The 72,089-nt window shown below is 31.5% G+C and overlaps 1 protein-coding gene across 2 annotated transcripts; it reads right to left on the bottom strand.

The window, feature by feature from the left end:
- Nucleotides 1–37,803: 37,803 nt before the first annotated feature.
- On the bottom strand, nt 37,804–69,751 carry LOC143062714 (uncharacterized). 2 transcript variants are annotated; one of them, XM_076234472.1, is made up of 3 exons: nt 69,284–69,751; nt 61,208–61,270; nt 37,804–43,894 (listed from the first exon to the last, which is right to left on the bottom strand). In XM_076234472.1, exons 1-3 carry the CDS (start codon nt 69,576–69,578, stop codon nt 42,078–42,080), a joined length of 2,175 nt encoding a protein of 724 aa, XP_076090587.1. In that variant the 5' UTR covers nt 69,579–69,751; the 3' UTR covers nt 37,804–42,077. The 2 variants fall into 2 exon arrangements, with proteins under 2 accessions (XP_076090587.1, XP_076090588.1); XM_076234473.1 differs by lacking the exon at nt 61,208–61,270 and having other exon boundaries at nt 69,284–69,749.
- Between the last annotated feature and the right edge of the window lie 2,338 nt (nt 69,752–72,089).

Genomic DNA, 72,089 nt, shown 5'->3' with positions numbered 1-72,089 from the left:
TAATTTAACAGTATGTTGTTACTACAACTATTTAATCAAATTCGTTGATGGTAATGATGTAGTTTCACTCTGAGACAGGATTTTGAATTATACAGCTGAGAACATGGAATTTCTCTTAATACAATGTTCATGCAAAACTATAGAGTTTTACTAGTCATCTTTGACGAATTTGGATAAAGTTGGTTTGTTTTCTTTGAGTACCATGTGGTTTTGAATTTCAATAATTTTTCACGCATACAATTCCTTCCAGTCTTTCAAATTACTTTTTTAATTTCAATCCTGGTATCTATGATAAGTTTATTCTTTATTTTATTATCTGTTTTATGTAACTGTTTGAAAACTGTCTTTAAAATTTTGTCAATAAAAAAGTAAAATTCACCTTTTTAACTTTTAAAAAAAAGTGCAACACAAAATAATCCAAAAACATGTAGAGTTTATAGTGCAATCCTCTGCAATAGACCGGTGTCTCTGCATTATGTCAAAATATAAATAGAAAGGTCTCAACATGTATGAAAGACTATATTTATTGATCTACCATTAGTCCCAAATTCCTTGAAGAAAAAACTTAAGATTGACCAAGGACAAACACTATTACAAGGTTTTTGATTTGAAACAGCAAAACCGCTTTTTAATTTTTTTTATAAAAAGCTTATATTTCGGGTGTCATCGTAGCATTCTTTCAGTAACTTAAAAGCTTCAAGTAATATAAAAAAATGTTGTCAAAACGTCCTTGATCAATAAACTTCGACAACATTTAGATGTACTAGGTGTGTCTGGTGTTTTTTTCTTCAAAGCATTGAAATATTCTAAAAATAAAAAAGTATAGGTAAACAATACACAAAAACTATCTGTCTTTCGGATTTTGAAATTTATGTAAAGTATAAATTTTACATTGACTGATTAAAGTGAATCTAAAATTGACAAATTAGTACTCTCTCTATCATAATTTGTCAACAGTATTACAATAAAAAGTTAAAACCAATCCATTGATGTCACCACGGCCTTTGATTTAAAATTTTGAAATAAACAGACTCAACAGGTCGAACTTCGTACTGAGAACGGTATTTCACTTGGCAATAAAAAATCTATACTTTTTACAGTCCAGAAATTAAAAACAAAACTACAAAAAGTCAAAATCAGTTTATAGAAAACTAACAGACTTCAGAATGTTATACAATTTTTTGCTTCTCTTCAATGTCACATACGCATATATTTACAACTGTTTACTGTAGTCAAGAGAGAGTTTCAAATCGACATAATTTGGAAACTATTGTGGTTAAAAATGGCCCAACTCATATCCAAATTGCAGAGATCTAAAGACAAATGGACCAATATCTTTCCAAAAAAATTTGAAAAAATCCACTGTAAATCCATCAGATCCAGGAGACTTGCCATTTTGAATCTATTTTAAAGCTTCTCCACATTCCCACAAAGAAGTTTTTGTTCTGCACTGAGTTTTATGTCATGTTTAAAAAATTGATTGTTATCATTACTGAATGACTTAGATGTATAAAGTGTCCTATAAAACTGCTCCTGTTTAAACAATATTTTAGATTGCACATGTGTTCCTAAGTAGTTTATATCGTTCTTTCATTGTCCCTTTGGTTGTACATGTATTGCATTATAGTATAGCGATGTACATGTGTTCCGTAGTAGGTTGTAGCGGTGACCTCCTCGAATGCTAACATTTTATATGTTACATATTCCTTGAATGCCAACAAAAATATTGCAATAGATGTTTATATAATAACAGCAGGTGTATTCATAAGTATTTTTATCTGTTAAAAATAATTAATGAACTGTATAGAAATGCAACAATATTTGGTCCTTTCATTGCCTCTTTGGTTGGTATTTCTTTTTAGTATGACGATGCACATGTGCTCCTTAGAAGGTTGTTCCGTCTTTTCATTGTCCCTTTGGTTACATTGCTCTTTAGTACTGTTGATTTATTCGTTTTTGTGGGTACCATTTTTTGTTGTTGATGAAAAGTGTTTCGAATCCCTTTGAATTAAATTTCCGTAATGCGTATTTGGCGCATCAATTAAATAGACTCATTAAGAAATTTAAATCACGACCTTCTATGAGAATAAAGATTATTATAATCTAAATGTTGTTCCACAGTCGCGCAAAAAAATTGAAGTCCGACATGAGAAGCATCATTGCTTGGTTGCTATTTATATTTACTCATTTTTTCACTACTTTCTTTTCAAGTGTTACTAATGTCTCTATAGACAGCTTTTAATGTATTCAATGAAACACCTTTTTTTATGATCCTCTAGACTCAGATTTTCCCACTTGAAATAACAACTCTCAGTAACAACTTATAACTTTATCGTTTTAATGTGTGTATTAATGTAATTTAACTATATATAATTAACTTCTTTCATAATATAGATTCTTGGTATTGAAGATGCATTAATACGCTTAATCTTTACTAAAAGATTTTCACTAGTACAATTTCTTTAGTTTTTTAGGCATAATTAGATTTGAAAAGGAGAATATTGTTTACATCTATTGCGCCATATAGCAGTAATTCCGACAAAGCTGCTGGAGATTTCAGAATTATACAGAAAGGGATAAAATTTAATTTAGTATCTTTAAAACTTTTCTTAATGTTTTTTTATTAAAGTGCAGAATATATAATTATATACAATTGAGAATGGAAATGGGGAACAACCCGACCAAAGAGCAAAACACAACCGAAGGCCACCAATGGGTCTTCAATACAGCGAGGAAATCCTCACCCCTAAACAAAAATGTGAACTAGTTCAGTGATAATGGAGGTCATACTACACTCCAAAACATATAAATGAACTAAAATTAAATATCAAACAAGACTAACAAAGGCCAGAGGATTCTGAGTTGGAACCGGCGCAAAAAGTGGCGGGGTTAAACATGTTTTGCGAGATCTCAACTCAAGTAATGAGAAAAAAATTGTACCCATCTTCTTGTCTAGAAAATATGTACCTTTCCAAATGCCTAAAGTCTTTTCAAAAGTTCATTGATTGGACTACAGTATTGTGCATACTTATATTGTCTTCGTTTATTTCCGTTAGAAGACCGACAAACGAACAGGTTCAATGACTGCAAGAATTAAAAAGTTCATATATCTTTCTGTAATGATGCAGATAAATCTTAAATCATTCCTTCAAATACATTGACGGTTTGTGAAAAGTATACCACTGCATTGCACAATGCTGCCAGGTACCACAAGGCACGTGACCAACATTATACGACAGCCATTCTTTATGACGTCATCGTTTATTGTGCAACAAATACAACAGATATGCCATCATTGCATTCAAGCACACAATTTACTATTGCAATTAAACAATTACAGAAATAATCAAATTGGTCAGGTATTCAACAAAAAAAACAATAAATAGAACGAGTTGACTTTGAAGTTAATTGCATTCTTTTAACAACCGATTTATATACTTTATTGACATCGTAGTATTTTTAGTTTATTGCTTTGAACTTAAAATTTGTAAAAGTCAACAAGTATATACAAGTAAGTTTTGTTTATAAAATTAATGTAGGTAAAATATATTTGGTTAAATTTATAAACATTTATTTTCTTATTTGTAGTAATTTTTCTGATATGCATATTAAATGTGCACAACATATAATATTTATACACTTCAAATCGTAATACGATACACACTATGATACAGCATTTTTTCAGTATATGAACTATTTCAAAAAGTCAACAAATTTTAAAAATATTTTGCTTAATTGATAATGATTTATGTAATTTATCTTAGTATGCATACTTAATGTGCACCACATTTGATATCGATAACTAACTAACGGTTTTCAGTAAACTTTAAAACTGATATATTACTCTGATACATTTTAGTATGACGATTTATAAACTTAAAGAAAAAAACTGTGAAAATAATGAATAGAATGACAAGTAAAAATGGATATACATTGACCTTAAGAAAATGAAATGTAATGTCAAATCGCATATATGGGCTTATAAAAATTAATCTATAACCGTATGAGCTAAAAAGTCAAGAAAAAGAAAATACAAGTTGCAAATTGAAAATATACAATAAATGGAATTTTTGTCAAATCATAAGTGTACAACAGAAGGAAATATTATATAATTATTTTTTTTTAAATTCAAAAATAACAAATTAAAAAAATAAAAACAGCACCATGCTTACTTTTTGATGTGATATTTTCTTAAGAAACAAGAATAGTTTTAGACATAAAATGTACACATTAGTCTTGACTTTTTCATCAGAGACACCAGATAATTATTATTTGACAATCCACTAGGAAAAACAAAAATAGATAAACCATTTGAACGTTAATTTTGCCAACATTTTTTATACAAATTGTTAAATCTAAAATTTCTATCAGCTAAGTACGTAAACTTAAACCTACAAGTCTTGGGTATGTGTGTTCTAGTTGAAGGGAAACCCAGTAGAGCTCTTTATTACAGAATTCATAAAGTGTTATTCTAATTTTTTTTATGACTTGTTACTTATATTTTTAAAAAAAGTACAATGTATGACAAATATATATAACTACAGCAGAATTTTATTATTTTTTTAAGTTTTTCTTTTTAAATGTAAGTTTCGTGTATGTTACTTTTGTCATTCTTATGATAAAAAAATATTTCAGATAAGAGAAACTGATAGGCAACAATGTTTCACAATTTTGTTGTTAAACAAAATGTTTTTTTTTTTAATCTTTTATCATAATGTCTCCAAACTGAATAAGAAAAAAAATAATACATTGTTCTCTAGAGCTTTTCATTTTCTTGTTTTGCAATATACATGTCTTTGTTATACAAGTACGCTGAGATGTTCTTTTGACAGGTCAATGATATTCTTTCTTTAAAAGGTCAATAAAACATTTCAATTCTTCAAGAAAAGAATTAATTTACAAATAAAATATAATAACTGATTCTTAACACGTTTATTAATTTATTTACTCCTGATTTATCCCCGAGCTTAAGCATGTAATATTTTTGATTGAATATGCGTGACAATCTCTTTGATACTGACCGATCCAATTTTTTTTAATACAACAATATTTGTTTTATTATTTTCGTTGCGTATTTTATTTGAACTCTCGATTTATGATGATTTTTGCAAACTCTCGCGGGATTTTAACCACATTCTTGTTGTTTATGTATTTAATTCATCTTTCATTTAGCTGATGGCGGTATGTCTTTGTTACTTCAAACACGCCTTGTTTTTGTAGTTGTGCAGGTGCTGAAATGCGATAATTTTGGTGTTAAATTGACATTTATTATAATATTTTGCTTCCATTATTATTTTAATTATGGTATTAACTCAAGATTTTATTTGGCTCGCGACAAATATAAAACTGACCATTTTTATTTCCTTTGCCACGTGCGGAAGGCAATATTTCCGATTTTATTTTGGTTATATTGGGAATCCAACAATAAATATAGGAATATATATGTATAGTTTTTTTCCTGGTGCTCGTCAAAGTGGCAGACCACATATCTAGAGGATGTTTAGGTTATTTTTAGGTATATAAATCACAGTGTTACTTTGATGCAGTGTAGCATTTATCATATTAACCTCAAACCTGACTGACACAAGAAATATAAGGAAACAAATATCCAGACAGCTAGAACAAAATTGTATCCGAAAAATACTACTAGTATCGTTATCGTTTCTTTAGATTTGTTTTATGATTTGGTATGTTGATCTGTTTTTTTTATCTGTCTATAAATATTGCAACATAGTTTCATGTTTAGAAACGTGTTTTGAAATAGTCAGAATCCGTAAACTTAGAAACTAAGTTTTTAATAAATACAATAACTCAGGTTAAATAATGCGATTGCGTTTTGTCAACATCCATTTATCTATTTGTTTATTTATTACTTTAGTACTCTATTTATCTCACTTTTTCAAATTTCAAATTTAATTTATTTTTTCATTTTATTTATTTTTACAAATTATTTTAAATTTATTAAATTCATACAAATATAGTTTCAAAGATAAGTTTTATTTATTTCATATAATATTTTGCAATGTTTTAAAATTTGTGGGACTATATTGTAATTTAATTTGTAGTTTAGACCATCAGTTAGAATTTCATTTTTGATTCTAAAATAGGAATATATTTGTAAAGTTGCAAAATGTCCGGTTATGTTTATGCTTTGAAAATAGTAAAATTGTTTACCAAAACCTACGATTGAATGTATACAGAAGTGCCACTTTTTCAGTTTTTAATACATAAGTCATTGACTAGCATTTCAGTAATTGACTTAAACTATGCAGTATATCATTTAAAATACATTTTCAAAATCAAATTATGTTGCCACCTATCCATTTGCAGAAGAAAATAATTATATATGCATGGAATAAACCCCTTTCAAATTACTGGATCGGCCGCTGATATTTTTTAGATGTGCAAGATAGACCATTACAACATGGCAGTTCGTTTTCTTAAACTGGTCCTCCAACCCATCTTATTAATAATCTCCGCACGGCTATTTTATAAATTATAGAATAAAGGGCACTGGACGTTCATATCAACTTATCAAGTATACTAGGATTATACTTTTGTACGCCAGATGCATGCACGTGACATTCAAATAAAGAAAGATAAAAAGACCTAGCATTGAGGTGCCAAAATTTAGAAAGGCCAAGTTGTGTCAAAGCCACATCTCAAACATCCGTAAACTCATTGCAGGATCACCTCGAACTCAGTACATATGATCTTTTCTTCTACTCACAAAATGAAAAATGTAAAGAACTGGAATATTGAATTAAGCAATGGAGTTTTTATGCCCCACCTACGATAGTAGAGGGGCATTATGTTTTCTGGTCTGTGCGTCCGTTCGTCCGTCCGTTCGTTCGTCCGTCCGTTCGTTCGTCCGTTCGTCCGTTCGTCCGTCTGTCCCGCTTCAGGTTAAAGTTTTTGGTCGAGGTAGTTTTTGATGAAGTTGAAGTCCAATCGACTTCAAACTTGGTACACATGTTCCCTATGATATGATCTTTCTAATTTTAATGCCAAATTAGAGTTTTGACCCCAATTTTACGGTTCACTGCTAGAAAATGATAGTGCAAATTTCAGGTTAAAGTTTTTGGCTTCAGGTTAAAGTTTTTGGTCAAGGTAGTTTTTGATGAAGTTGAAGTCCAATCAACTTGAAACTTAGTATTCATGTGCCCTATGATATGATCTTTCTAATTTAAATGCCAAATTAGAGTTTTGACCCCAATTTTACGGTTCACTGAACATAGAAAATGATAGTGCAAATTTCAGGTTAAAGTTTTTGGCTTCAGGTTAAAGTTTTTGGTCAAGGTAGTTTTTGATGAAGTTGAAGTCCAATCAACTTGAAACTTAGTATACATGTGCCCTATGATATGATCTTTCTAATTTAAATGCTAAATTTGAGTTTTGACCCCAATTTTACGGTTCACTGAACATAGAAAATGATAGTGCAAATTTCAGGTTAAAGTTTTTGGCTTCAGGTTAAAGTTTTTGGTCAAGGTAGTTTTTGATGAAGTTGAAGTCCAATCAACTTGAAACTTAGTATACATGTGCCCTATGATATGATCTTTCTAATTTAAATGCTAAATTTGAGTTTTGACCCCAATTTTACGGTTCACTGAACATAGAAAATGATAGTGCAAATTTCAGGTTAAAGTTTTTGGTCAAGGTAGTTTTTGATAAAGTAGAAGTCCAATCAACTTGAAACTTAGTATACATGTTCCCTTTGATAAGATCATTCTAATTTTAATGCCAAATTAGAGAATTTATTCCAATTTCACAGTCCTTTAAACATAGAAAATGATAGTGTGAGTGGGGCATCCGTGTACTGTGGACACATTCTTGTTTTAACAATATGTTAGTTGCAATCGAAGAATAAAATACTCTAAAATGAAAAAAAAAAAAGACCAACAGAGACATTTTCTTTCTGTTAACCTGTTTCATGATCAACACTTGAGCGAAGCAATTCTGACCCAATAAAGCGTTTGATTGCATTAAAAAAGGCAAATTAACTTTTTATGTTAGTTTCCTCGCTGAAATCAAATGCACCAATGTAATTCTACTAAATAGATTTACTTACATTATATATTGCTGTTCTGTGTTGTAGTTTTCCTTAAAGATTTATAAATCAGTATCAAAACAAAGTTGGATTAAAAATTTCAAGACAACATTAACCTTAATGTTGGTGATTAATCTTCAGATATTTTGAGAAAAGACACAATCATCACAATCATACTCCATTTTCCTTTTCTGTGTATGTAATTTACTTTATTTAGCTCATTATTTAAAAGTTGGAATATTTTGTTAAATCTTGAAATAGTTTATTTAATATATTTTGAATTTAAAACTCTTTCACAGATTCATATTTTGACAAATAATTGTTAATTTGTGTATTTTTCTCTCAGTTAAAAGATTATTATTTTTTTTAATATTGCTGTTTTTAAGTGATACATTTTGTTTAACTATTGGTAAAATTGCATGTTATAGTTGTTCGTTTTATTAGTTTTCACCTCAATGTTTTATTTCAAAATTGTGACGAGAAAAATGTGATAAAAAATTAGATTGATCTTTGCAGAAAGGACATTATTTAATGGTGGTTATATAATATGCATTTATCACTAGTTCATGTGGTAGCGTTCAATAATTTTTTTTTGTTTTTTTTTTTTGTTTTTTTTATCTTAAGTTGCTGTTTCATTGCCGTCTAATGAACATCTTTATTCATTTATATTGAATATGAATACCTGCCAAAATTGGGTACACGTCAACGAAACAGACACCCAAAGACTCAAATTAAATACTCAAGGATATCTAGAAGTGCGCGAACGGTCATCACCAACAGAAACGTGACCATACAATATGCTAAGTTCTACCTATTTCCAAGTCTTTAAAAGTTGCAAAGGAAGTGGGTTGTTCGACCGGAAACACGTCATGTTTACCAAGCCATGTGCTGCATGTGTCTATCCAAAGTCAAGAGCCTGGAGTCGATTTCTCAAAAAAACTTACGACTAAGATGGGTCGTAAGTATACTGATCATTTGTTCATGACTTGAGACCAGTCTTAGTTGGAAGGTTTTTTTTTTGTGAAACCGACTCCTGTAATTAAGTAGTTGTCATAATAATGACATTTGTTACTGTACATCATATTTGCCGATTTTCGTTTATAGTAATTTACATAAATTAGACCGTTGATTTTCTCATTTGAATTGTTTTAAGTTTTGATACATCGGGGTCTGTTATAGGAAACTATGTGGTATGGGTTTTGCTTTTTGCTCAATGAATATCAAAGGTCGTACAATGACCTATTGTTGTTATCATGAAACCGTCAACGCCATACGATCCGGCGTAGGACATTTTAGTGCATTGATAGGACATTTTAGCGAAAAAATCGGACGATTTATCGCAAAAGTAGAATTATCAATGCTTATTTTAGTGTAATATTTCTAACCCATTTAATAATGACTAATTAATAAACAATTTTAATAGAACCAAGACAGCACAATATAAAGAATATTGCTTTCACTAAAACGTTAAAACAAATGTTCAAAAGTCCGTTCTAGTCAGTCCTAGAGCATGTACGTAATGGGCTCTGGATATACTCACTTTACACTACTGTTCATAAAAATTACAGTAGGAACTGTTCATTCACTTTATCTTGTCTTGCACATTCGACTTGACTTCGTATTTTTATAGATGTTATTGTTTGCATTTTTATGATAATATTAAGAAAAGCTGAAATAGCTGGGTGACAACTAGAAAATTCTCAAAATTTCTTTGTTTGTCTATATTTCGTAAGAGGAAAATGTACTTTTTCTGAAAATAGCTTTAGTAACACATTTTAGATTCTTTGGTTGCAAATGTTCCTCATCCAAACTCTGCAACGTATTAGTCCTCCCTTAAAATGGGCTCTAACTTTTATAATTTTTTTAAAATTGTGACTTGGATGGAGAGTTGTCTAATTGGCACTCATACCACACTCTTAATTTTTCTGCATTAAATGCGCATTTTGACAATAAATGTCCCTTCAGTAATGCTTTGTCAAGGCAAACATATTTGAAAAGTCAAGGCTTAATAAAAAGATAAAGGACTATAAACCAAAAAATTAAATAGAAAGTATAGCTAAAGTTGGGAAAAGGAATCCGAGTGTTCCCATGAGCGAGATATACTCCCAAATTCTAATAACACAAAATCCGTATTTTCATATTATTAGACTGGTTTGTCATCGAGTTTGTACTTACACAAGCAACACGACGGGTGCCACATGTTGAGCAGGGTCTGCTCACTCTTCAGGAGAACCTGAGATCACCCTAAGTTTATGATTGGGATCGTGATGCTCAGTCTTCGGGAGCACATGAGATCACCCTAAGTTTATGATTGGGATCGTGATGCTCAGTCTTTGGGAGAACCTGAGATCACCCTAAGTTTATGATTGGGATCGTGATGCTCAGTCTTCGGGAGCACATGAGATCACCCTAAGTTTATGATTGGGATCGTGATGCTCAGTCTTTGGGAGAACCTGAGATCACCCTAAGTTTATGATTGGGATCGTGATGCTCAGTCTTCGGGAGCACATGAGATCACCCTAAGTTTATGATTGGGATCGTGATGCTCAGTCTTTGGTTTTCTATGTTGTGTTGTTGTTAGTGTGTTTTGTCTTTTTCTTTTTTAAATGGCGTTGTCAGTTTATTTTCGACTTATGAGTTTAATTGTTCCCCATGGTATCTTTCGCCTCTCTTTAACGACTATTTTTAAAACTCAACCCTCGGTCTTATACTCTCGACCAGTGCACTCGGGCTAAATATAAAATAACATCTTTGATGATGAGGATATTTGCAGGACATTTACAATAGATTTTTGAAACATATATGATAAGTTTCAGAGAGTTTAAGCGCTCATACAGAAACAACTGCTTGACTACCTACATGTATCTTCGATTTTCTAATTGACCATTGACGAGCCTATTGTAGACAAATAACGCGTCTGGCGTACTTTATCATACGAAGTAACTGTCTTTAAATTATAATCCTGGTACCTTTGATAACCATTTAATTGTTTTCTTAGGGATGTTTCGTCACTGGTGGTATCAACAGCCAATCTCGGGCGCTAGTATGGATATCAATGGAGAGAATGTTTGAAAAGTTTTGTTTTAATGCATTAAACCTTTAGTTTGTTTTCGGCCTTCACACTATTTGGATTTGAGTAACAGTCATGTGTCTTGTTTAGACGAAATGCGTGTTGTCGAATTAAATTATAAGTTTGGTATATCTTTGAAGAGTTTTCATTGTTTTTTTACCCAAAATAAGTAAATGCAACATTACAAGATTGCGTTCTGAATCTCCTATTTTATAGTTATCTAATTTCCTAAAAGCTATTGTCTGATTTGCTGTTATATCCCGTTATAGTTGATTGCCTTAGATGGATAGGGATATTCATTCCCTTGAGGTCCATTTTTGTAATTTATATCTCCATGTTCAGGGTTGAGTTCAATATCGTAGCTGCTACGTAGCTGCTATCAATATCTATGTAGCAGCTAGTCTATAGCTACACGTTTAATAGTCAAAATCTACATAGCTCTACGTAGCAGCTACGATATTGAACGCGGCCCAGGTACTTATAGTTATACATCCCTAGCCTTCTTATTATTTAGGGTTGAGCGTTTCGTGTGAAGCTAAATTCAGTAAAGAGCTTCGGACGCACCACAATAATGCATAAAGTGTTATTTTCAACTAAAAATTAGCCAGGAAGTATTTGTAGTCCAGACCTGTTGTGTCCAAAACCTGATTAAGGATAATAGATGAAGTCAATAATAATGAGAAGCTCGATCCATTATAGATTATTACACGTTTATATTGGACAATCGATCTCTCACTACCATAAAGGTGAGCAAAATTGTCCGTAAAGTGTTCAGTAATTGGGGAATTATAGACCGATCACTCATGTCCATTGCTAAATTAATTAACTAAGGTGTAAACACACCAATAAAGGTAGCTAATAGATTTCTGGCAGCACACAAGAAATTACAGACATCAAATGGACAGTACATATAGTCATGTTGTTAATTAGAACATTTTATGCTGAACTTTTCCGTTGTTTGTTGCTTAAATTTTTATAGAAGGTCATGTGTTTTAAACATGTATAAAGACAGGACACAACACCTATGCTTTAATGTAACATGACATTAAACGGTGTTAAACGAAAAGTGCTTGACAGTGAATGAATATTACAATTTCTTATTAAAAAATCGCTAATTTGTTTTTTTTTGTTGTTGTTCCTTTATTTCAAGGATTTATATTGTAAGAAACATGATATTCAAAAATCCGTTTGTTTGTTAATTCCTTTAAAATTAATGAGTTTTTCGAGAAACGTACAAGTTGACGCATTTTTCAATTTCTAAAAATAAGTCGGACTTGGGCAGATTATCAGGATTCCGTTTTCCTGAAAGAAAAATACAAGGTAATGATTCCGGAGAGAAACATTATTGTTGCAATGCACTTCAATTGTTTTTCTTTTACTAATTGTGACTTGGACGAAGATAGTTGTTTCATTGGCACTCATACCATATCTTCTTAAATCTACTTGCATAAAAACAGAACAAATTACAATAGCTTTTTCATCTCTATATCTGGAATAATGTGTATGAAATCAGCTTCATATATCAATATTGTTTTAGGAGTCTCTGGTTAAATTTAACACAAAGCACACGTTTCGGTATTTATCTACTGTATATTAATATACCGGGTGTGGCACAGTCACCTCTGAGTAAATATCATGATGGAAAAAATGAAAAATAAAACCAAAATAATGTCAATGGAAAATGTTGATCTTAATTTTATATGTTGTAATGGCCGTAAACAATAAGAAGAGACGAAAACTTCAAATGATATGAAAAACAAAATTAGCATCAAAGGGTAAATAAAAGAAGAATTTATGGGTGCAGTACGTATTTCTTTGTTCTGCACGGCGTCCTACAAAGATGTCGTATCTGCCTTCTATTGTTTCAGACTTCCATGACAACAAATGTCTATACTTCTCCATAAAAGACGTCATACAAATGACAAACTGTTTTTATGGAAAAAATTAACTACCACAATAAAAGATCAATAAGGATCAATAATCGGTTTATTGATTCCGGAAAATCGAACATCTATAAAGAAATTCTTGTGATGGTAAGGTATGATTGACGTTTTTATGTCACTATGCCGGAGGTGTTTTGTAGTATGTCTGTCGAATAAAAAAAGAACCAAACGTCTTTTAGTAATACCAAGGATTTGTATATACAAATCCTTGGTAATACTCAGTCGGAAATATCAATTTAAGTAATAAACTATATAAGTATTATACAATGTAATGTGTTTTATATTACTATACTGTGTAACTGTACTGTTAACAAAATTCAATGAAAATGTATAACAAACTCACAATCTTCTTTTTCATTTGTGTTCCTGTTTTTTGTAATACAAAATTTTGAGAAATGATGTGTTTCATATATAATTTTGTTAATTCGTGCGACAAATATAGTAATACACTAAAATTTCATGGAGCTGATGTATTTCATTTTCGATACTGTTAAGGAATTGCTAGAATTTGAATATGATGAAAATAAAATTTCATTTTAGCAGACTACATGTAGGACATTTTGTCTTAAACGCTATTTCCATTGGGGAAAAATACACTGTTAATTTAATGAGTCAAACAAGTTTCTGGCTTTACCTATACCAAGAACACTCAACCTAAATAAAAATGAAAGTCACGAACGTATACATACTTGAAAAATAGGGAAATAAATGGCCATAACAAAAAGCCAAATTCAATGTTAGGTCAACTTTGTGGTGGGGTGATGATTCGGGATTGGGGTGGGGCTTGGACTTTAGTTTATTAGTATCAACGGAGAATATGCAAAATTATAAATGATATCACAACCTAAGCAATGACCTCTGAGCCGATCAAGTTCTAAATTCACCGAATACCCATTGAAGAAGGAATTCATAAACTTTTATTTGTACACTCAGAATTTGAATTCAACGTTGTTTAGAATTATTTTAAAACATAGATATTCATGAAAGGACTTTTGCATTTTTAACTTGTATTTTATTTTAACATCTCTTTGATCAAAATGTGGTTTTCTTATTGTTGGTTAAAACCGTTATGAATATTTTCGAATTGATTTAGTTCTCGTTTTTTATATGGTTATTTAAAGCTTTGATAATTTTAGACAAATTGGTATTATGATTCAATTGGTCATGTTTTGATTTATTGTTAGAATGTTTAACGCATTTTGTGTTTGTACCAAGATAGGCTACATGTACCATTGCCGTATTCTGTATATACCTGTCAGGATATTATAATTCAGTGGTTTTCGTTTGTTGCTGTACATACAATCATTGTTGCATTGTACATAAATCAGGCCGTTAGTATTCTCGTTTGAATTGTTTTACATGTGTCCTTTTTGGACTTGTATAGCTTGGTAAGGCCGTTTATTTTTTATTTTCATTGTTGAAGATTGTACGGTTACCTATAGCTTACTTCTACGTAATTTGGTCTCTGGTCGAGAAATGTCTCATTGGTAATTATACCACATCTTCTCATTTTAACATTGGTTGTCGTTGTTGTATATCTTTGTCCCCTTGTAGTTGATGTGTTTCCGCCGGTGTTGATTTAGGACCCGGATTTGTTTTCGTTTAATCGGTTTATGACTATTAAACAGCGGTATGCTACTGTTGCCTGTATATGCGGTAGCAGTGGCGGATCCAGGAGGGTCCGGGGGTAGGAACCCCCTTTTTTGGACGATCAATGCATTTGAATGGGGACCTATGGTTGGAACCCCCCTTTTTAAAATGGTTGGATCCGCCCCTAGGTAGGTTTTATCATGCTGTTTTTGATTATAGTTGTGGTATTTACTGTGGTATTTACTGCATTATTTAAATTCTATGATTGACAAAAAAGGATACAGGTATTTACAGCAAAACATATGCATGGTTTCAAATGTCCTAGAGTCATGCTTTTTCTTATAAGTTTATTCATAAAATGTGTGAAACATGTATTTGTTTTCGAAAAGACACTTCATCAAAAAGTTACAAGATGCACATTTCGACAATGAATGTCTCCTCAAAGGAGCTGGAGGCGAAATATTTGAAAATCAAAAACTTATTAAAAAATATAATGAGTTTATAAATTAATGTGTCAGATATGGACACTACTAACAAATCTGTATTACAAAATTAAATTGTACCAGACTGCCATTCTCTAGAGATTTGTTAAGGGTAATGAAATATCACATAGCGAGTTAGTCTCAACTTCACCGGTTTCATCTTTGCTAGCCAAGGGTTACCATCCAGTCTCCAGAAGAGGAAGGGACTGGATCGTAACCCTTGGTTAGCGAAGATGAATTAGTCTATGGTTAATACAGTTTATTCCGTCATGTAAACAAACAACTCCGAGATGGTCACTTTATGGTCAATGTGCAACATCATAGAGAAATTACTGAAAAAAACAACAACAAAAAACAGTGATAGAATAAAACAAATATCTGTTCTTTAACAATTACAACGGTAAAAGATAGTCTAATCGATTAAACCCTTTACAGTAAATGGACAATGAATTTCATAAAGTTTGCATAACATGGACTAGAACAGTTGCCGATTTGGGCAATATGCTCCACAGGTCTATCTATATACGATATACGATATAATACACATTGTCGGAAAATTCATTTGCATGAGCTTTAGAAACAGGATGAAAAGCGAGGTCGGTGATATTTTCTCCTGGTTCATAGCGGGTACAAATATTTTTTATATTTTCCGACAATGTAAATGTATTGTTTGAGGATAAAAACAATACATGTACATAGTCGGAAAAATATGAAATTATTTGTAAAAACAATACATGTACATTGTCGGAAAATATAAAATTTATTTGTACTCGCTATAAAACAGGAGAAAATATCGCCGAATCTCTTATTGTTAAAATCTAAATTATTGTCTCTAACTTTTCAAAAAAATCAACATATTGTGAAAGAGGACCGCGATGAGGACCCCAAAATGAAGTTTTACGCCAAAACAAAACCCATCCAAATTACCTCTTGCCAACACGGAAGCGGGGTACTTGGAGACTTAATTTTTACCAATAAGGCAAACATTTATGTGTGTGCCTGTTATTTGTACAATAGTTGGCTAATTGTAGGATAAAGGATTTTATTAGAGAAAGGGAAGGATGATTCAAACAATGTTTAAACATCTAGTTTTAATTGGATATTAAGTGTAATTATTATATTCAACTTTATTGATAAACACATATCCGAATTTAATCATTATATTTTCTAGTTAGATAAATCGAATATTGAGACTTATTATCAAATCTGTGACACAGATCGAATATGAACTTTAATATTAAGGTGACTTATAGAGCCATTGGGTCGGATATATATGTGTATATTATGTTAAATTATGTTAATTGACATATTATAGTAATTACGCAAGTCACTCTACTAAAGATATTGCTACTAAATGATGTACTGACTAAATCTTACCATTTCACTGAGTTATAACGAATATATATTTTTTGACAAATTCTCCTACCTTTCGCATCACCTATTCCCTTAATAAATCCACTGGATTAATTGGTCCCTTGAAGTCAAAGACAAATATTTTTTTCTTAATCGCCCGGTATCTTTCTGTCCGGTTCATGCAGGTATTACTTTCATCATAAGGGGTTGGAAAGGATCTTGGAGAGACAGATAAATTTATTTTCAATAGAAATTTAACCACATCATAATTATGGCCCGGTTCTTTCAGATTTTTATTAAACAAAACAAAAAAACAATTGAAAAACAATTTAGAACAGTTTCGAGGGAACTGTAATCCCATTTTCATATCAAAAATTCTTAGATCTCTTACTTTGACCTTTTCATATTCGTTGTTGTGCGACTATTTGCTTTTCTTTTATATTATACTTTAAAATTTATTTTGATTTTAGATAAAGAAGATATAAGAGTATCGGTCAATAAAACAGCAATCAAAGTAACACTATCTAAAACACCACAAGATATATCTAAATGAAGATAGATACATTACTTTGTATGACAATATGTATTCAAAGAACGACAACTCGAAAAATACTTTTAACAAGTTTTGTGCATGTCAGACTTCAGACATTTTTAGAGTTACACAAATTTTAAGCAAATAAGTAGCTGATTACTGGGTCCGATGAGATGTCTGTTAATTTTGTTGAAAACCACTTCATAGAGTCTATTCACGTTTTGAAGTCTACTGTTCAAAAGCTGTCATATTTAGTAAAATTGTTTGTCATCATATGAAGATGATCTTTATCGTCATATTTCTATTTGTACTGTTACTTTTTGGTCAAGAGTAACATTAATAACAATCATGGTTTATAGACGTGCACTCTAGTATCTAAAGAAACGTCCTTTTTGTATTCTGGGAGAGAGGGGACGGGAGGATTTTCTTGCAGTCTAAATAAGCATTTCCATCTATTTCTAAGCATGCCTATTTTTTCAGCGATATTACCGCACGATTTTTTTTCTATTTCTGTATTGCGGAGTACCTATTTTCATCCTGTTTTGCGCAAATTGTGTTTTTTAATTTTCAGCTCTTAGTACCAGTTCAGGATATTTATTTTAAAAATCCACCTGCCATTCCCAACCCCGAAAATCAAACGTTCCTATAGTTCTAATTAAGGCATATACTGTGCTAGTCATTTTTGAGTAATAGGATTTTTAAGATTCTCAGAAAATTAACATCGCATGATGCTCACAAGACCATATTATCTCGTTCGCCTCGCTCGTGTCCATGCACATTGTGTGTGATTGGATAGTTAATACTAAATGACAAATAAAACGATTTTAAGAGATAACATATATTTGCATATATGTACATATAATATCAGTTTAATATGCTATCTATCAAATGTTGTATGCACATACTATCCGATTCTTAATCTACCCCAGATATTATAATTACACTTATTTGTACTTCACAAAATCGAACACAACAGATAGCAGTAAGTAAATGAATTCAGTCATGTTTTAAGAGGATGAAACGTTAAGGCAGACTTAAAATAGCCTGAAATAAGCCACATAAGGGCCCGACGTTCTTCTTTCGTATAGAAGGCGCAGCTTCCAGTTACGTACCAATTCTGTGATGAAAGGACAAAAATAAATTGGAAATGTCTTGATTGTGATTTTCTACTATGTGACAAGTGCAAGTCAATTCACTCAAGGGTGAAAACACAACTTTATCATTCTGTCATTGATTTGAAGGATATTGGGTAGTAAGATACTTATCGAAAACCAGAAGCAAGGTTAAAAGTCATTCGATGCGAAACACACGAACAACAGACGTACTATGTTTATTGCAGGGACTGTGAACAATTAGCATGCCAGTCTGCTTGTCTCAGAACCATAAGAAACATGACTTAGAAGAAATAAGAACTATTGTGGAAGAAAAAAAGTTGGAGATAAAGATAACGAACGAAAATATAGGACTATTCTTTTGAAGAAAGATGAAGATAATGATTTTATCTTGGACAAAGCAGTTACACTTCATAACGAAAAATACGACGAAACAAAGAACACAAAAATAATCGACCATGAACAATTATGAAAAATGAAGTAGCAAGATACATAAATGAACTTCTTGTTGACTTGGATGACAGGTTAAAAACAACTAAACTGTGTATTTCACAAGAGAAAAGATAACTTGCCGAAAGGAAATCACAGATGAATGAACAAATTTGAGAAATTCGAGAATTTGAGAAAAAAAACCAGACATAATGGAAATTCTTAAAATGGCGGCTTCTGCAAAAAGATATTTCCGAAAGCTTACTGACGAAGAAATCATAATTCCACTGTCGTCCTCAGTATTTGTCAAAGGAATGAGTCCAGAACGTCTGAAAACTATAACAGGATCAATTCGAGAGGAGAATATCCCTAAACAAAATATTACGAAGGAAATAAAGCTAGAAATCGTAAAAATTTACAATACTGATGTCTATGAAGTATTTTCTGTGGATCCAAGTAATGACGGTTAATTTTTTTCTATACTGTAAAAGTGTTGTCGGAAACGTTCTAACCGATGCCTTAGTGAACATACAACAACTGGACACTGGCATGGATAGAGTAAGAAAGAATTTCAAGAAGAAGCTTGCTTCCGATGGCTTGGCTATTTTACCAAATGGTACATTACTTTCTTCCTCAATTGAAAACCACAACATTCTAGTTCTTTCCAAATTTGGAAAAAGGTTACGAGAGTTTAAAGAAATGGCACCCAGGGCACCTTGTGCACTTCATATAACCATGGATCATCAAATTCTAGTTGGGACTATTGAAGCAGACGGCGAACATCAACTCGAAAAATGGACAATGAGTGGTGAAGTTCTGAAAGTAATTCGCTTTGACAATCTGAAAAGAAACCTGTTCGATATGATAGTTAAGCTGAAGGACAACGAATATGGGTTTATGAAGGCCATCCTAAAGTAAACTCTACTTATAGTGAATTTTTGCCAACTGACATTTTAAACATTTGCCAAAATTCGAGGATAACGTATGATAGAAGTACTCATAACATCCATATACTAGGTTCAAACGGAAAACTTCAAAATTACTTCAATGTCAAAGAATTGAACATTGAATCCAGTATACTTAGTATGGCAATATCGAAGGACGGGCACGTGATCTTTGGGGAAGGAGTCACGAAGCAAGAAAGCTAAACTACATGTTCTCAAACTGAAAGAATTCTAAATAGACATTCTGTAAACATACTTATATTGTTTTTGTGGATTTTCCTTCGAATTTTGATTTTATAACATAAACGGAATATTATATTTATTTGTTTGGTTCTATATGCGCACGGCATACGTATGCTCTCTTGTAAAGAAGGGTTTTAGTATAAATATATTCACTAGCAATGTTCGTGTACCACTTACATCTTCTAGTTTATAAATAAAGAAGCGGCACATACAAAAGGGAGAAACGAACTTAAAATCAAAAGTCCGATAAAATCGAAGAAAGACTGACAAATCTTAGCCAAATTAATGGAAAACGACAAAAAGACAACCAACAGTCTAAAGACATTTTGTCTATATAAAACATTAAAGACTAAGCCGCATGGTCCTCAACAGAAAACAGAGGAACATTCAAACTCTTAAGTCGAAAATAAACTGACAACGCCATTGCTAAAAAAGGAAAAAATACCAGACAAATAATAGTACATAAAACACAACAAAGAAAACAAAAGACTGAGCAACACGAACCCCACCAAAATACTGGGGTGATCTCATGTGCTCTACAGTATATGTGTGTTACTACTGACTATAACTTGAGTTATATGAGATTGTTATACAAGTGAGAGGTTTAGCTAGCTATACCACCAGGTTTAATTCATTCTTTTTTACGTGAGAAAATGTCTGTACCAAATCAGGACTATGATAGTTGTTTTCTATTCGTGCGATGTGCTTGAAATTTTTATTTTACCATTTTACTTTCCGTTTAGAATTTTTCTTGCAGTTTGATATGTTTTTTGTTATTATGTTTTTCTTTTTTGAAGCGGAATACTTGTATACCGCACGCATAGGAAGATTCTCGAAGATGTTTGGAGACATATTTCATTTTGTATCCTGTTCTTACATTTTATTGTAATTTACTGAATATGAATATGCTTAACCGATTATATCGGCGCATTGCATTTGCGCCATTGCATTTGCGCCAATTTTTAAAAAATAAAATCTTTCATTTGCGCCACAAGGTTATATTTCACTTGCGCCAAAAAATTGAACTTCATTTGCGCCATTTTACAGGTAAAACAGGTAATTTATAACAGAAAAGTTAAATATTCATTGCTCAAAAAGGTTTGTTTATGCAGTATTCCGCCTGTTTGAATTGAATTTGAGTGAGTTCATACTCTTTTTCTTTTACAAAACTGAGAGTCACAAAGTCATGATTTCAAATTATATGTAGTGTTCACATGTTTGAGCTGTCAAGATATTCATTGTCAATTCAGTGACAAACAGATGATAATTCTGTAATTTTTGGTGACCACACATATAGGTATCGTATGTTCTGCAAAATGGAGACAAGTCGCTTAGGTGTAAATGTCTGGCAAACAGAAAAAACAGACTATATCCTTATAGACTTATATCTATAGACTTATATCTATAGACTACAGACTATGGATAAATATGGTATGCACTTAAGAGGCGACATTTCCAGACATGAATACAACGGGACCGTCGCTCACAAGTTTTGTGAAAGGAAAAGACTTACTTATAGTGTACAGTGCTTATGACTGTCTAAAATTTTTACTCCAGTTATATAGTGCTTTCTTTTATATTTTATAATAGGTTTTATGATAACAGAACTGGGTTTTACCAAAGTTTATCATAACTTGTATGGTTTTATGATGACTGATTTCTGAATATATATGTGTAACTATGTAAACTTTATCATTAAAAGTCTTTTTAAAACAAAGGTTGTTTTACACTATTTACCAGTCTTTACCTGTCATATTGACGCAAATGAAAGGTTTCAGTTTTGGCGCAAATGAAATATGGTTTGTGGCGCAAATGAAAGATTTTTGGGGGGCAAATGAAATGCCAATTGGCGCAAAAGCAAAGCACTGGATTATATATAGAATGAAATTCAAAACAGTGTGGCTGTGGCCATTGATTGACACATTAAATTCATCCATTGACTGGGACAATTTACATGAAAATTTGTCTGTAACGACCACTGTTCACGACGTACCTACGATAGACATTTAAACTGTGGGGTCACCAAAGGTTTCTTAACGCCTTTAATTATAAAATAATTCAAAAAATTAATCAGGAATAACCTTTATGTTTTGATTTATATAATTGATATAAATCAAAACATCGTGTTATTTCTGATTAGTTTTTCGAATTACTTTATTAAGGTGTTGAGAACCTTTGGTGACCCCATAGTTTAAGTGTCTTTAAAAAGTACATAGTGAGCAGTTGTCGTTACATACAAACGTTCACCTAAATTGTCCCAGTCAATGGATGAATTTAATGTGTCAATCAATGGCCACAGCCACACTGTTTTGAATTTCATTCTATATATTTTTTTATATATATATATAATTTTGATCTGATATATAGTTTATTATTTTTATTGGATTTTACCTTGCTAGCTCATGCAGCTTAGTTTTCGTTTTGACTGCTTGTTTCTTCGAAATACATGTATGTGGGTTTATGTGGGTTTTTAATTTATTTTGTCTTTTTGTGTCCTCTTATAATAGACTAAGATTGGTTATAGTTTTAGATAACGTTATTAATCAACAACATGAGATTGTACAAATGTATATAGTGTGCATATTTCTTGAATATTTTATAGTTTAAGATAAAGTTAAAACCAATTATCATATTTGCTGAATATTCATTAGATCCTTACCACAAAGATAAATCGTAACGGGATTGATTAATTTTAAAACAAAATGAAAGAAGTTTATGTTTCTTTTTCATTTGCAGTTTTTGGTTACTGAAACAACAAAGCATAATATGTCCGCCCATTTTTCAAGGAATTTATTTTAAACAACGACATTTGGAAATCAATTCAAGTGAAAGCTCTACCAGTCTTTCATGCCACAGACCAGTAACAGTTTTATCGAATAAAAGAAGCAGGTTTAACATGTGTTGTAGATATAGTTTCAGAACATGACATATCTTATATTTTTGTTGTGTATCAATTTTCTGATCTTGTCACGCACTGAGATTTGACTGATATTCCAAATCGTCTTTGTGGTATTTGGTGAGAGCACGTGATAATTGATATATTTAATATGGGATACGAAATAAAAGCGAATCTTTCATCTGATTTCACTCTCTGATACAACTCTAATCTAAGCCATTAAACTTTAATTTTAAGAAGTACTTAGTGAAATTTAAGTAAAGAAAATAAACAAACTTTTTAACCAAAGGGAGATAAGTCAAGTTTACTTGTAGATTTTTAGTTGGATAACAAGCTAACAAGTTCAAAACGTATCTTGTTTATCTTTTATCCAATCGCATTAATCAGACATGTAATACGTGTTATAAAACGATAAGTCGTTTGTGAAATTTATTCCAAGTATCTTAATTAAATTGAAGTATGAATGTAAGGAAACTACTAGTAATACAATAAAAGCAAATCCGAAAGACCAGCTAAGTATCGGAACCGTATTGTTTTTAGTAACTTTATTCAAGAAACGCGTTCTGTGCATCAGAATCTCAATTTTGTATCACTGCACAATCAAATTTTGCAGTTTTTACAACAAGTTGATTTAAAACGATTTTTTGTTTTTTTTGGACAGTATATTTGCAATGTATATAACCTAATAATATATTGTTTTATAACACGACTTGTTTTATATTTCTGTCGATCAAACGCGGACTCATGATTTGATGTTAACGGAGGACATTTGTTGACACATAAGTTGCTGTAATTTTACCTTTATTATATATTTTTGTATTTACTTTTTTTCGTCTAAATCTGCTCCTGTTGATAATCGCAATTACTAAGATGTTACAGCACAATTCATTGACACATAACGTAGGTCCGTGGTTCTCACTGGTATTTCGACTTCCTCTTCGATATTACTGGCCACCAAGATAAAGCAAATGTCTCTGAAAATGGTGCTTAACACCAACATATAACAACATAAACTTATCAAACATCGAAATATACTAAAAATAAAATTGCAAACAACAACCAAAGGCCACCAATGGGTCTTCAATGCAGCGAGAAACTCACGCACCAAGAGGCGTCATTCAGGTGGCCGCTAAACAAATATAGATACTAGTTCAGTGATAATGGACGTTATAACTATATAATTTAATTTTGGATGTAACGCGTCTTCTGATTGGCTGACGTTATTTTGTTATGAGCCCATAGACATAATTTAGTCATGTGACCGTGACGTCATCAACGGAATTTAGAATTAAATTATAAGAAATGACTGTAATATTTTTTCTGTCTATTCGAAATAACATAAAAAATGTGGTGCACACTGTTAAATAACCCGCTACGCGCGTTATTCAGTGTGCACCAAATTTTTTATGTTATTTCTTCATAGACAGAAAAAATATTACAGTCATTCCTTAAAAACACAAATGTATACTTATATAGAATTATGTAGTTCGGTTGTTGTCTCATGAAAGGTAACAACTTCAAACTTGTCATTCTACAAAGATAAAATATAGAAGTGCATTCTTGAATGAAATTGAATGTATACAGGGTCTTGGTTCTCAATCTGCGCTACTCTGGTGTTCATCTATCTTGAACGCTTTTGTACACCGAGACTGGCATGATACTGTAAAACATGGTATGGTACGATGGTATGGTATGTGTTATGGTATGATGGTATGGTACGAATACCATCATACCATGGTATGTATGAATGATACCATGGTCTGGTACAAATTACTATACCATGGTACAAATTATTATAACATGGTATGAAGCAAAGTATAGTTTTTCAAAACAGGAAATTTTGAAAAATTAATAAATCTATTTTTAAACAGGATTTTATTAATTATCTGTTTTCTTTTCTTTGTCTTTTGACCTATTCCAAAACTTTTTTCCCAATGAGAAACAGGAATAAGAATTTTTGTTGAAAAACAATGTAAACAAAATATTCCTTGCTTCAATTTTTCCAAGACATTTAGAATCAAAACATTAATTTAGAAAAGAATTGCCCAAACACATTTAAAAGCTTAGTCAGTTCTTTAGTTATAGGACATTGACATACATTAAGCAAGTTAAAAACTTGAAGTTGTTAGCAAAAATTAAAATTTATAAAATCTTGATTTATTCTTATACTTTCCTTGCCACCTAGTAAAACTATCATGCTGAAGAAAAACAGCCAAAGTGGGATTACGTTTTACTAACCATTGATGTCATGTTGATAGTCATAAATATAAAGTTTTACTCTAAGTATCACATAAACTTAACAAGATCCAAGAAAATGAGGTCAAGGTCAGATAAACCAAACGAGAAATGCACAGATATGAGAAGATGTGGTATGAGTGCCAATGAGAGAACTCTCCATCCAAGTCTCAATTTGTAAAAGTAAACCATTATAGGTCAAAGTACTGTCTTCAACGCTGAGTTTTAGTTCACACCTAACAGCAAGCTATAAAGGGCAAAACATGACTAGTTTAAAACCAACCGTCTATAAGACCATAATCGACACCATATCATTTACAGTTTTAATAAATGGTCCAAAAATTATGAGATGCATGTTTAGGCAACCATGCAACCGCAGCCAGTGCCTATTTTTTCATGGCGGGAGCCCTAATAAATTATGGTTACATCTCGGTTTTATCATACATCTAATAGCTTACATCCTTTTATAAAAAGGAACTGTGAAGGTTTACTGATTTCTATTGTAAATCATTAAATCCAAGGAATAAATCACAAAGTAACCTGAAAGGTGTCACAAGATGAAGCTAACGCCTCTTCCATCTCCAAGTCCCTAGAACCAACAACTTACATGAATAAGCCTTTGCACCATCTTTTCATTTCTGAAGTTTCAAATTGGCAAATTTGGCATCAAATTGAGAACCAAGTCTTCATTTTTCGGCCTCTTCTACTAGGCCACACTGTTGTCATCAGATGAAATAATAGATTTTTTTTTTCGTCTAGCAAATTAGTATAAACCTTTATTAAAGCTCAAACGAAAAAATGTCGTTCTTAGATGTTGCTGTAATTAAAGGTAAAATATTTACAATACATGGCAATTATAATTGACCTTGAAATACATTTTAAAGAAACCTATTCTTATCTCTATCTGCACAGAAATAGCCGTCACTCTCAGCATGTATTAAAAAAAATGAAATAAAGTTGTTAAATAAAATCTCACATAATAAAAAAAGACTCATTCCTTGGTTGATATTGTGTATTAACTTCCATAATGCACATTGTTTTTACATATAAATGAAAAAAACAAAATACACTCTACAACATGTGGTATCTATCAACTAACATAGTATTATATTAGTGACAGTTTAATTTGAAAGTATAGTGTTTTCTAATCCACACAGGTTTCACCTTTTATTCACATTTTTAGTGGAATTTCTTGGCCATAGATGTAGACAGAATATGCAACTGTTTAAAGTGTCATATTTCAAAACAATATAAAAGTTGACCATTGACAGAAAGGTTATGCAATAAAAATGCAGTACTTCCCAAAATTTCGAAGAATAATTGACAGCCATTTACAATGTGTCAGAACAGGACATTATATCTATCTTATCTTAACTTAATAGTTATCTGAGATGTTTCAATTGAGTTTTCTCTTGTTTTCTGTTCACAGCTTTATACATGTAAGTGATAGTCTATCTGGTTTGTCTACATCTATTTCGTAAAATATTATTTTCATAAATAAAACAGATACATAATGTCAACAAATTAAAAAAAATCATATTTCATATGACCTTAATTAATTTTTCAAATTTCCTGCTTCAAAAAACCATACCATCATGCTTCATACTATCAGTTATACCATGGTATAATAATTTGTACCATGGTATAGGAATTTGTACCATGCCATCATACCATACCATGTTACCATTCATACATACCATGGTATGATTGTATTCGTACCATACCATCATACCATAACACATACCATACCATCGTACCATACCATGTTTTACAGTATGCCACCGAGACCCAGGTTCTTTTGTAATTGATAAGATGCATGAAAACTTTCACCTGTGCTTGATACTACAAATATAAATTCATTATTTCAGTAACCCTAGGCAGTTGTCTGACAGTATCGCTGAGACAGGACTTTTAATTTGTCGGTATTTGTTACATGTATTTGGCCATCCAAACTTTTGATCTCGGATTGTCTGAAGAATTTGTTTCCATGAACACGTGTCTAGCATACTGAAATTGATTTCAGACATCTATTTCCAAGGTTATTGGTAGTATTTGCCTTTGGCGTACTTAACAATACATCGAAAATGGTAAAATACTTAGCAGCTACAAAAACTTTGCAATATTGAAACAGATTGCAAAGAAAACATAGCTCTCATAACGCTAAATGTTTGGAATTTATCAATTTTCATGTATAACATTCGAACATATGTAAATTATATGAACTTGTCTGAAGATAATATCTTGACATAAATCAGGGAAGGAAAACGGCAAAAAATATGTTTAGATTACAGAAAAAAATGCCAAAGACATAAGCAGAAATACGATATTGAAACTTACTGAAAATAAACAATATATTTTTGTGAGAGATGATCCTTATACAACTCTTCAGCCCTGTCAATCAACGACAAACGTCTGGAAATTTACATCACTTTAGCAGAGGAAATATACAATATATGATTGTATCATTCTTGCCGAGAAGGTTGTTATTTTCACAAGTAAACAGAATCTGAATAACATCTTTTGAAGTGATCTTGGTTAATCCTTTTAACAAACTTTGTTGCATAAAGGAAATCAAAACGTTTGTGAAGCACTTTGAAGATTGATGTTTGACCATTCTGTAGCAAATATGCAGGCAAAAAAAATTATTTCCAGTCCAAAATTATAAGATCTTAAACGTGTTATCTGGTATAACATTTTAACGATATAAAAACAGTATTGCAAGTTCTGTGCCTTTCTTCTGAAGTACTTTGGTCATATGTGCAGATTTGTGCAGAGTACTTTAAAGAAACCAGGCCGCGCTGCCTCATACGGTTTATCTTCTCATAGATCCATACACTACAGTGATTAAATGTCTTGACAATGAATCAATTTCATTGCAATGATCCAATTTTTATTACAGTGATTCAATTTCATTGCAATGAATAAATTTCATACAATGATCCAAAAATAAACTGACAACATCATGGCTAAAAATGTCCTATCAATGCGCTAAAATGTCCTCCGCCGATAATGCTACGGTATTAATTTAGTACCATAATTGAACAGTACCAGATTTGTACCTCCATTGCATATTACTGTGAAGGTACACTGAATATATTATTAATAAACTTTCTTACTATAAATTGATAAGAAATTTTACTTAGAGTGCAGTTATTTAACAATAGTGGACATTCGCAAAACCTTAAGATTACAAAATTATTATTTAAAAGTTGCAGTACAAATCCACTGCTATGATATAATGGTAGAAATGGTACAATAATTTCGAAAATGTATTGTGGTGACATTTTTAATATGTTCGAGACCTTTTGTTTCTTTAAAATTACAGTAAAAAGGTATAAATGCAAAAATAGCTGGGTAGGTAAGGTTCAGTCATAAGACAGAAGAAAACCTGCAGCTGTATACTGTATGTGCTGATAGATGATTGTCATCATGTTCAGATTTGAAGCTGTCTGTGTCATCACTTTAGTAAAAGAAAATTAGGGGATAAGGTGTATTAACGGGCTTTTACTTCTATCTTTAAATCATCGTTGTGTTTGGTGGTATTCAACAAGGAGCAAACACCAAGCACCTCGCTGTAAGTTCGAAAGCCCCCAACACCAGTTGGGGTAATTAGGTCTTTCAACCTTTTCGGTTGAAAGACCTATTGGTTTTGTTCTGATTATTATTTATTTTATTTTTTTCTTCCGCCTAACTTTTTTCCTTCGCTGTTTTTTTGTTTCGCAAGATGTCGCTTAGAAATTTGGAATATGATATCCAGCAGTTTATATGCGTTTGAAACCAACTCTGCTTAACCGAATACTTTCCCATATAAGAGTTATCTCCCCAAACACTGTTTTTCTTGTTATCTCTAAGGCTTCGCAACCGTATACATGTAAGAAACCGACAAATTTACTTTTCCAAATGCTTGTTATATCCTCAGGATGTTCTGTTTTATTTTGACCGAAGCGGTATCGAGATTCCATATGAGAGTTATTTCCCCTTTTGTATTTGAAATTTTGAAATGTATTTTAAACTGGAAAACCATAAGTGATAGAGACCTAGGGTCTTTTGATTTGAGATCCTTGGTCCAAAAATATGAAAATTAGGTCAAGGTCAAAGGTCAAGGTCATATTCTAAATTTTGATTTTGGCTTAATATTTTCACTCATTTTCATTAACTATGAGATATCGACAATTTTTTTTACTAAATTGTTAGTTGCAACATGTCGTAACTTAATAATTTTGGTTGAAAGGGTGCGTAGACAATAAATGGGAGTTTTAGCCCCTATCATATCTAAAATTATGCGTAAAGTGATATAACTTATTAACCATACATGATTTGAGATCCTCAGTTTGTGACCTTGAAATTGAGGTAAAGGTCATAGGTAAGTTTGACATTCTAGATTATGACCTTTGTTAAAAATTCATATCTATACATCATAAAGCCATAGGAACTGACATTTTACACTGATTTTAATATTTTAATATCAAAATAGATATTTACTGGTGGAAAGACCTTCAATTGGTCTCTGAACGATTGGTTTTTAATTTGATTTAAGATCTGTAGTTTGATATATACAATGACCGAGATTGGTATAATTTACTTCAAAATAAACGTGCACGAAATAATTACACACCAATTAAATATTGATATGATTTCTCATAGCAACAGATGCGGAGCTCCATATTTTTGATAATTCAGATTTGATACTAGTATTTTTCCTATATTATCTAATTAAAATGTATACGCTAAACGGTAAGAGATTGTTAAGTTCTAGCAAACGTATCATAATTGCCTCGGAGACCTTGCAAATAATTAATAAAAAATGTCCTTTGTTCATTCAAGATCTGGTTTAGTTATAAAAAAAACTATAATTTCAGATATGTGAACACTGCTGTGGTATCTAGACCTAGAGCCTAAACTTATGGTTAAAGTAAATTTAAGATTTGAGGCATTTCAAGTATGGTAATCTCTTCCCGATAAAGCCAGAACTTTTATTGACTTGTTTAGGAATTATAAATTCCTGAAGTTTGTGTCAAACATGTCATTGTTGTTAATGCTGTCTCACAGTTGAAATTTATTCCCTTGTTCTGGTCTGTTTCTTTGCTTTTTTGCATAATAAATACTATGCAAATCTGCTTTTTTAAAATTCTGTGCTTTATTACCTTATTCAAGTTATTTATGATGTTTACTTTATCACTATTTTTGTGTTATTTCCGTGTTTGCTGATACCTCCAGACATAGAGATGCATGGGCATTTACCTTAAGGGTTCATACATGTAAATCAAGTATGCTAATTATGAGTTCATTATATTTGCATGCATATACCCTTTAATTCTTTTATCTAGCATTTGTATGAAGCTTTAAGATTTTTATATGAAAGTCGGTTAAAGAGAATAAAAGTTTGGAAACTAGTCTTAAATCTTTTGCAACATCGAAAGCAAGGAAAGCACCCATAGCCGTGAAGAGAAAGTTTGATTTTACAACACTTATTAACTAAACATTAGTTAACTAACTTTAGTTAGAATTTCTTGAATATATTGTGTACTTGTATGACTAACGGTATGTTTCACTTGCCGTATCCACTATCATGTCTTCTTTTTCTCGATTATTACCAAACATGGATTTTCAGCAATTGTTCAACACGACAGGTACATCTAAAAGAGTAGTGGCTGCTTACCATTCCAGTACTACCGAGTCAACCTTTTAGCTTGGCTTAAAAGGGCTAGGTGTTGCGTTTGCTTTAGTCTTCAAAATTTAAAATTTCCTCTTTTGTTATTCTGTGTTGTGTTTTTCTGATGGTACTAGTTTAGTCTATGCTTTGTCCTGAAAACAGTGTTTATTCCAAGGATTTGAATAGTAAGATACTATACAAATCCTTGTTTATTCTAAAGCTATCAAAAGTTTAATGGATAAATGCGGAATTGAAAATGTGTCGCTGGTTCTAGAAATTTGTGAACAGCAAATGAATGAATTCAGGAATTCGAAACATATTATTGTTAGAGGCATTTCCATGTTCTCCATATAAAATTTTTTAATTTATTTTGCAAGAAAAACGTTGCCAATGTTAAATGTTTGAAAAATCGAGAGAGAATCATTTCTCGTCAATGTCTTGTATCTCGAAAACAACCACATTGACCATTTATTTTTTCTGCTTTTTTGTTTCTTTATTTGTTAGTCGAATTATGGGTTGTGGTTGTTCTTTGCATTGTGTCTTCTTAACTCGCTGATTGTCGCTCCGTCACTAACAATTGTGCAGATTATCGCAGAAAATAGCACTGATGCAGTTTAGGTATCTTCTCCCTCTTGCTGTTAACCTTTCACCACAAAAAAGAATTAAATACTGGACATATATAGTATAACCGCTTTACTATAAAATGAAATTATCCATGCATGACTACACAAGCGTTAACTGTTTACCACAAACATGTGGGATATATTCTATATGCGACAACACAATTCAGAGCTAACCGCTTTACGAAAATGTGAAGTACAAATTCAATGCACTTCTACACATTCATAAACCACTTTTACCCCAAAACTGTGAAACAAACTATACTCGACCACATGACATTAAAAGTCGGACTTATCCATGAATGGCTACACATTTGTTAGCCAAATTAACCATAAAAGTATGTGACACAATCAAGACACTGCTTCGCAATTGCTGTAGAATCTTTTCTATGAACGATTACACGTTTGGTAACCCCTTCAAAGAAACCGTAAAACTGTGAGACACATACGTCAACTTCTTGCACTTTTTGTGCAATTCTCGTGTAATTCGATCAGTTCTTTCGTACTATAGTGTAACACAAATATATAATGTAATGAATGACTGTAATGCTATTATCTTAAAGTGTTATTATAGTGAAAAAAGATTAAATATAAGTACATGTAATTCTAGTTTGTCTTAAACTGCGCTGTTACATAATTTTTAGCTGTCCCTTTCACCGCGAAATCGTTGAATTCCTTAAAAAAATTGCTTATAAATGTAATTCTCCTTCAATTTTAACAAGCAATGTATCACGTATACTTGTTTCAAACAACTGCATCATGGTATCAAGTGAACTGACGTCTAAAGGGAAATTTGCACATCTATATATACTTACTTTTCATGGTTATACATGTACATACATCTGTATTATATATATATATATTCAAATTAATATCGATTAATAATATCGATGGTTATCGCCTTAATCTACTCCCGGTTTATGGTTATCGCCTTAATCTACTCCCGGTTTATGGTTACCGCCTTAATCTACTCCCGGTTTATGGTTACCGCCTTAATCTACTCTCGGTTTATGGTTACCGCCTTAATCTACTCCCGGTTTATGGTTACCGCCTTAATCTACTCTCGGTTTATGGTTACCGCCTTAATCTACTCCCGGTTTCCCGGTTTATGTGCACAAATATGCACCTGGTTTTATTCCACCACAAGAAATTGTACAGGTCGAGTTATCATAATGAACAATGTTTTTTTTTTTGTTGTTTGTCTTTTTTAAACGGATAGTAGCTACGATTTTCGTTAAAATTACTTTTGTAATCTATATGCCGGATTTTGTACAAAAAGTAAAATAATTATGATTAAAACAATTACTGGTTACGTTCCATTAAGCATTTAAAAGTTTTTTTAACGTTTAACACCTACAATTTGGTTATTATCTATAGATAATAATTCGATGTTAAGCCCAACCCTTATTCATGTGACCTTTACTCGTCAGTTCCCAATGCGCAATCGCACATTGTGCCTCGAAGGGAAAATGGTCGAACAGGGGAATGTTATCGCGGAAATGGTACGCGAATTAACAGTTTCAGCGAGAAAAGAAACAAAAAAGAGGTGCAGACAAGTTATTGTAAATTAAAAATAAAAAAACGTCGATGAGATCGGTCATTAAAATCACTCGAAACACCTGCGACGCAGGCAAAGTCAAACAAAAGTAGCCGACGGTTTGCGTAATGTTTACATTTCTTAAATTTTCCAGATCACATGAAAAAAAATCTCAACGTGTACATAATTGTCAAAAATATGTTTATAAATTTACGGGCAGTAATCTCCCACCTTAGAAGAAATTAGAAATCAACTTCCTAAACTTAAGTATTATTCTTCAAGTGTATCCTTCATGGAGGCCCCGATTTAACACACAAACACGTGTATACATTATCGGCATGGTTTGGTCATACAAATGTAATAACAAGTGTATAATATCGCCATTGTTGGAGAATCTTGGGTTGGAATAATATGACGGTATTTGTTATATTTTTATTTACATAATTTGATAAATGGCGTCAAATATGTACGTTTAATAAAGAGTAATTATCAAATATGTAGGAAAACAAAAAGCACGTGTTCGTATCTATATATATCTTGGTTAGCTCACTCGCTATATCGGCAAAGTTCGGGAATAAACCCGATGCATAATTAATGAGATGAATAGGCACACTACACGATATGAATTATCAATTATTAACACTTCTGTAGTTTATGAAAACATTTTAGCGATCTTATTGCTTATATTTAGTACATATCTTTGATTTTAGCAGCTTTAAAACTTGTTCATAATTTTGTCAAAATCGTAGCTACTATCCCTTTAAGCGTTTGTTTTGTTTCGGAGGAGTCAAATGTTTCATGGTAACAAGTGAATTGAAAGTTAAAATTTTACATATCTATTTTCTAAAGTTTATACATGTACATAGATATAAGAAGGTGTGGAATGCGTGACAATGAGACTCTCCATCCAAGTTACAATTTTTAAAAGAAAACCATTGTAGGTCAAAGTACGGTCTTCAACATGGATCTTGGCTCACACCGAACAGTAAGCTATAATAGGTCCCCAAAATGACTAGAGTAAAAACATTCAAACGAGAAAACCAACGGTTTAACCTACATATAAAACTAGAAACGAGAAACACTTAGGGACGACATCAAAAGATCAATGTAAGGTAAAAAACATAATTCAAATAGTTTTGGGGTGAGGGGGGTTGAACGGCTGCAAGATTTGGTTATCCGACATTGATTTTTACATATATCCGTATGGGTCAATCAATTTTTCCCAAATTAAGTTAAGAGGGGCTTGGAAGGGGGGGGTCAGTGAAAAAACTATGTGAATTAAGTTTTTTATACTTCATTGAACTTTTGATGTCGTCCCTTATGAACAACATCCACAAACGACAACTACTAACATCCGATTCCTGTTTCTTTTCCCCAGAACTATATATTTGAAATATGTCGCCTTAGTCTACTTCCAGTTTTTGTGCACCTACAACTGGTTTCAATCCACCACAAGACATTGTACGAAGTTATCAGGACCATGTGTTGTTTTTGGTGAAATTTGTCTTTTTTCAGCGTTTATTTTGTTTCGGATGAGTCGGGTGCTTTCTGTTTTTACTGTACAGTATTTTTGTGATTCCTGTTATTCCCTAATGTAATATATAGGTCGTAGGAACAAAAGTTCAACATTAAACACGTATGGTCATCTCGTCGAAGAATCTTCATTTTTTTGGTTTATTTCACGGAGATTGTAAGTGGGAGAAAACAACTCTGACAACTGGTGAGTTCTGAATGTATATCGACCAATAATGGTCGTAAATGTTTCATAAACCGAACAATGACTTGACTTATCGAAAATCAGGGAAGCAAAGAGAAACCTGACAACTACCAGACATTTGCAATGTCAGAAATATTTTCTAAAGCGGGAATTAATCGAGTGACAATGTATTTTTGATTAATTCAGACGACTTCCGGTTATCCCCTTAAATCATATTAAGAATAGTAATACTATTGCCAGGTGAATTCGCCAGGTTGTCAAATGAAACCTCACATTTGTTAAGGTCATCTGATTAATTGTATACTTAAATAATATGCATATCTGACCATTTAATACTTTAAGTCATGACCACTTGTTATGCCGAACTTTACTTACTTAGCGTTCGTTGGTTCGTGTCGACCATACTGTTTTTCTCATATCTTCGTTTTTATCTTACATCAGGCCATCGGTTTTCTCTTTTGAAATGTTTTAATTTGTGGGTAGCGTTACAATCTCCCATGCAGAGTTGTCGGTCCTTGCTCTCTCTCAATTGAGAGAGAGCAAGGACCGACAACTCTGCATGGGAGATTGGGTAGCGTTAGTGTGATAGAAATCATAATTTGACATAAAACCGAAAAACCCACAAAAACCAAAACCAGATGAACAACAATTTATCAACACAAACGCACCCACTACTGGCGATGTAATCGGGTGATACGGGACGGTAAGCGCTTCATCATAAACTGTGATCAGCGACTACAAAATGGAATCCGACTCCGTCTTAGGACAGCTTTAAATTTTAAATAATATGAAACAGTTTTTGCCTGAAATGATGAACTTTGAACTCCAGTGAGTTATATGTCTAATAAGCTGTCGCAGATATATTTTGTGTACTATATAAATGAAAAACACCAACACTTTTAATATCAAAATGTACAAAAACGTAGTTAGCAGTAAAGATTTGTAATCGAAACACAGAAAATGAATTCTCAATATGAGCACTGTGTCCTGTACCAAAATTTGTACGACTTTGCCCCCCGCAGAGCTATAGAAAAACAGTACATTAACGGGTGTTACACGGACTCTTTTTAGATGATACACGGACTCTTTTTAGTTGTTACACGGACACTTTTTATGAATAGAATCACTCGTGTATGATCAGCGAGTTCATGGGCACTTTAACTTTCAATTAGATTTGAACATTTTGATTCACCGACTTATTTCCTGTCTTTTCATTGAAAAAAAATATTTACGTTAGCATCAATATTTTTTTTCAAACATTTCCATAAAAATACTATTCACACCAGTACACTAAGGAATTAGACTTTTACCTTCAAAAGGGGGGGGGGGGAGGGTATGGTTTCTCCTCAAATATATATTTTGATCCCAAATTTTATGAGAAAAAAAATATTATGGTCAAGCAGATGACAAATGTTTCGTATGATTCCTGATTTTCCGAATACCGTAAATAGTGATAATTTAAACAAAAACATTTGGGTGATGGCGTTGAAAGGAAATAGTTGATATACTCAAAAAAGAACATACCGCCCCCTTTATGAAGCAAAATGTTCGGTAAATAAATGTTTTCTTCAATATATGGACATGAATAGTATTTTGGACAATGCTGAAAGTAAAGAAATGATGATACTGACGTGTATATTTCAATGAAAATAAGACAGGAAATAAGTAAATTAAAATCAAATCTTATCAAAAGATAAAATCCTTACCACCTCACCAATGCACGATTGATCCTATAAACAAAAAGTGTTCATGTAATACACGTCCAAATAAGCAGCAAATCTAGAAGAAAATCAATCAACTTATGTCATCAGTTTTGGGCCTTGACCTGACTACTCGTGCAGAAAAACTATCCGGCAACGGTTGTTACCGGCCTGTTTCTTTGTTACCTTTGTATTTTATCTAATACAAATTCGTAAGCATGATTGGGAAATGCAAAGTTCACCTTAAATAAATCCAACTAGAGATGATGGTAAACGAATAGAAATCACTATATTTTGTTCAACGAATAGAAATCACTATATGTTTGTTCAACGAATAGAAATCACTATATTTTGTTCAACGAATAAAAATCACTATATGTTGTTCAACGAATAGAAATCGTTATATATTGTTCACCACGGTTCTGATGTTGTTATATCTGTTTCACATTGTACAGTTTAATTTGTGGAATTTTGAAGGTGGTGCCAGGTGGTAGATGTCTAAAATCTTATTGTATTTTATTCATTCACAGTAAAAATAGAATATTTTATCTCTTTTGCTTTGCATAAAGGTATTGCATTGTGGTTAGTTGTTTAACATGTTTAACCCACCTCCTCTGTATGTATGTGTCTGTCCCAAGTCAGGAGCTTGTTAGTCAGTAGTTGTCATTTGTTTATGTGTTACAGATTTGTTTTTTGTTCATTATAATTAAGTCGTTAGTTTTCTCGTTTGAATTGTTTTACATTTTTGATTTCTGGGCCTTTTATAACTGACTGTGTGGTATGGGCTTTGCTCATTGTTGAAGGCCATATGGTGACCTATATCAGTTAATTTCTGTGCCATTTGGTCTTTTGTAAGAGTTGTCACATCGACCTAAACAGACACGGAATATTTGCCTTTGGACTTTAAAAAAAAGTTATTTATCCATCTGACGTGGCATGTACTGACGTGACTAGAGAATGAAAATATAAAACTGTGAATAATCAAAAATCAGAATGAAATATATCATTTTAAAGTTCACCATTCAGAATCTTAATATTTATGGTAATTTCATAATAATTACACCAAAATGAAAATAACATCATGTAATTGGTTGGATTTCCATTGTCCAAAGAAAAATTGTAAGCCAGCCGCAACGTTTTGGTGTACGCTTTTTTTTTTTAAATAACCAGAATGATTCTGAGATTGTCCGGATAGATTATGAGATGGCAAGTTGCGGCGAGCAATAAATAAATAAATAAGAAAAAGTACGTTTGGATTTATGTAGCTTCAAAACCAACATACGGTGACAGTGATAGCTGTTAACTTCTGTGTCATTTGGTCTCTTGTGGCAAGGATTTGTATAGTGACACTATATACAAATCCTTGCTTGTGGAGAGTTGTCCCATTGGCAATTATACCACATCTTCTTTTTTTCTATATGTGTTAAACATGTTAAAATACAAAACTAATTCTGAAATTGAGAATGTAAATGAGGAATATGCCAAAGAGACAACAATCCGACCTGAGAAAAGACAACAACCGAAGGCAACCCATGGGTCTTCAAAGCAGCGAGAAAATCCCGCACTGTTTTTTTGGTTCGTCTCTCTAAAATAGGAACATTTTTGGCGTGGTCAAAGCCTTAAGGTTTGGAGATTCGGAAATTAATCATGTCATCACGCACTTGTATCTTTTGTTATATGTCTAAAATATGACAACAAAGTTAAATTTACATTTAATTATTATTAATTTATTCCAAAACAAAAAATAAAAGTCAAAATTACAACTTTCATAATTTTTCACATGCACAAATAACATGTATAGCATGAATAAATCTCACACATTCTCGCCGATAAATTACATAAAATTTACCACTAAATAGATAACAAAGGGTTCAACCACAAAATTTACAAGTTCATCTATAATTTAAAATATACAAAGAAATTAATATCTTCTTCATATCACGTTACTGGTAAGGTTATTATAAATACCGAAAAATGAAATATTGCCATCATGTTCTGTCTTGGTCAACTATATATATATATATACGTACTACTAGTACGACAGATTTATATAACATGTACATAATAAGGTGGAAAGAAAAATGAGATATTTTCCTTCGTAAATAATAATATTTGTCGACTGGGATTCGTGCATCCGTAATACATTTCCCCCTGTTTTGAGATAAAAACAGAGACCATTTAAACTGTGGCCTTGTAATTTGACATATTATGTATGGGGTATGTAGTTTTAAATCTTGCTATATCGAGAAAACAAACTTCTGCAAAACGTATTAAAAGCACAGAATCATTTTTATGTGGGGTAAAGACAAATAAGGGTAGAATTTCATTTTATTTTTCCCTAAGATGCATGATGGTTGTAAATACAGTAACAGGAGAAGGAAAAACATTGCCAGCAGATAAAAGGAACATAGAAAAATCGATTGGCTTAAGAAAAAAATGCACTGACATAGTAAACAAGATTTATATTTTGTCTTGTCATTATCTTTATAATCACAGCATGTAATTTTGAAATTTAAACAAATTCTGTAATGCATCTGTGCGCAAGTGCACCGGAAGACATGGCCATCATTCATACCCACTGTCAGACCAGAGCCTTTACTTGTATTGTGACACAACTATCTTCCCCGTGTCATATTAACATGGCTAATGACATACTATCAGTTCAAACTAATCCCCCGTCACGCCCTTTTCCAATTTTCTAAAGAAATATCTGTCAGAAATTAAAATTTAACCTACGGTTTAACTAATAGCTTTTGACTGTCACATGCAAGCGTTGTAGCTGGAACAAAAAGGTCTATTCTGTTCGAAAGTTCTCGGTTTAAGTGATACATCAAATTCTTTTGAAATGTGATATTTAGAGACGGGATCAAATAAAATTAGCGAGACTGGTACTAAAAGAGGGACGAAGGTTTGAATAATGAAATGGAAAAAATAGAGAAACTCTACCCATGTAAATAATATACACATATTGACTAGGTGGTCACTCTTACCCAATTAAAATGATGTAAAGTTCGGCAAGTGAAAAGTTCGATAACAAATAAAAATTATAATTTTGAAAATTTCAAGTATTCGAGAAAAAAAAATTAACTCAACTTTTACAAATATCGGATTCCTATCACTGGAATCGCGGTCATAAAATTGTTATTTTAATCTCAAAACATGACATTTAATGAATAATTATATTTCTTTTTGGTGTCCTTTTAACTTTTCTTTCAATATTAATGCAACAGTCATAGCAATTTAAAAACTTTAATGTTATCTCTTTCACTTTTAAGCATTTCAGAAAAATCTATCTTATAATAGCAAATAAAACTAAATAAAATGTTTATAATCATCATATCTGCCTGATGTATATAAATAATTTCTAATTCAAAACTAAATAATTAGCGTTCTTATTATTTTTACATCATTAATCCATAATATTAAATTGGAAAGTAATAAAAACAGATGATATTAAACGAACTCTTTTGAATCTTAATGATTAATATTTATTCATGAGCAATTGATAATACATGAATATGCCAATCCGAGGGTTTTTTTTCGATCAACGGGATTGTGTAAAACCTGTAAAATCGGAAACAAATTGTATAATATTTTTTGTCTAAAATTGATATGTTTTACTCGTGTAATTTTAAAATTGTATTTTTTTTTTAATCAAGATTATAACAGTAGCAGATAAAAAAAAAAAACAGGCCAAAACAAGTGTTGAAGATAATCCTATAAATTAAGGGTAGGTATAGGAAAGGCAAACACCAAAAACAACACGTCATGTTTTGTTTTAAAACTAATTCAATATCAGAACAAACTTCTATTTAGAGATAGCTGGAACTACACGTATTTGGGAAATTTGATTTTACATCTCTTTTTACAAAATATTTGGTCTCCGACAATACTTGATTAAATTTTACTTAAAAAAAGACAATAAGATTTAGTCACAAGCACGTGTAAAATCTACACTTTAAAAGTGAAAAACATAGTGGTACATCATTTAGTTCTATCCTTAAAATATTATTGGAAACAAACAAACACACACACACACATGATAAGGAAAAGAGATGTGCAATAGGTGAACATAAGGTATGTATGAGGATCTGAATAAGGGTTCACCATGTCTTTATTACTTTGCTTTTAAGACCATTTTTATCTATATAATTCTCTATTGATTTTGCCTATTTTTTCTATATTGTAGCAACCATTTTTATCTATATAATTCCCTATTGATTTTGCCCATTTTTTTCTATATTGTAGCAGCCATTTTTCTATTATTTATTTTTTTGGCGTATGTAAACCCCATACATAATCTTATATACATGTATGTATACAAAACACAATAGCTCTTTGAAGACTATACAGATATAAGGAAAACAGTATTTATATAGTCTATATGCTTAATAAAACAACAAGGCAGATTTTGCATGTGAATGATAGGTATTATAAATAAGGGCTTTGCAAATTCGTAAAGAAAAGCGAAAAATCTTACGTGTATGTAACTTTTAAAATATATTAATATATAACGTTCAAATCAATTAAAAAAGGAAGTTAATGAAAAATTGAAGAATTGAACCGATATGTATTATGCAATTTTGATAGAAATCAACTAAATCAAAAATTCACCAGTTTTCACAATCGTTAAAAAGAATACGCGGAACACAGTTATCAATATTCTATGTAGCAATGAAAGTATGAAATCTTTTAATAGATTCCTGCATGATAAAAATAACTGTTGACAATTCATTAATATAACAAAAACATCAAAGACAATTTAAGAACTGAAAAACTGCAGTAAAAGAAAATTTTACAGAAATAATGATATTTGTAGCTTTTACAAAATGTTACATTATAAAGTTTATTGAGAACAATTTCATTATAATTGAACTGTATAAAAATATCTTATTTTGTTAAAAACAATCTTACTAGTTTGTTGTTTTTCATTTTCATAATAATTCTATTTGACTGTAAGATTATAAAATATTTTTTTCGGTATACACCTGATGGGAATGCAGTATAAATACAACACAGTTGGAACGCTTTTCTAAGTATTTATAGAATTTGTTTCAAAGCTTACTGTCTTTTGATATAAAGTATATCTCTTAAACCATAGCTTATAAAGAAGGTAAGACAATTGCCAATGTGAAAAAGAGGCGAGTTCCAAATATTATTGGGACAGCTCTGCTTAAAATGACTGTCATTCAAGATTAAACTCTTTTAAAAATGTTGCATTATGAAACAGGCCAAAGTATCGTGAGCTATCACGAGAAGTGTACAAATTGGTTAATTGTGGTCATTTTTCTTCTTCCAAAAATTAAGTTTGACATGACGAAACCGTGAAAATGTATGTTAAGCTATGGAAAGGAAATAATTTCTCTATGTTCGTCGTCAAATTTTTAAATCTTAATCATTTAATTTTGTATGAATGCTCGTTTTTTGCAGTTCTCATAAGTCAACCAGTGATTTCAAGGAGACGTTGTTTTTTCTACCCAAATTTTGACTTCTAATGGATATATTGATATCAGGAAAGCCTGTTTATATGACCATGTTGTTGGATTCTAACAATAACCTTTATTGAAATTTCTTTATCATTTAACCAAAAGCAAGCCTTGATGCACAAATTTAAACATCCATGAGAGGACAATTAAAAATCACTCAAAGTTCCCTTTTATATAAAATCCATAATATACATAAAATTCACATATAACCCCTAACAAAATAACAATAAAACATCGAATTAAATAAAACTGAGCAGAATAACTACAATAAACATATAACTTTGCTTTATATCACTGCTGTAATCACACCTTTTATGGACACTCTTATTTACCCGTTTTCTTCCGTCGGCCAATAAAAGTAACAGCGAGTTGTGAATCAATGTCCTTAAAATACCGATATGTTCTTTTTGTAATAAATTGCTTTGTTACTTTCAATAGTTACAGCCAATAAAAATTATCAGATTCTCGTCTTATGAGATTTTTATAACTCAAATCGCTTGGTATTCCGGCTGTTGTGAATTAAAATACTCGCTAAATATGCTAGTAAAGTCAGACGATGAGACGTCATTATAGGGAGATCCGCCATTATATTGTTCTTGTATTAATTCACTGTCTTTATTGCTAGGGCTAGAGATGTTCCGGATGGATGTATTGTTAGAGAGTTGTCTATGGCATACTGATGAGTTCATTACAGTATTGACACCGGGTGAATAACTGTCCATGTAATTGCCACTGTAAATGGAATTTGATGAATGTTGGTCTATTCGGGTCGTCTGCTGGGGATAAGTAGACGATTTGCCCATATAAGGCGAATTAAATCTTCTCTCCATTGATTGGCTGTTAATTGTCTCGGTGGAGTTTCCAAAGTTGTATCTCGATAAATTGGCTGCTGTAAAATTGTCAGAATCCATTTGTAAATCCATTCTCTGCTGCTGATACAAATTTCTGAACTGCGCATGATTTTGGCTGAAAGCATCACCGCTGTATCCATTTGTATTGTAAACGTTCCATGAAGGGTTCAAGTTGCGAACACCATTCGCATTTGTGCTATTTTGGCCTGCGCTATAATCTCCAGAATATTGCCGTCCACCATAAGCAACAGCCTGAGGTCTACCTTGATACAATTCTGAGTTGTAAAAACTATTTGCATTTCGCCATAATTCGCCATTTTGACTATTTGCCATTTTCATTGCAGGATAATTGTACCCATTATGCCCGGTGTACATTGAATTTTGGCGATATTTGCTATTGTAAAATTCATTTGGTTGCTCTCTTTTTTCTTTTGAACTAACTATTTCAGATGCTGCTTTCATAACCTCAAGATCACTCGAAACCACGGGACCGGAAGTAAATTCATGAGCACTTCCGGTCGAAAGCGATGGACTAGATGAAGCGGGAATAGCAGATGATGACGTAGAAGGAGAAGATAAGGAGAAATATGAGACAGATTCAGAATCAAGTTTTTCCGTTTTGAAATTTGAATGAATTGTATTGTTATTATCTCTTGGCGAGCTTGTGATATCAGGTAAATCGGGGACGGACGGTACATCGTTTAGAGACAAGCTATCAGAAGGTGATGCTTTAGAATTCATCTGGCTAACATTACTAACAAATGTTTGTAGAGGAGATTGGTTTTCTATACTTTGTTTATTTTCCAAGCGTAATAATTCCTGATTGCTATTACATTCGGGAATTCCCTGTGAAACCACGACATCTGTGCATATCTCCGCATCATTAACGGCGTTCTCTTTCGCCATGTCATGCGAGATGCCAGTTTTATCTATTTTTGTTAGATCGAGAATGTTATTTTTGTTTTGAGAGAGTCTGTTTTCCTCATCATCATTGGGTGTGTCAGTCGTTTGCCCATCAGAGATTGTTTTTGTATTCTGTTTCTTTGATAAAACGTTTGATGTTTCTCCATTCATTTCATGTTTAGCTTCACCGTTGTCTATTCTTTCACAACTTTCCTCAGATGAAGTTGGACTTTCTAGATTACACTCTAACTGAAAACCTTCATCTGAATCAGATTTAGGTCTTTGAGATTGAGATTGTCTCTTGTATTTCATTCGTCGATTTTGGAACCAGACTTTTACCTGTCTCTCCGTCAAATCCAAAGATGCAGCGATTTCGATTCTTCTTGGACGACATAAATATTTATTGAAATGAAATTCCTTTTCAAGTTCAAGTAATTGTGTATTCGTGTAAGCTGTACGTAGACGACGTGTCCCTCCTCCTGCCCCACTCGCAGAACCGGCGTTACTTGCAGGGGTACTGCCATTACCCATGGAACCTGTTGTCATATAATCTGAAATTTAAGAAAAATCATCTTAGTTTTTCATAAAAAAATAACAATATTTCATATATGCAATAAGTAAAGCACCAGAGCAACGAAAGTTCTTACACGACAATCAGACTGCATTTGTGAGAGTGAATAAACTCATCAAAGATAACAGGATTTAATATGCATGTCAGATGCGCGTTTCGTCTACAAAAGACTCATCAATTACATAAAGTTCAGAGTTGAAGAGCATTGAGGACCAAAAACTCCTTAAGGTTTGTCCAAATACAGCTCTGGTCATCCATTCCTGAGGTAGAAATACCTTATTTCAATAATTACAAATTTATAAACAGTTATTTTATAATTATGAACGTATAAATGATAATTGATTTATACAATGATAAATGGATACACAAAAAGTAACTTGTATCTGATTAAATTTTATAACAATATAATTGGATGGAGGGTTGGATATACGTCACTGAGACAGCAACTCAAAAACACAATCGTCATCAAGTGTCAAGCACCGAATCACAACGAGTCTAAAATGTGAATAAATTAGACAAAAACTAAAATATCTGCCATAAATATTACCAACTTCTCTATTCTCTAAAAAATTAATTAAAAACGATATGACATTAAATAAATAACCATAACTCATCATAATATATATAGTTGGTGACTTAGGTGGACAAGAGTCATATGACTAAAAAACTAGAAAGAACTTCAACATGCAAAGGATATTATTGTAGATCTAGAGCTTGCATGCACGATAGAAGAATAGAGTATAGAAAGTTCAATTATGTAAGATGGACTAACTTGAATTACTTCCCTCACTCATCATATACAAGCCTTTACACTATCATTATCTTTTTTTTACATTGCAAACAATGAAAACACTATATATGCAATTGCTTATTGGAGATAAACATACACTTCCGTTTCAAAAATGGAAACTGAAATCTAACACGACGAAAATATTCGTGATGTCAATAATATGTCTAATATAAGTTGACATGTTTCCTCAGAACATGGAATAAATGTAATACAAACGTACTTTATAGAATTGATTTCTACTGAACAAACCCTCGTGACCGAGAGATCACGAGATTTTAGACCGATCGCGTCCATCTCCATTCCGTGCGGGATTGAAATAATTCATTGATAAGACGAAAACTGATGAAATAATACATTATAGCGATTGGTGTAAGAGGTCTACAGCACTTTTGTTAAAATTCAATCAATGAAAAAAGTTTAACACGCTTTACTGATGCGGGTTAAAAGCTTTTCATGTGAAACTTTTATGCAAATTTGACTGATGTAATCAGATAAATTGTTTGGGTTACTTTTATCATAGATCTATTAGTTTATGTACTATCAATTTCTCTCTTGGGTATTTTTTATTATTTTTTTATAACTTTTAAAAAGGCTTTCTTTGAAGTAAATAATTATTTAAGTAAATATCGTGGTTTTGTTTTGATTTAAAATCATTTTTAATTAATTTTTGTTTTAATCAAAGATCAGATAAGTCAGTGATATACACTTAACATTCAAACCGTTGTTTATTTTTTTGTTGAAGTTTTCACCGTAAATTTGCCATTCACAGAATCATTTTCTTATTTTCTTTCAAAAAGAGAGAAACATAAGATACAAAAAATACCATGACTATTTCAGTTGGTTATCGCCAGTGTTCAGAAGTCAACTTTTAAATCGCACAAGCAGCTTTTGTCTAGAAGTCACCTGGCAATTCAGCAATCATCACTGAGACATTAAAAAATGTGAATTTTACCTACTGTTTTTAAATCTTCGAGCTATGAAAAGCTTCCTTATTGCGTAAGTAGTATGAAGGGAAAATCCAATCAAATGACGAATAGAATATGAAAGAAAACCTGACAATAAATATTGTTTGTAGATATAAGCAGATTTGTTTTACATTTTTCATTTCAGGGCCTTGTATAACTTGATGTGCATTCATAGATCGAAATTACACTGACAACGCCATGGTAAAAAAAGAAAAAAAAACACCAAACAGACAAATATTAGTACACAAAGCACAACATAGAAAACTAAAGACTTAAAACAAAACGAACCACACCAAAAATGGGGGTGATCTCAGGTGCTCCTGGAGGGTAGGCAGATCCTGCTCCACATGTGACACCCGTCGTGTTGCTCATGTTCACAAATCCGGTTATATAGTTAAATTCGGTATCTGTATCTCTGTAGACATTTTCCAGATTAGCAAACACTTACATAATTTGGCTTGTCGATCTAATATAAAGCAAGATTAATATCAAAATCACATTAATCTGGTCTAGCCTAGAAGAGATTACTTACTCCAATTTTTAACATGGATAAATGTTCATAGACATAAAGAGCAAAATTAATGAGATTGTTACTGAAAAACTGAACATTTAGATTGGATAAAGATTGTACTTACAAAAATGATAAGTTTGATAAACGAATTGGATAAAGATTGTAGTTACAAAAATGATAAGTTTGATAAACAAAATGTTACTTCCGCTTATGAAAATTAAAAATGCTTATAGTAATGTTTCGTTTTGAAAGTTCCATTTACATGAATAAATGTAACTCAGATGTCGGTTTTCATTTATGTATTGGAGGTGCCCTTTCGATTGGTTCAAATAAGCCACGATAAAGTAACCCCTAGCGTTAAGAAAGTGACAACGATATTTGACTTGTCACAGATGACAAACGAGACGATTCCCCAGTGATAATCTAAATCTATTATTTAAACACTGAAAACAAATAAATGTCAAGATAGTTAACACCTTCAATTTAAGCATTCGTACTGAACAGGAGTTCTCCATCACAAAATATACATTAAAAGGTCAATTAAGATGCATCATACCGCATAATGACATAAATAGGTAATCGAACGTATAGTCGGTGGTTCTCTACCGTCATAGGAGTTTCATAGAGCTGTAGATTTCACACAGCATGTTCGTCCATGTTCTAATTATTGTTTCATTATGAAGATTTTACAGCTCAAATTTGAACAAACGAAATAAAATTACATCTTTGAGCTATTCAAATGCTTTAAAAAATGTTGTTTTTTTATAAACAATGTTAAATGACCAATGAGTATAGTTTTACACTCTGTAAACATAAATAAGAAAAAGTCTACAAATAAGAAATAAATAAATAAGCTGTGGTAATATTGTCATTTAGACAACAACCAGAAAAAGATACTAGACGAAAATGGCGCTAGTATAATACATAAATAAACCTTTAAGTTACATTATTACGAAAGGTATATCCGGAATAATTTTAAAATCAGTCAAAGGTGTAAATCCTGTTTGTAAATTATTTTTGTTAAATGAGAAGTATAAATGTATCTTTACTATCAGAGGTTAACGAGATATTAATTTATTCATGTTCTGCAGCCAAGTTTTTGAGGCAAAACGTCTGTCCCACTCTACTTTTATCCTTTATTTCCAGATTGCAATTTGCAGCGCTCTTTTCTAAATGGCTTTTATATTCTATGCTTACGTTTGGTAGAACTATATCGTCAAGTTAATTTATAAGGGTGTGAATTGGCTTCCTTCAGTTCTGTTTTTCCATTATTTGTTTTACCCATTATTCTCTGTTCTTTATATTTCAGCATCCGAATACTCTCTGTTTTATATTTGTTTGCCGATTTTCAATTTTATTTTATATGTGTTGGATTTTTTATTTTGCACTTTTTGCACATTATTCCGTTAGTTGTAAATCAAACCTAGCCCCTCATTCATGGCGATGAATCTTAATCAGCTACAGTAAGTTAATCACTTTGTGATAAGGAATAGCATTAGGTTGCTTTACGTCCAGTGGCATATATTTCATGCATGTTCAAGACTCGAACATATAAACAATGAATACAATAAGTAGGTCCGGTATTACAGGCCGTCTGAGACGAAAGTCTGGGAACTAAATATGGGATACCACTGATTAATGAGGGTATACATTTTATATTAAATAGTGAAATTATAAATACCAACGACAACTGCTGAATAACAGGCTCCGGACTTATACAATCCACTCACATTTCGGTGGGGTTTAGCATACACATGAAAGATAAACTCTCCCCTGACCTGGATCAGTGCACTGATGGAAAAGCACAAACAAGATCAAATTTAAAATCAGCTGGAAAAAGGCTTGATTAGCACGAAGCACTTACAACTGCTAACTCAAGGGCAAAAAATACTTCTTTTTTTTTTTTTTTTTACTGAGGACTAGTTTAAAGCAAATTACAAGTTATTCAGTCGAACAGATGCCAGTAATATTTAAGCAAAAATCAGTAAAAGAATTTGGACAACCTATCTCAGATATATACAAGACACCATAAAAGGGTAAGAAAGAAAACCAGGTCACCTATATAAATTTTCTTTTAAAGTCTAACTGTCTTTTTTGACATCATTACTTACAACAAATAATTACCTATGTAAACTTCTAACACATGCTGTTATTTGCTATAAAAGTACATCAAACGTTGAAAAGTTGATGTAATTGAAATTACACCTCTAAGATTCTTCAATCATTTTCTTAACAAAATGAAACAATTTTCATGCATTCAGTGATTAGAATTGAATTTCAGTAATGCAAAATTTACAGTCTATCTAAATCGCTTGGAATGAGAGTAAGTAGACACAAATGTCATCAAAGGATAACTTAAATTAACCTGGATGATATTTACACTTTCTGATTTCTGATAATTTTACATTGATTAGTTTAATTATAAAACTGAATGTACAAAGGCATTGAAGCTTGATTGGATAATATTACCATCAATCCCGGGCTAAATAAAAGCAATCCCGGACTGAATAAGATGTCGATAAATTAGTGGTTCGCAAAGAATAATTACATAATAAGAGTTTTTGTTGCTTTGAACATTGCTTGACAAGCTCTAACGTAACAAGATCCGGTTGCTTATCAGGTTGTTGATTTCTCTGTTATTTTTATTAATCAAATATTTCAGATACACATGGAACTGTTTATTGCGTGTTTAAACATTAATGAAAAACAATATTTAAAAACATTGATTGACAGGAATTTCTCGTGAAAAAGGTCAGGGGTGTCCATTGTGTAAATATTAGTGATACTTTTTACTACAATAATCGTGTGAAGTATAATAAAAGTGTGGTTTTATTTAATCAAAAGAGAAAAAAGAGATCAAGGGACAATTGAAAATCAGAAAGGGAAGTTAAACAGAAAAGCCAATAAAAAACTATGAAAGGACAAGTCCACAAAACACAACACTGAAAACACTAGTACTGAAAACTTAAAGATTGAGCAACACAAACTTTACTAAATAAAAGTTCCTTCTTTGAGCTTGTATATTTTTTATGCATGTTCATCTTTTAAACTTTGCAGTTCCTTTATGAGGGTACTGATGGGGATCTGTTATTCTGTATTTCTCTAATCTTCAAAAAATTAACCCCTTTTTCTCTAATCTTCAAAAACTTAACCCCTTTTTTCTCTAATCTTCAAATAATTAACCCCTTTTTTCTCTAATCTTTATTTTTTTTACCTTTATTCTCTAATCTTCATTTCTAAGGGCATTATTCTTTAATCATTTAACCCCATCCAAACCCTCTTTTATTCATTGAATGTTAATAAAAGAGAAAAACTAACAACATTGTATCGATCCGCATGTCATAAGTTTGTTATTGCCCTACTTTCTTTAGTAGCTAAATGCGAAAAATCCCTTTCTTGGAAACGACTACTAGTTTGTTTATCCAACAGTTTGTCGATGGCCACCGCAATGAACGTACTTTTGGAAGATAGTATATGGTCCTTCCATATCTTTTGTTGTATGGTCTAACTATCCATCTTCAATTTTCAAATTTCACATAACAGTTATTTGCATCATTCTTAGTTTGGGTTTTAACATTTCTTATTCAAATGTATTTTATGTTTCACTAAACATTTAGGTAGTTGCCCTCTAAGCTTTGTTGTCGCAGCTCAATTACAAGAAATTGTAACCATGCTTAAGCTGCCATTAAATATTTTTGTTTTAATATGATGAGAGTATATCAAAGTCTACAAATAAGTTCTATAATCGATAAGTTGATAATTATATATAGGAGTCAATTTGATTTTTTACGATACAAACGTGCGTCGTCTTTTATTAAAAGATGTAACCAAACACCACAACTCCGGATTGTGCGTGTAATTCAACAGTTAGCAGTTCGAATATTAAAATGATCAGCGCTTAATGACGAATCAGAACACTTCTCATACCGAAGTGGTACATGGGTAAGTTACGACCTAAAGTCACGCGAGACCTTGCGAAACGTGAAAAAGAAACATGTAGTGGGTGGGCTTCTAGCTCCTAATGTCAACCTACCAGAACATTCCAACTTGACATTTGAATCCATTTTGCATCAATGTTTAATTCCTCGTTTTGATTAGTCTTAATGATTTGAAATATCAATATGTATCTGCATTTCACACGAATACCTGTAATAGTATAAACAAGTATCGAATTTCTAATTACATTTTTAATAAAAAAAAATATAATTAATGACCCATTTTAAAAATTCTCACGTCTTCAAGAGACACTGAAGGAATGAAATAGGGTCCTGTAAACATTCAGATTTTAGTTTTTAACCGTTCATATGAATAAAAATATAAAATCAAAAATAGTTCAATATAGAAAACCCAATCGGAATTTATCTCTACGCTCGATGGACGTAGGAGTAGTAAATAAATACCTTGTTTGCGAAATCTTAATTTCCACGAATAGAATATAGTACATTCAGCCATAAATCCATGGACATACTTTGGAACCCTAAGTTAATCTAGTACATATATTATATCAAAATTAAGCAAACAAAACACTTTGTTCACACAAAAAGTTACACCCGGTATATATTCAAAGTTATCTATATAAAATCTTAAAAGTGTCAACGGTTAAAAGCAACGTTAGAATGGCCGTTTTGCATCGGAAAAATTATATTGGAAATTCGAATAAAGAAGAGGTTATCTGATGACAAAACGAGTACTATAATAATTATGAAGCTAAGTCACCAGAAAAAAACGAAAACCGAAAATAAGTTTAACATTTAAAGATCTCGTTAAAGGGAAACAACTCTGTGAATTCCTGTAGGTCAATCAATTATGCAGACCACACGATATATTAACTTTGAAGTACAATTAAAGTAACGACAGAACTGCATTGTTATTTTCTTGTTCAAGCTGTTAAAGTAAGCAGGTTATTGACTTCGCGTTCGTTCATTTTACTAGTTCTAAAGGGACTAGGGGAATAACTCGTTGGATCTGGTTAAAGGGAACTAACTCCTTAGATCTTGATAAAGCGGAAAAATCTCAGGATCTGAGTAAAGGGAACTAACTCTTTGGATCTGGGTACTTTGGATTAGTAAAGGTCAAACAACCAGAAAACGTAAAATTATTACCATGTAGTACAGTTAACCTAAAATATAGTGTCGTGATTTCTTTTACTTCAAGATGTAATAATTACCATGTTGTTACAAATAAGATTCATCATTCGTCCATTTTACCAGTTCTAAATGACTGATTTATAAATTTTGCTACGAAACATCTGTATTGAATGGATAAACAAATGTTATATGTCATAGATCAAAGGGAAACACTTTCCACTCAGGAAAAAAAGATACCTTGCTATGAAAAGATTCATAATATTTTGATATTAAAATAATTTTTATCATAAACATCACGAGGAATAAATTATATAAAATAATGACAGCTGTTGAAAATATTTTCGTGGCTTTCTCCCCTAGGCTTTCACAAGAGGATACGATCAGTGTGTATCTAGAAACACGAAATACAAAAATTTCAATGCCTGTCACTCAAAACACAATTAAAATGAATTTAAAACAGGTAGCTTTTTTGCATTTTGTCAGCGTGAATGACATTCAGCGTGAAGCTAACTTTTTACGACACATCAAAAGTTTGCTTAATTTTTATTTATGGCAATATGGCCGATATATATAAACCACATTGTTCATTTGCATTCACTTTTAATTATACCTATTATCCTTTGTAATAATGTTAATTTTGTTTAGGTTAGTGCATGTACATAAAATGTAGTTCATCGTATACAACTTTGAATAAATTTCCATTATTTCAAAATTATTTTTAAAAAGGGCGAAAATATGCAACAAAGATTCCAATATCTACATATATCGTGTATATACTAAAAAGGGATGTTTGGGGGAGGAACATATACATATACATGACAATGAAAATTATACATCATTCAAAGAACTTCTATCATTGCCCATACATGTAGTTTTAGGAATATCTGTTTTGTAATTTTCCTCTATTTGTTTAACAGTATATCGTATTACTTTAAATATATCTGGATTACACATTGTTTTAAAGGTGTTCAAATTGTGCTATTTAAGAAAGATTTTGTCAAAGATAGATATGAAGAACAAAAAAATAGAATGAACAAGCATTATTTTATCTGTATTGTATTTCAGATGAAGATTCATTTAGTTTTGGTCACTGATGTCCATCGAAACAAAACAAAATGTAAAAACGTTAGTATTCTTGTTTGAATGGTTTTATTTTCTTTTGTAATCTGTTGAGCGGTATGGATTTTGGTCATTGTTGAAGGCCATACGATAACTTATAGTTGCTAACTTTCAGTCATCACATTTTTCATTTTATAAGTGTTAAAAATTGGAAATTTTGAGTCAAATAGATTTCAGCAGCAATGTATAGCGCTAACAAACAATTTCGTGTTATTGGAACTGAATGTAAAATCGTTGAAATGCCTTCGTTTTATTTTATTTACACTGTTCCAATAAAACAATTAATTTTTTGGGGAAATAGGCCATACCCCCTTGCAAAAAAGAGTCCAAATAGAATGCAAAGTGTTCAACGTCGTTAAAAAAACTAAACACTGACTGACAGAAACTTATATACATATATTTAGAAAAAAGTACAATACACGTTTTATGGAATTATTTTCTTTGTTATTTTATATAATTTCTGGTGCAAAATTATTAACCTTTTAAACGTACGTATACTTATATTATTACAGCTTCATCTAAAGAAAAAGTGATACTCTCACAGATCAATTAAAAAGGATAATATTGACAAAATAAATCATGATTTACCACAAAAGAAGAATTTAACACTCCGATAATTTTCTTCTAAACAATCAAGAGATTATGGTTTTCTTAGTGTTTGTAACAAATATTTTTATTTTTATAAATCATATTATGAATTCATATTTCAACATCTGGTTCTAAACTTTTAGCATGCTGTGTACTTGAAGGATTGATTTTTTTAAAACATTTTTGAGTCGATGTCAATAAGACGTGTTATTTTGAAAATTTTCAATAATATTAACAGTTTTACTATAAATTGATACAATTCATTTCTAATTTGAAACAATGCTGTTGAAGCGTTATAATATGAAATAAAAAAAAAAAAAAATTCCCAGAAGATCAACTGTATTCGCCTAGCGACTGGAAACAAATACAACAAATACTCTGTTAAATGAAAACAAGAAGAACAAATTAACATACGGAATGAGTTTGAATTGTCATGCTTTTGTTCAAAGTTTGTTCCTAAATTGTTTTATGTTTGCCGGTTGAAAAATGTGACTTGTACAAACGTCAACGCCCTTCATTTCGTTCTTGTAAAATAGAAATAAACTAACACAAGTCTAAAACCAGCAAAACATTAGCTTACAAACCGATGAGACAAACGGAGAGAAAAAAAAAACGTACCCCTTTTCTGCCCTTTCTGCTCTGATTTGACCTTTAATCAGAATCGGCCATAACAACAGTTAAGTAGGTTTAAAGGTTAGTTAAAATTTCCTCGAAACCTTTTTATACATAGCTTAAACTTAAATTTGATCATTTTGTTCAAAAGATCCCATTGATCAATTGAGTTTACTAACTACGCAAAAAGTTTATTTTTTTTAAGTGAAATATCTATTACAAGAGCACCTATTACTCATCTTGTATAATGCACCCCTCTGGAATAAAATGCAACCTTTCATTAAGCACACTCAGCCTTATTCATACAGTCATCTTAAAGAAAGAAAAACGTCTTGTTATTTTGAATAAAATCTCTTATTATACGTAGATCAACTTCAATTTGTTTATGTCATCTAAACAAATGATAATAGTGTTTTCATCGACGTCCGCGCTTAGTTAAAACAATTGAAGCCATTCTACTAAGATAGCACTTTTGCAAAAATAAATAATTTCCTCGTCTCTAGCTTAAGCAGGATGATTCTACACGTGGCGAAGTCGTCAATTTCATTGTCAAAGCAGAGTTATGGTCCTTTCAAAGTTAATAAAGTTATAAAAGCCTCTAATCCCTTATTAACGAAAGTGTTTCTTTTAACGACCGCCTGACAAGTCAAATAAATTTGTTTTATATTCTCTCAGATAGCTTACGCTCCTTGCGGCGATATATCATAAAATTTATGTTCCGAGTAATATTTTCATGTAGGATAGTATGAAAAAAAACCATAAATAATTTATTTAGATGTTTTAATATGTTTGCCATTAAATTAAATTGTAATCTAAGGCGATGGTTAATGCCTGCTTGAAGCATGCTGTATTCACACATATGGGTTGTCCTTCCTTTAAATACAATCCCAGATGTTTTTATAGAAAAGATTTTATTATTCGGTCGAAATATTTTATTCTGATGTTTGAGGTGGTCACAAGAGGATCTAATAAAATACTTATTCATGTTTTTCTATAGCATTTGCATATAATATTTAGTATTCTCAACTTTTTTTCTGTCTTTCAAAATTCAATATTTTGTATCTCCAAAATGAAAACGACAAAGTTTCTGGTAGATATTTAGCTCATTTGCAATAATACCCCATCTCCCAAGTTTTCATAGACTGGTCTTTAGTCGACATATTGTCATTGAAATAGCCTGTGACCAAGGTTTATCCTTGAATACATAAAAAACCACTGAGAAGTATATATTTGACCATGTATTTCTATTTTGGTTAAATAAAGTGGTTGGGTGGTAGTCTTATTAAAAATTACACCTCCTTTATTTACATTTAAAACTACAACTACAATAAAATTGGGGAATGTGTAAAAGAGACAACAACCCAAACAAATAGCAGAACACATGCACCTGAAGGCCACCAATGGGTCTTTCCGAATGCAACCCACCAAGTTAATCCCCCACCCGGAGTCGGTCTTCAGCTGGCCCCCAAACAAAAATGTGCACTAGTTCACTGAAAATGAATGTCAAGATTAAATGTTGGTAGCCATTTTTACTAGTAGACTATAGTAGGTTCGTTTAGAATACAATTATAAGGGGAGACTTTTAAGACGTAACGGAAATCAATCAAATACGCAAGTAAGTTAACAGCTGATCTACAGTTACATAATCTATGTCTACAATTTTGATAATATATAAAAGTATATATATAATTTTGATATAGCATACAAGTATGAAACAGGTGGACCCTTAATATGTTCATTTCAAAAGCAACTGTTCCAATTTGGGATATCAATATTAATTCTTTATGAGGCCAAAAAAAAAATTATGTGTGTTTCCTATCATCATTAAAAATAATGATGAAGGTAGGCATGATCTTTTTTTATTTTACATTTTTTTTTACATTGAGTCTATTGGAGGGACATTTTGACTTTAACAGTGCTTATTGAAAAATGACAAAAAAAAACCTCTAAGGTAGGCTATTTCTGAGCTTAAAAAATAGGGTGGGTACCGTAATAGGAAACTCACATTTTTTTTTATTTGGCCTTACAATAAGAAAGAAAAGTTTAAAGTACATAAATGTTACAAGTCTCTCTTGACTGCATTACATACTGTTTTGTATTTCTTTCAGACGAGACGTCAGAAAATCAACAATGATTGACAGGAGCTCGTGAGTGATGGAATGTTATATGCATGGTAATGAGCTTAGGGTAAAAAATCTTTCTTTAAAAGATTCTTGTTAAGAATTTACTCGCCAGGGGTAACAGCTAGTAATTTCTCCTCTTAAAAGCACGTGAAATAGTGCATGAAAATGGATGATGGCCATACTACTTTGAATATCAGTATGATAATTGTGTTCTCATGTTTCATATTGAAAAATAAATACTAGTAAGCTTCATGGTTACTTTATCAGAGATCATTCATCTTTTTCATTAAAATATTGAAACTACTTTAGAATTTTAATGTAAAATTTTCTGACACTTATGCTTAGTTTTTTACTACTGCTGTATCATCCTCGGTAAATTTTCGCAGTTATTAGTATTTGTGGTTTTTCTTTTCGGTGTTCATTAACAAAAGAAACGCCTTTTCTTTTATTTTGGTTTAAAAATTTATTAGAATCATGTAATCACAATGTTTCGTCTTAATCTGCCTCTTTAAAATCACCATGGAAAAATGCAGACCATGTCGCATAACAGTTGTCGTCACGTGGTGTCTTTTTTAAGAAATACCTACACAGAACTTTGCACCAGGATTCCACGCAAATTATACCGGCTTTGCACCAAGTGTCGACAATTTACTTTATTGTGAGACAAGACCACGAAGGTTCATCATTTCGCTTATATTCCTTATATATGGTTTGTTCTCTGATATTTATAAATTTTAAATTGATAATATTTTTGAAGCGTGCTTCTTTTGAAAAAAATAAATGTAACCTTTATAGTGTCAATGTTCATTAGAAAAAACTATCCTACCGTAGTCTAAAATCGTTCATCTTGTCAGTTCGTTAGGTATTTGTGTTTGAACTTAACACACGGGGAAAGTCCGCATTGACGTCACTACGCTACTTCCGGCGTAGAAAAACAATGTAGAATACGTTTTTTCTGCACTTTTGAATAAAAAAACATTTCTGAAGGTAAGTTTTCATTGTTGTTCTCAATTATTGCTAAAAATGCCAAATTTCTAATGCCCGTTTCAATCCCGACTTCCGAATGTCTAAAAACATTCTAGAACTTCACAAAATCCCACTTCCGGCCTCCATTGCTTTGTGTACATTCAGTTCAGCGTCATCAATCTTGTGGCAGGCAATACAGGTCAAGCAAATCGTATTTTTAGGAATTTTAAAATGACATGCTCCTTAGGCAGCAACCATTTGATTTTCTGGGGGGGGGCTATGGTTTTTTTTTGTGTACAAACTTTTTTTTTCACCTGCGGCGAAAAACAATCTATTTTTTTCGCGACATGTCGAAAACAATTTTTTTCTTTCAATTTTAGCATTACATATAGTGGCAGCTGAGGGTGAAACAAACATTTTTTTTTTCTCAGAATCAAAAACAAATTATTTTTTTCTCCAAAAACTGGAAACAAACTTTTTTTTCCAAAAAAAAACATAGCCCCCCCCAGAAAATCAAATGGTTGCTGCCTTACGTCTTTCGCGATTTTCCCGCGAAAAAAGCCCAACCAAAATGAAAGGAAAACTAATTGAAAAAACGATGCCCATGCCATAATTTTGTACAGGAATATAGAGTAGGTTAATGAAAAATAATTTACATTTATTTTTCATAGAATTTTCTTTTTATTCATTATAAAAAGATCGATATTCTGACCATCATGACTGTAGATAAATATTCATACAGAATTCTATTGATGTCAAAAGGGATGGCAAAAAAAAGAGTTTTCCTGTTGAATAAAACCCAAAATTATTGCAAACTATTTTGAAGCAATATCCCACAAAGAAATAACGTAATTGCCGTAGACTGGAAAATCCCCTAATTGACAGTAGAGCAATTTGATTGGGTAGAACGAATTGACATCACGTGATTTTGACGCCATTGAAATTTAAATGTAAACAAACAAGGTCAGAAGGTTCAGTATGGGAAAGCATCGTACATTTAGTTAATGACAAATAATTATGAGTTACCAAGCTTGACAATGCATGGTAATAAAAAATGAAAGCTAAGTGTACAGAAAAAATAAGAAAAAAATAGCCTTAGGATAACGACTTATCATTACACCTGGATATATGAATGGCATAACCCGTATACTTAAGATTGGATGAAACTAGAATGGGGACTTCCACACGTAGACGCTGAAGGGATATTTACAATAATAGATATCAGAGTACTGCAGTAAATACGAAGGCTGAGTGCACGTGGGATAAAAAAAAACAAACAAAAAAAAAACCGATTATGATCAACTGTTGCTTTCATGTCAATGAAATGTGACAAGGAAACTGACATTAAAGTCATACTACGTGCGACTGTGGAATTGTATATTGGCTTAAAAGTCAAACGATGTGCCAAATATGTCAACATTTTGCTATGTAAGTCACTATACGACACTATGGTCGGAACACCAACAAACGAATTTAAAAATTAATAACTTGACACATAAGAGTTCAAGAGACTTGCGTGAACAGTTTGATCTCAGGGATATGGACAGGGAGAAATTAAAACAAAAAATAAAAAGGGTGTTTAAGGGACATAATGATATTTATTCATTAAAAAAACGACAATGTTATACAGACAGATTTGTATTAAACTGTGCGAAAGACCAGCTTCCAAAAAAGTATAACAAATATACCGGACTCCAAGCGGCAAAATCAAAAAGGGCCCGGAAAGTCCATAAAAGCTGACAAAATTAGTATGACAATATACCGGACTCCAAGAGGCTAAATCAAAAAGAACCCGGAAAGTCCATAAAAGCTGACAAAATCAGTATGACAATATACCGGACTCCAAGAGGCTAAATCAAAAAGGACCCGTTAAGTCCATAAAAGCTGACAACATCAGTATGACAAATATACCGGACTCCAAGAGGTTAAATCAAAAAGGGCCCAGAAAGTCCATAAAAGCTGACAAAATCAGTATGACAATATACCGGACTCCAAGAGGCTAAATCAAAAAGGGCCCAGAAAGTCCATAAAAGCTGACAAAATCAGTATGACAAATATACCGGACTCCAAGAGGCTAAATCAAAAAGGACCCGTTAAGTCCATAAAAGCTGAGAAAATCAGTATGACAAATATACCGGACTCCAAGAGGCTAAATCAAAAAGGACCCGTTAAGTCCATAAAAGCTGAGAAAATCAGTATGACAAATATACCGGACTCCAAGAGGCTAAATCAAAAAGGACCCGTTAAGTCCATAAAAGCTGAGAAAATCAGTATGACAAATATACCGGACTCCAAGAGGCTAAATCAAAAAGGGCCCAGAAAGTCCATAAAAGCTGACAAAATCAGTATGACAAATATACCGGACTCCAAGAGGCTAAATCAAAAAGGACCCGTTAAGTCCATAAAAGCTGACAAAATCAGTATGACAAATATACCGGACTCCAAGAGGCTAAATCAAAAAGGACCTAGAAAGTCCATAAAATCTGACAAAATCAGTATGACAAATATACCGGACTCCAAGAGGCTAAATCAAAAAGGACCCGTTAAGTCCATAAAAGCTGACAAAATCAGTATGACAAATATACCGGACTCCAAGCGGCAAAATCAAAAAGGACCCGTTAAGTCCATAAAAGCTGACAAAATCAGTTTGACAAATATACCGGACTCCAAGAGGCAAAATCAAAAAGGGCCCGTTAAGTCCATAAAAGCTGACAAAATCAGTATAGCAAATATACCGGACTCCAAGAGGCTAAATCAAAAAGGACCCAGAAAGTCCATAAAATCTGACAAAATCAGTATGACAAATATACCGGACTCCAAGAGGCTAAATCAAAAAGGACCCGTTAAGTCCATAAAAGCTGACAAAATCAGTATGACAAATATACCGGACTCCAAGCGGCAAAATCAAAAAGGACCCGTTAAGTCCATAAAAGCTGACAAAATCAGTTTGACAAATATACCGGACTCCAAGAGGCAAAATCAAAAAGGGCCCGTTAAGTCCATAAAAGCTGACAAAATCAGTATAGCAAATATACCGGACTCCAAGAGGCTAAATCAAAAAGGACCCAGAAAGTCCATAAAATCTGACAAAATCAGTATGACAAATATACCGGACTCCAAGTCAAATCAAAAAGGACCCAGAAAGTCCATAAAATCTGACAAAATCAGTATGACAAATATACCGGACTCCAAGTCAAATCAAAAAGGACCCAGAAAGTCCATAAAATCTGACAAAATCAAACGCTATCAATCAACATAACAAGTGAAAAACAACTGCCATATTTTTGGCTTGGTGCAGACATTTTCCGAAGAAAATGGTGGCTAATCCTTATTTTTGTAAGTTAAATGAGACCCCACTTGTGTTACAGTATTTCATGGTTCCGGTATATTTACAAAATTGGGTGAACAAGTTAACCCAAACAGATATAGTATTTAGAGTATACCAAATACAGCTTTTGACCACATCTCTGAAGAAATTTTGCTATTGTAAAAAGATGAATGTGGATGAAATATACATTATGACAAAATATTATGGTCGTCTACTCTGGGGCCAAATGTCGTCTGAAAGAAAAGTGTCCATAATTAAGCCTAGTCAACATCAACGTGTACACTTAATGAGGTAGACCTAGTTTAAGGGAAATAACTCTTAAAATCATTAGTACGTTTGTGTCAACCATTTTCATAAATATTCTAAGCTTCTAGGTTACATAGATTATTTCCAATCTCTTTCAGGTAAATGCTTAAAAAACATTGAAGAAACTTGACTTTAACAAACACAACTGATTTAAAGAGTTATCTGCCTGAACCAAGGTCTACCACCTTAATTACGTTATAAATAAATAACGAAAAAAGAAGTCAACAGTTGTTGTGGTCAATTATAATAAAAACACAACAAGTTTTTCCTTACAGTACAAAAGAAAAAAAAAACAGTCAGCATTTATAGGTTTAAACAGAACTTTTCTGATTTAAAAAAGAGCAACAAGATCATGTGGTACATGTATCTTTAGTTTTCGAAAACATGTAAGTGAAATACTAATAAATCTTATACAACTCAAATAATACTTCAATAAGTAATCCTGACAAATTTTGAAGGTTTGAATTTGAATTCAAAAACAAGCAAGACAAGAATAGCTTCCAATCACCATGCATGCATAACAAAATACGAATTTATCGCACAAAAGAATAAAGAGAAGATATGCATCAAATACAGTTTTCTCTGAACTGTGATATTGTTCTATGCATAAATATAAAGAATTTAACGAGAAGATTTTTTTTTCTCCTTATTAGTTTATATCTAATATTGCATAGATGTGGATGCAATACGCACACCACTCCACACTTGATAGAATTCATTATTCCCAAGAAGAAGATTTTTAACAGTCAGAGAAACCTTTTTATTTTAACAAGGATAATAAGTTGTTTAGATTATTCCACAGAGCATTTAATCGTAGAAATAGTTTAAGTTTCTGTCCCTCGGCTTCGTCTCGCTCCAGTTCCGAAAGCTACCACCAATCACACAGAACGAACCTTACCTGGCATTACGCTTAACGGTGTTATAACGAGAAACTCTTGTAGAATTGCAGTTTCCTCTTCGTCTAAAACATTCCCAAAACCTCATTTTATAAACATCAGATATACGAAATGACAATATTCCTTTACGATTTTTAATGTATTTGTTTTTGTTTGTCACTTGTAAAATTCATCCTTTTCTGTGTTCTTTTTTAAAAAATTGTCGTTCCTTTATGTCAATTGTGTGTTGTTTTTTTTTGGGGTCATATTTATGTACTTAATCAATCTATGCTTATAGTTTTATAATGAAACGATATTTGAAACTATGTACTGTTTGTTTTCAATATCATTGTATCAACTCTCAGATTTTTTTGGAATGTAAGCTTAAACCTCTTTCTTCAATTATCAGAAGTCTTGCTTAAAGAAGTAACAAATGATCGAAAGTACATTACGTTTATTTCTGAGGAATCTTTTGCATCCTATTCCCCCTCCTTTTTTGTATTACGCATCGTCTTTCCGTCGTTATTGCAGTATTATATTTTTTTTGAGTTACTTTATTTTTAGTAGATGTATCCTTTACCTCTGATATTTGCCAATGTCTCTTAATAATATCCTTTTGTGGGGGGAGGGGGGTGTACTTTTATATAAATCATTCAGACATTCTCGACTTGAGTGGGAGATGAACTTACCGATTAGAAGGGTAAAGGGAACAGTTAATTTTCCTTGCTAACTTTGTATCAAAATCAGTCGAGAATTATTTATTTCAGACAGTTTTTCCCTTAAAATTCTAAACGAATAAATTTTATTATTTTTGTTTGCCCCATACAACCCTAACAACAATAAAATAGTGCTTGCAGAGGCATGCATAATTAAAACTTGTCTTTTCTGGTTTGTTAATCTTATGCTAATAAAAGAAGTCACAAAGATGAGACAATTTTAAGTAAGCTTTATGAATAATTTGTTAAAAAAGACAGAAAGACGAATAAAATGTTTACAGTTCATTTTGGTGACTCCATCAAATTATAAAAAGTAAATTTATGATGGACAAGAATAGCTTATGTTGCTAGCTATTTACATGAAACACTAATTAATGAGAATAAATATTTTCTGATTTGCATTCTTAATGACGACTTCTGTAAATCAAGCATTTATTTTAATTTAGATATTATCATTACTATAAAGTAAAAAGGGGGTATGGGGGCAAACGTCAATTATACTGTTTATTTTGAATATCAAAGAATGTAACATTATGTAAAGAATACTTCTTGGAAGTTTTATATTTCATCTACAAATCACAAAGAACTGAAATGTAATTAGTATATAGTCGTGTCAACAGTGTCCTCTTCTGGGAGAGTTCATTAGTGTTCAAACACGAATGACAGCTTTTGCTTCATGATGAAAAATTCCTATATTTATTCCCTCGTGTGTATTAATTATCAATTTTCATATTCTAAAATCTGCTAATCACAATGCGAAGATAAACAACTGAAAAAAAATGTCAAAGAGATTTCTCAATTTTTTATAGATTAATAAGATAAGGAATTTATCTACATTTTAAATTTGAATACCCAGACCTAATTAAGTAATAGTATTCTTTTGAAATCGAAAGTTTCGCATTTTCCGAACCACGGAAAAAACTTATTTTCTAATTTTATTGTGCCACTGACAATGTAATTTATTTCAAAAAATGCAAATTTTGTGATATTTCCATGATAACTTCATTCTATAAAAACACTATGCAAATTATCATAAATTATATATTTATTGGTATGTACTTTTTTTAATTAGTGTGTGTTCTTTTCAGAACTAGCTATAAAGTTTTGTCTACAGACTTGAATAATTAAAAATATTCTTTGTATTATATAAATTATGATGAAATATGGAAATTAAATGCATAACCCAACCCAAAGTAAGATCTTTTACGTCTTAAACTAAGAATGAGACTTTTTTTATAATCCATTAAGATAGTCTGTTAATCATAAATCAAATTGGAAGTGTTGGCATTTGAAAAAAAATGCTGACTTGTAGGAGTGTGATATGGAACAACATAGTTTTGATTTCGTAATTTTAAGCATGTTGAAGATTCCGCTTAATAATGCTTTAACATTCAAACACCAGTTATATTATTTGTTCGGTTGTTTTGCATTGCTTTAATTTTACTTCAGTAAATTTTGTAATTGTCTTTCCTTTTTTTCAAAAACTTAAAAAAAAACTTTGAAAAAGAAAAAAACAAGCGAAAACTGAATTCAAGCGTTCTGTACACAACAAATATATATATATATATATGTTTATATGGACAATAAAGTGTTATCAGCATTGTTATACCTACATTATAAACATTGTTTTCTGTTTCTTATTTTATCTCTATTTTCTCCACATTTTAATGAATGTTTTTCGATCAAGTAAGCCCTCTCGCTAAATTTCATTTTAATCAAAGAGTATTGCCAGACATCAAAAGGAATACAGGGACAATAAAAATGAACAGTTAAACATGTTAAATATTCAAATTCACAAAAAAGGCTGGTCGGAACATGCACAACTCAAAAATTATTTTTAACTAATGCAGAAATATTTTTGATAGATTCATTTTTTTTTTAACTTTCCATATATATATAACATGTATAAAAGCGAGTTATCTAGTATATCTCAGATTCATTAAAGAAGGTACTTTGTAATGAACCAAGAAAATCTACTTCAACATGGTAACCTATTTTTGAGATTTTATTACCTAAAAGGCAAAAAAACATGTTTCAAAGTTTTTTAAGTAGACAGACACTAGATAAACTGCGTTTTTTTATGTTTAAATCCTGACAAAATATGCCAATTCGGAAAACAAGCTTGGTGACCTATCCTTTTTAATTCATTTGTCAAAATGGCACAATATAAGCCATGTCCTTACCATCTAATAATTCAGTCCCTCCTCGCCATCGAACTTTCCTACCTGATAATGTAGCCATCGTTGTTAAGCAATGGTATATACATGTAACAGCTTAATTATAAGGGTTAGCCATATCTAGGCACTTATCTCTGACTTTTTTTTAATATAATTAATATCTATAGACCTTAAAGTGTATGGATATTTTTTCAGACACAGGTGCCTTAAGTTTTATCTAGGCAAAAATAAAGAACATTGTTTTACTCATATACCATAAAAACAATCTCATTCTACACAGGTTCCTGCCGATTCTCTCCATTTTTCTTTAATAGCCATGAACCGATTGTACATGCAAGAATTTATCAATTAGCAATATATTTAGCAATACTGCATTTCTAAAGTTAGTATTAGGGTTTGGCTTGAATTTTTGTTAAAATTTCGGGGAAAGCTGTTTCTTGTGAATTAAACTATCTTTCCAATGACGTCTTCACCTATAGGTAAGGATATTGGTAAAATAAGTCATAGGTTTAATCTTATAAAAATTATAAGTGTTGTTGCTACATATATTTTAATCATTTTTGTTTTCTTCATTAAAATAAGCAAATTGAAATTGCTAAAGCTTCTCTTAAAAAAAGACAATAAAATTAAATTTCATTTTTCAAACATTTTTATTCATTCTAATACAAAAGTTATCATGTCATGTTATAAAAAAATATCCTCCGCAATTGCCTCAACAATTACAGGGAATAATAAAGTAACTTTAACTCTATTAAAGGAAGTCCTACACATGAAAGATTTAAATTATTGGCAATGAAAAACGAGACAAATGATGGCAAAGAAAAGTCATGTCATATTGTTAGCAATGAAAACATATTGAGTGGAACCATTGAAATACATCAATTCTTTCAGGGTTGATCAAGGTTTTACAGAGTGCCTTACTCTCTAACTGTTTGTCTTATTATGGAAGTAATATTTAAAGTTACTTCCATGGTCTTATCTACAGCGAGTCTTAGGCGAAGGCAAAACACATATACGCTGTTAACTAGTCTTCTAATCTTGAACTTCATACTGGAAGTTACAGTCAAGTACACAGAATCAAAATAAAATTGGACATATTAAAGGGATAAATAATATATATATACTTTTTTTGATTATTTATTTATTTCAGTACCAGATTTCATCCTTCTCTGTAGTGATCTTTCCCTTAGCTTCAATTTGCATACGCGTTTTGTTTATTTCCGTGTTTGATCATTAACCTCAATCCCTAAAATTAAATAGGCAATTGAAAAAGTGCAAAATGTTATCTAATGGTTTGATTTCTCAATTTGAACGTCCACACGCCTATCGCTCTTGTTAAGATAATGCCCGAAACACGTGTACAGCCACTGAACCGGTACTTCACTTATGACTTTTTATAGTATGTTTGATAAAAATGCATTAGACTCCCCAATCTTTCGATCTTTTTGGTAAAGTAGATTCCATGAACATGCATGTGCCGTGCATAGTTTGTTGCAATTTGAATCATTGGTTTGTGTATTTCATGTTTTTAATTGATACTTTTATGTCTAATGTATTTCACTTCCCAAATTGTGGTCGCCGACAAAAGGTTGTCCATGATACATGTATGTGGGGGAAAACGATACCATAACTGTGTTTTCTTTTAATAACGTTTTGTTTTCCCCTTTTATGGAGGCGGTCTATAATCTCAACAGTATTTTGCTTTTAATTTGATTTTGACCAAATTCAATTATTTTCCTTGTCTCTTATTCTTGTAGAATTTTGGTTTTACATTTAACTTTGAGATTTATTTGAGGTCATCAGTGTAACTCTACACATTGAAGAAAAATATATATGTAGTAAGAAAAGGTCCTTATTTATCAAAAACTGGTTAAATATAAATAGTTGATAGGCAGATAATATTTTATTTTGTCGGTGAAAGGAGAAGGAGGAAAAAAGTAAAAACACAAAAATACTGAACTCCGAGGAAAATTCAAAAAGGAAAATCAAAAATCAAAAGGCAAAATCAAAAGTCCAACCACATCAAACGAATGGATAACAACTGTCATATTCCTGACTTGGTACAGGCATTTTCTAATGTAGAAAATGGTGGATTGAACCTGGTTTTATAGCTAGCTAAACCTCTCACTTGTATGACAGTCGCAAGTAAGGGGAGTAAAAAATCCATAATGTTTTCGACATACTAGTGTAGATATTTATCTTAGATATTCGTAAGTGTAAATCATCTTGAAATAAATAGTTAACAAACTATCGTCATTTGCACATACCAAAGTCTGCAAATACATTTTGGAATTTGAAAAAATACAATGTAATTTTGTCTGTACCCAAATGTATTAATAAAAATGATACACATGACCAAAGATGTTCAAATTGTCTACGCCCAAAAATAAGTCACTTGTTTCAATGTTGTTTGATAATAGTTCTTAGAACTCAAAGTTAACTGCATAATGACATTTTTTTTCATTTCAGTTTCGAACGTAAATAAAAATAATTTAATTGTTTCTTGAATTTAGATTCTCAAGGTTTAAATTTCTTTAAAATGAAAGTCAAAATACATCAATCAAGCTGGAAAACAATTAATAATGGACAAAACGAAAAAAAAGTATATTGTATGTTTGATTTTTATTTATTTAAGTTTTTTTTTTAACTCATTTCTTGTGCGAAAACTATAATGTTTCCATGTGCAGTTTGGTGTGCAATTATAAGAACCGCAAATTCTCCCTTTTATTGTTGGCATGAACCAATATCTCATTTTTAACTTGATATACGTGAAAACAAAATATTTTAGATAAGTAAACACAACACACGATCTAATTTGTATGTATAACTGACATTTCTGTCTTTTGAGGGTTTATTGTGTATCACTGATGCATCTTGCATTCTTATTCATGTTTGCTCTTTGAAATTAAAGCGGTCAGTTTACAAATAGGTATAAAGAAAAGTTGACGTGTATCCACATTACAATTCTTCCAAGTGAATGATTACGGTTTAGAAAAATATATTTTCATGTAAATTTTCTATATTTTTTGGCATTCAAAATGCAAATTAATGTCAGGACATATTTTCCTGAATTAACAAAATTGTTACATCTTAAAAATTTCAGTTTTACGCAACAAAACAGATTTATTTTCTATGTTAATTTTGAAAGTATTAAAGCTCGTAATCTCTGCTTAAATTGAGCTACAAACTGCTCTTCTTTGAAAAGTAAAATTGAGTCTTTACAATTTAAATATGACTAAAATAATTTCAAAGTAAGATCACTTTGGCTGATTTCGCACTGCCAAGCAACGCGTTAAATTGCATCCTACATTTTCGCATGAACGGTGCAAATTTAGGCTTCTTTAACACGACGAATTTTCATACTATTGTTACGGGGTCAAATAGGCTTGTAGTGGTACATTTAAAGTTTGTAATATGTTAAATTTATTTTATAATTGGTTCACAAACTAGCGTTTATTGGCTTCGAAAATTGAATATTAAATATCTTTAAATTATTAGTTGTAGAAGATTTACTCGGCTTATGGTTGTATTCCAGTGAACTTATCAAACAACCTTGTAACATGTCAAACTTGAACCAAAGTTCTTGTTTAAAGATTTTTTCTCTCGAGTAGAGAGTATTCGTCTTTGATTAAGCTTGTAGTCTGAGAGATGAAAGTTGTTGAAATGAAGGGTTATGGTAGTTTTAGATGAGAAATACAGACCCTTCTCATCATTCACATTGATGTGTTGATTTTTCATTTCGTTTCTACGTAAGAATTTGTTGAGATTCCAAATACTACAGTTATTCAACAGTAACATAAATCGGCCATTCTTAAAATGGCGCAGTTTTTAAAACTAATTTCAGTAACATACACAAAAGTGTTAAAAGCTACAATCTTATTAAAACGCGAATGATATAACCAAATAAATATGAATTCTAATTTGCATATTTTGATTGAAAGTATTTGGTTATCGCAGTGTAGCGAATCATAACCATGTCCTGATTTTTGACTTGAGATTTTTTACGCGGTTCTGATGTTCGCAAAGATCAAATTGACGAAATGAAAATGCATATCATTTCTTTCACACATGATAAAAAAAAATCTGTTATTCAACACTTATAAAAAAAAGATTGACTGAAAAACATGCATTTTTAAATTCTGAAACTATGTTCATCACCACTTGTAAAAAATATTTGACTGAAAATCATGCATCTTTAAATTTTGAAACTATTCACTTAAACTTGTAAATATTATTCATAGGTATTTTTGAAAGTGCACACATGTAAAAGTACATTTTTATTGTGTCTGTCAATTTACAAAGATGACATTATTATTGATTTTTTTGTCATGTTAATGTTTATAATTTCATATTGATTTTGATTGCTTTTAATGCTGAAAACGCATTTTCATTAATATTTCTAAATTATTAAATTTTCATTAGAAAAAAAATAATTATTTATTTTTTTTCAGTTAGTTTATATAATGACGTTTTTCTTTGCATTGATACATAGTTCTCACGTTTAATTGGTAAACGCAATAATTGTAAAAAAAAATATTTCAGTTTCATCTATATCATGTATATTGACAAAAACATACAAATGCTTAAAAAATGTGTCCCATAAATAGCACAATTTAAGGTTAGAAAAAAATATTACCATTCATAAGAAAAGAAATATTTATTTTCTCATACTGTTGCAAATATTTCACAAGCTATTAAAACCAATGTGTAAAAGTATGCCAACAACTATGTCATACCCTCAAAATTTGATTAAAACAAATAAATTTGATTAAAACAAATTTTGTATCAAACTTTGATTTTTCTAGTATTTTAAAAAATAGTTCTGCTATATTTTCAACATGATAAAAATCTAACCTTCTTTAATCTTTCGCATAAGGTTTTAAATACATATATGTCAGTGTTACAATAGTACCAGGTGTCCGTTCGTATTCCCAATATTGAATTCTTGACCACAAGTAAATAAAATTTAATCATTTTGATTGTTTATAAAGTAAGATGTTATTTTACAAAACAGTCGGTGAAAAACACCATTCATTATAGTTCAAAAGTACACGCTGAGCCGTCAAAATTTTATGTCTGGCGAATAAATAGTTTAATCTAATAGCCCATCTTCATGATCAGCTCAAATTACAAAATGTCAACTAAAATTCCCATTTTTTATCCGAAGATAAAAGCAAGGGGTGTGTTTATAAAATTAAAATATTACCTAGCTCGGTTTGGTCAGGTGCGACTCCTTTCCGGACAGGTTTCTTTTCTTTCATCCAGGCATAGTCAGGAAATTTCATCGATAATCCAGAATCCCTTGCCCCAGGGTCGCCTCCAATGTCCTGGGTCGGTTGCTGCGAGGTAGTGAAAGATTGGCAGTATGATCGCATGCCGTCGCTTGAAATGATTGATGGTGCTTGTAAAGCTTCATTGATAAGTGGCACCGAAGTCATAAATTCTGCAATACTAGGTTGGCTGTTAATAAAGCCAGACTCTCTTCCTTCGTCCATGGTCATTTGAAATTTTTACAATTTTTTTCACAAATTGTTTTTTATCTTATAATTTCACATGTTTAACTAATATATTCTCGACCAGGTGACACTTTACCAACTATGCATTAAAATCTATGTATGAGATGGACGTTTCAGAATGATAACCAACTGCTGCCTAAGTCATGTGACCGCTACAACCAATCAACAATGTCATACGAGAATTCTGACAGATTGAAAGACATGAATTTCTAAATATAGACAGTAACTTATTGTAAATATGAACAATATATGTGTGATTAGTTAAAAATTTAATCCACAAAGGACGACAACGATATAGTTGTGTATCGGCACACATTTTTTACATGAATGGTTTAAGTTCATATTGTCGTCTGCTGTTAACTGTTGGGAGAAATTATTTTTAAGTTCCTGCGGGAGGTAATTAAAATCTATAATATCGTTATTTTTCATGGGCTGTCAGAAGGCTTATTGACAACCAACAAATCACTACCAATCTTCAAATCTTTTACGGAGTAATAAAATCTATTTCTTCGCTCATTGTCGGACGATAAAGGTTAAATTTTTATCATTTTATTCTCATCATGACCGATTGGCAGCATGCTATTATAACTGGTGTAATGGTTTTAACACTGACGCCGAATTTTGCAAACCATTTTATTTACCAAGTTTTCAAACGGACATACTAAAAAATTTTCTGGAATTTTTGGTTTATTTTTCTATCAACATTACAGTTTCGGAAAAACGTCACAAATTCACTTGAGAGAAACTGACAAGCATTGTGGTATATTTGGTAAGTATAAATTAACATATTTAATTAATTTTCATGTCATGTATATTTTAACAGTCTTTAGCAACGGGAAATCAAAAATATAACGAAGGGTGTTAAACTTTAATCAACTGCTTTCTTCCCATGGGTGCTGTTCTTCTGAAAGACCGATTGTTTTTCTGGTTTTTGATCTGACCTTTGAGGATTGTGGTGCCATCTTCGAAGAGTCTGGGTAAAACTTTACACGAATTGTAAGGATGTGAAAATTAAATATATAAGTGTTTGATTTCACAGCGTGAGAGAGGTTGTAACAGTAACGACTCCCTCGATATAAAAAAGTTCAAAAGGACCATCGCGTGTTCCATGGTCGTGTTCGCACAGCCTGGGGTATCCTATCACTTTTAATATAATTATATTAGTTTTGGAAGGCTTTCCGACACAAACTAATTTAAAAAGTATAAAAGATGCCTAAAAATTAAGAATTTTAACACCATTTCGTGACAAATGTTAAAACTCGTAAAAACAGTGTATATTTATATATAACTAATATCATTAGAATTTTATTGCTAAATATACCAATTTTTTTATGACTTTTTGTGACTCAATTTATTCCCGTATTTGTCCAATTGATAGTATATAATTTCATTAGTAAGTTTGTAATTGTATTTTCACTATTATAGAAGGAAAATGTTTTATTTTGTTATTTTTTTTAATACAAACAAATATATAAACTTTCTCTTGGAAATTCGGAGAAAAAACAATCTTATGTAACAATAAAGTAATGATTTATATATATACTGTCTGACTGATAGATTTTAAATGTCAATTGAGAATAAAATATATATCATAGATGTTATTAAAGCATTTTATTTCTGTCGTTGAATAGCAATTTTCGTATTCCAGCATTTCGTGTGAAACTATATTCTTTTTCTAAAATGGAAAATTGGAACTCCTTTAATGAAGAACATATTTTACTGTGCACCAAAGAATATTCAAATCCATACTAACTTTAGTAATAGTTAACTTTAGATTTATATACAAATTGATTTAAAAAAGAAAATAATAATTAATATGAATGAATAAAAATAAAAATAAAAAAACATGAATACTAATTAATGGAAACTATGAATATATAAAACATGTTTCAAGTTGATGGTCCAGCTAATAAGCAAGAAACATGAGAATCAGAGTGTAATTTTATTCAAATTAATTTCACAAAAATCTGGCATATTTTCAGAATGACTAAGACCATGTTTATTAAAATTCTTTAATTTTTCACATTAAAAAATAAAGAAATTGCCAATTTATAATAAAACTCTGCACGAAATCTCAAAGAAACCCTACTACACAAATATATTAAATTCATGTTATAAATGCACAATTATACTCCCTCGCATGGTTTTATTTTATTTCAAATGTTCAAGAATGTTAATTGTTCCATTATTTTTAGATATGCCAAAAAAACCAACCTTTTATTCATTTAAATTTATTCGATTCAATATTCAATTATGCTTACACTGAAAATAACAATTTATGGTGCAAAAAAATGTTACCGTTGACAAAATCTTCTTTAAAATCAAATACACACCAAAATGTGTACACATATGAAATCTTTTGCTAAAACATTGACCTTAATAATCTTGGTGTGCATATACAAAAACAACGGTCTTTAAAACATTTGCGATAACCGGATTAGGAACAAGATGGGAGCAATGAAATTCGAGATTTATTTTGCAGTGGCGATGGTATGA

The sequence above is a fragment of the Mytilus galloprovincialis genome, chromosome 2 (assembly GCF_965363235.1).
Source record: "Mytilus galloprovincialis chromosome 2, xbMytGall1.hap1.1, whole genome shotgun sequence".
Lineage (NCBI taxonomy): Eukaryota > Metazoa > Mollusca > Bivalvia > Mytilida > Mytilidae > Mytilus > Mytilus galloprovincialis.
Note: the sequence above shows the minus strand (reverse complement) of the source record. Positions and strands in the feature narration are given on the sequence as shown.

Excerpts from the sequence above, each read along its gene's own strand:
- LOC143062714 (XM_076234472.1), bottom strand. The coding sequence starts at position 69,578 with ATGACCATGGACGAAGGAAGAGAGTCTGGCTTTATTAACAGCCAACCT. Across the intron at positions 61,271-69,283 it reads ACCTGACCAAACCGAGCTAG|ACGAAGAGGAAACTGCAATT; the intron begins GTAATATTTTAA and ends GGAATGTTTTAG. Across the intron at positions 43,895-61,207 it reads ACCGTTAAGCGTAATGCCAG|ATTATATGACAACAGGTTCC; the intron begins GTAAGGTTCGTT and ends CTTAAATTTCAG.